We start from the raw sequence: 58,672 nt of genomic DNA on the forward strand, positions 1-58,672 counted from the left end.
CATGAATTAGCTTATGCATTTTATTAAATGCTGTTTAAATGTGGCATTATATTGTTGTGGCTTAATACTACTACCTAAATGAGGTTTATACTATTAAAAGTGAATTACAAATGGAAATGTATCTTTGATTTTCTTTTTTAAATAAATTGTATAGAATGGTGTGTTTTATAGACTCCCCTTCCTGTTATCTGAGCACTCTTTTCAACTACTAATCTTTTTAGAAACTATTAAATTATTTCTATAAAGATGTTTCCTATCGAAAGAAAACTTGAGCTGTATACTCTTTCTTATAAAATCTTATACTTATGGAATCATTAGTATTTTTTAGAGGTGGAAAAATTAGTTTGGCAACTAGGTGGCCTGGTGGATAGAACGTTGGCCCTGGAGTCAGGAGTACCTGAGTTCAAATCCAACCTTACTAGCGGTGCGATCCTGAGCAAATCATTTTTCCTGGATTACCTGCCACCTCCCCCCCCCCCCAAAAAAAAAATATATATATATATATAATATCAGGGACCAAAGCCAGACTTGGCCTTATTAATAAAAGGATTAAATTACCCAGAAATCACGTCTCAGAAATAATATCATAAGCAAATTAAGCCTTAATTGAAACAGTCGACCTTTCTAATAAATTAAGTTATAAATAAGTTGCCAAGTTTTTAAGCAGGGACTTTCCTGTATTTGTGAAATTTTAGGTCCAGGACCTCCCCCCCTCAAAATAAAACTTTTTAATAGCACACACACACACGTGCGTATTTAAATATATAAAAGTAAAATCTGTTGTAGAGATATCATAAACACTGAGTAACCAGGGTGACCTATCACTTATCTGCTTTGAGCCTCAGTTTGTTCATTTTCAAATTGAAAGGGGTTAGATAATCTCTTTTGGATCCTCAAATTCTATTCAATTCCCAAGGCCAAAAAGGTAATAGCTAAGTATCAATGCAGGGATTCCAATCCAAATACAAACTTTTTCCCCCCTGCCCCGCAGTAATAAAACCCTTTCTTGTTTTTACGCCCAAACCACAGAGTGGTAAGTAGTGAAGGAGGAACAAAGGAAGGATCCGTAGTGGATGACGAAACAGAGAGTCCCGGGCACTTCCCTAGATGCTACCCCTAGTGCCCGCCGCGCCCTGGGCTTGTCAGCTCAGCCCGGACTCTTCGCCACCCTGTTCGTGGTTTTCTTGGCGGGATAGTTTGCAGATGCGGAAGCGCTGAGGCAACATTTAGACTCGGAAGATGCATCTTCTTCGCCCCAAGACCAGCGCAGTCCCGACTGCACCCCCGGGATCCCAGGAGACGCAGCCCCCGGAAGCAGGTCGTTTTATGGTCTGGTGAATATACTTCAGATTGGAGAAGTCGGGGGGATTCTGCATGCGTCTGTGGGAGAAGGCAGACGAACGAGACGGGGAAGCTGAAGCAGCCGCAAGGATGAAATCCCACGTGCACTGCGGTCCTAAGTTTCTGTGACCCTGCTAGTGGAAGGCGGCCCCGCTGGGGGCTCGGACACGGGGTCGGCCGAAGCCTGGCAGTGTCTCCGCAGGCGGAGGACGCTCTTGGCCGAAGACGAGGCAGCTCCCAGCCCCAAGCGCAAGCACTGCCTGTTTGCCAGAAATCCCGGAGAGGAGAGAAGGGCTCTTAGAGACCAGGCAGCTTCCGCCCGCCTCCGCGCCCCGGGGCCTCCGAGTGCGCCTCGCTGCGCCGGAGCAAAGGGCTCAGGCTTTAAGGAGGAAATTAAGGTCGTACTCATTGACCTGTTCTTGAGCAGAAAATGAAGCTCCCTCCTTCTTTCAGGGTAAATCTGCCCCACGGGTCGCACTTTCTGGTCGCGAGAAACTCGAGTATCCCGGTCTGCAGAAGATCGGCACAAGCCAAATTCGTGACGGCGTGGGAGAGGAGGCCGCGCAGGACGCCCCGCCCCCCAACAGGGCTATCTCAGCCGCCGAACTACAACTCCCAAGCAGCTTCGCGGCGGCGCCTGTGCAGCGCAAAGGGCCGCGGAACCTGCGCGGATCTGCTCAGCAGGCGGAAGTGCTCAGAAGCTTGAGGCCGGGGACTCCATAACTACATCTCCCAAGTTGCCTCACAGGAACACCCGCTCAATAAGCAGGAGTGCCCGGACTATGCGGCTGGGAGTCTTCAGAACCACATTTCCCAGGCTGCCCCGCGGTGGTGCCTGCGCACTGGTCAGGGATTCAGAGGCTGCGCGAATCTGTGCAGTCAGCGGGAGTGCGCCCGAACGTGAGGTTCGCGTTCCCCAGTCACCGGCCCCTCCGCCGTCGCCGCCGCCGCCGCCGCCGCGATGCCGATGAAAGGGCGCTTCCCCATCCGCCGGACCTTGCAATACCTGAACCAGGGCGACATCATATTTAAGAGCTCGGTCAAGGTCATGACGGTGAATTACAACACCCACGGAGAGCTGAGTGAGGGAGCCAGGTCGGTGAGCTCGGCCGGGCCGCACAGGTGTACCCGTCCTAGAGACGGAAAAACGGAGGCCGGGAGGCGCGGGGTATAAGAGCTGCGGGCTGGGGTTCGGGGGCCAGACCCCTCACTGGGCCCGCTGCACTGCTGAGGGTCAGACAGACGGAGCGCGAGGGCCTGCTCCTCTAGCCTGGGACCCGTACAGAGGGAAGAGTCCTGGGTGCAAATTCTTACTCCTCGGCTTTTTAATGCAGCGGGGCATTGGACAAAGTATTGACCTTTGCCCCCTGGTTCTTCCCAGGCTCCCTTGCCGGTGGCTCCTAGGATATAAAGAGACCTTATTAGGCACTTGGTGCGTAATTCGGTGCCCATTACTTAGGCACCTCTAGGTGCCAGGGGATTGGGGACTAAAAGACACGAGGACTGGGCCTTGTCCTCAGGAAGGTTGTGGGGCCTCCCGGCGAAGGAGATCACCCCGCTTTTTCCTGCACTTGGATGCGCCACTTGTCTGCGCATTGCTCTCAGCCCCTGGCCTGGCATCTACTAGGGACATAATACATGCCCGATGACTCTTGTCCCGTGTTCCTGCCTTCCCCAAGAGCCTTCTCTTTGCCTGTGGGAATGAGGACAGGTGGGCAGCAGGGGAGCCACAGCCTCTTCCTTTCTCTAGGCTGTTGCAACCCTAAGTCAGAAAAGGCCCAGGGCCCAAACCTTCCAGGATTGTCTGCCTTGTGGTCTTGTGCTCCTCATCTCCGAAGTGGGCTTTCCCAGACCCCTTCCCCCAATCCTGCGGCCTGCTTGTCACTGCCACCGAGACGCAGACCCTGGGATCGAGTCGGGCTCTGCCCGGTGCTGTCCTACTGTAGGGGGACATGGGGGAGGTGGGAGGCCCTTCTCTCCCGCAGTGGCATGGAAGCTGCTCCCTCCTGGCTGTGGTTACCCCGCGCCACACAGCCTGGATCCGTGCTCAGCCCCCTCCCCAGAGGCTTCATGGCGGGCACCCCTTGTCACCTTCTGGGGCAGCCCAGCCACCACTCTTGGATTTGTCACTTCAATCCTGTCCAATTCTCCATGACCCCATTAGAGGTTTTTTTGCAAAGATACTGCAGTGGTTTGCCATTCCCTTCTCTAGCCTGTTTTACAGATGAGGAAACTGAGGCAGACAGGGCGAAATAATTTGACCAGGGTCATCCAGCTAGGAAGTAGGTGGGCTTGAAATTCCCTGACTCCAGGCCCGCACTTTGTGTACCATGGGGACTCCCAACATCATCCACTCCAGAGCAGCTGGGATTGTTAGGAAGGCTTCTTACCTGTGTCTCAGAGCTCCCTCTGCTCCCCTCCAAGGCCCAGCACCAGTCTGGCAGTCCTACTGTGTGCTGGGTCTTTCAGATCCTTGAAGCAAGTTTATTAGATTCTTTGACTCTCTCTGACTCTCTCTCTTCTCTTCTCTTCTCTTCTCTTCTCTTCTCTTCTCTTCTCTTCTCTTCTCTTCTCTTCTCTTCTCTTCTCTCTCTCCTTCCCCCTATATATATTAAATTTTTTTGTGTTTGACTTACTAAATTTGTGTCACATTAGGCCATGTTGATGCTATATTGATTAATTATATGTATATGTCATAGATACAATAACATTGCAGCAAGTGAAGGCATTCCCAGCAGTTTGGGCAGTAATCAGTTCATTAAGCTTGCAGGATTTTTACTACGGGATAGTGAGTTTTCTTTGATCCTAAAGGTCCGCTTCTAGGCTTCAGAGAAGCCTTCATTTGCATCTCCATATATTCTGAGTTGGGCCCAGGTCGCTTTTTGCCCTGCACTTCTTGCCTTTCATTATGACCCTGTCTGGCCTTGAGAAGAACCTTCATTTGTGCATTAGAGCAGGGGACCAGTGAGCCACCGCACTGTGAAAATAATGATATGGCATCTGTCTTGGAGTCCAATTCACCAGTCATAAACACCTACAGTGAGTGACAAGATAAGAGATCCAGAGTGGGAGAGGACCTCAGAGATTACCCAGTCTGTTTTACAGATGTGGAAACACACCCTCAGGGATCAAATGACCTGCCTCAGTTTACTGACTAATGCATGCCAAGAATAGATAAGAAGCAGCCCTCTACAGCTCCAGGAGCTTATTTGCCCAAAGTCTCAAGAATTGGGTAAACTCCATCCCTTGGCTCCAGAGCTGTTGCTTTTTTCTCTTTCAGATTGCCTGTGTCTTCATTCTTGAAAGGGGAGCAGAATACGGCGAGTAACATGTTGTAGAGGTAGTCTAGAAAACACCTTCCTGTTCTCAGCAGTCCAGATAGAGAGCTGGGCCCTGGAGGAGCCGGCCTCTACGGCAGGGCTAGCAGATGGGGACCATCATCAGCCTCTTTGGTCCAAGTGCTCACATGGTGCTGTCACCCACCTTTGCCACCATGGAGTTGTCTGCCTCAGTTTGTCCAGTTGTCAACAGAACAAGACATTCCGAAATGTGGCCCTAACCCACTATACCTTGACCTCTTCCTCCCCCCACTCCCCACCACCACCTCCCATGAAAGTGAGAGGAGAGGTATCACACACCATTCCTCCACCTTCTCTGGAAAATAAAAAGAGGAAGCACCCTGAGGCAACATGGGTCGGGGTCCCTGGAACCCTGTCTCTCGAGCCCAGGGTTGCTAGCATGTAGCTTTGGGTACAGAACTTTGATGCGGGAACAACATCAGATCTGCATTCTGACCCTAGTTCTGTATCAGCCTGTTAGCAATTTCTTCTCAAAGGCCTCCCGTTGTGGTGTGTAACCCGGGGAAAACAGTGCCTACATTCATGGTTGCTGAAGGTGCCCACTGGATGTCATTCTTGTATTTCCTAATAGTCTTTCCTGGTTTTTTCCCCTTTGTAGGAAATTTGTGTTTTTCAACATTCCTCAGATTCAGTACAAAAACCCTTGGGTGCAGATCATGATGTTCAAGAACATGACGCCATCGCCATTTCTGCGGTTTTATTTGGGTGAGTGGGCAGGGCTGGCTGCCAGATCCCGGGAGCGCCAACGCTCTCCTGGCCAGCCACAGGCTCTCATTGCAGTGCCAGAGGCCCCAAGCCCGTGGGTGGGTTCGTTCCCTTAGAGGACCAGCTTTCTAAAGGTAATGAGGATGTGCTGGATTCTGCCCCTTCCTTCTCTGCTTCCTGGCAGCGTTCCTTTCCCTTGTGTCCCTTTCTTTGGTGAATTGGTATCAAACATGAGAACTGGGACCTGGACTGGTGAAGGGGTCATGGCAGGGTCCTGTACTGTGCTTCTTCTCTAGATTCCGGGGAACAGATCCTGGTGGACGTGGAGGACAAGAGCAACAAAGAGATAATGCAGCATGTCAAAAAGATCCTGGGGAAAACCGAGTAAGTTTGGGGGCTGATTGGCAGTCAGAGGAAAAGGTAGAAGAGAGTGGTTGGCACATGAGAGGAAGAGTGAGCAGGTTCAAGGTACCCGTGATTTTCTGGATCCACGATCACTGGAGAGCTCCCATTTACATTGGGGGTACTCCATCTTCAGAAGCTACTACCCTTGATGGACAGTGATCACTAGCATAATGGGCACTGACAGAACGCTCCCTCTAGTGTGTGCTGAGGGCTCAGGCACGGCCCATTTGGTAATCAGGAGGCTTTCTGCTCACTTAAACAGGTTGGTTAACGTTGTTTGCAAAGTGTTAAAACCACAAGGGACTGTGATAGTTGCTGTCTCAGTGTTTTTGCTTTATAATTGTCAACTTTTGATGTCATTCATCTTCAAAAAACAAAACCTCACCTACAGTGCATAGTAGAGGGCCACAGCCACTTAAAGTCATTAAGTAATCATCTTATGGCACACTTAATATGAGATAATCATGCTTTTTTCTTTTTCTTTTTTGAATCCAAAATGCAACTCAAAGTTTTAGATTTTTTTTAGGAACGGTTTTTGCTACAACTCATGCTGAATCTAACTTGGAATTATAGTCTCTTCACAATCAATCTAGCTCCTAAGTTTTCTAAGCATTAATCCTTGATTCTTCTTAGTTGGTCTTAAAGTACTATAAAGGTGACAATGAAAGTTTCTATCTTTCTACATGTAAGCATAAAAGAAAGATAAGAAAGAGGCTTGGTGCATCTTTTTCCCTAATCCTGAAGAGATCTTTCACTTAATTTACTTTAATTTTTCTTCTCCCATCAGTTTTTTCTAGCAGCGAGTTAGTGGCTTAATTTTTACACAATAGCTGATTTTATAGACTGCTTTTATTCTAAACAAAATGTCTCAATTATCAGCAAAAGTTGTGTTAACATGGGCTTAAAAACTGGTTTCATCATAGGTACTGTTGGGATTTCGGGAAAAAGGATTCTGGGAAAAGAGTAAATAATTCTTAGTATCGACATGCATGTGCATTTCTGTATTACAAGAGCATATGGGTGTTCCTAGCTGTGTGATCCTCAGCAAGTCACTTAACCTCAATTGCCTCAGCAAAAAAAAAATAATAATAATAATATATGGGAAAATTTCTAAATCCCCTTCCCCAGGCTGAGGATGATTTGGAGGAATGCAAATCTAGTTTTTGGATCACCTCTAAATGAAGTAAAACTGGCCGATGGTGGGGGATGTTGCCTGTAAATGATATGAGGCTTCTGCTCACCACCTATCTTGGGCTTGTCACCGTGGCAAGAATTGACTGGCCTTTGTAACCACAATAAACAATTGCTGTCATTATTCTTTCTTTGAGAGGGGAAATATTGAGCGAAGTTTTTATTTCTACATTTTAGAAGAGGAATGAGATACAAGTCCCAAGATAAATTGGGAATGTAACAGTAGAACCTAAGTTTAATATTTATTCCAGCTCCACCATCAGTAAAAAACTGTCAGTGATTGGTGAAGAGGTACAGCATAGTGGAATGTTTCCAGACCAGCAGATTCTCACCCTTTTTGTTATTGACCCAAAGGAAAATTGTCTGAACTTTACTTCACTGGGCCCTTTTTTGACAGGGAAGTCCTCAAGTTGGAAGAGCTAGAGAGAAAGAAGCTTTCTCACCCAGCTAATTTTGGACCCAAAAAGTATTGCCTACGGGAATGTATTTGTGAAGTGGAAGGTCAGGTCCCCTGTCCAGCTGTTGTTCCTTTGCCCAAGGAGATGACGGGCAAATACAAAGCTGCTCTGAAAGCCAGTGCCTAAGACTGAGGGCCCACTGTGGAGGCTCGGATGCCTGGGACATCCAAGCTGGTGCCTTAGCCAAGTGAGACCAAGGCAAAGATTCACACAGTCTCAGCAACTGGGAAGTTCTGAGACTCTCTCCAGAGCCCAGGAAGACCCAAGCTACCTTGTATTCCAAAGGACCCAGTTTGGAGACTTGGCACAAGACTAGAGGAAGAAGACAAAAAACAACAATGGGGGATAGAAGTGAAAAGACTTGTTTTGCTAATAAAACGCTCTGCGTTGCTTCTAAAATGTGATTTCCTAGTTCTGTAAAACAAGAGAGCATTTTTACATAAGAGATGTGTTTGTTTATTGGGTGGTGACAATGAAAAAACTGCCTAGAGTTGGTATCGGGTCTGTAAGCCTCTCTTTGACCCAAACTTGATGTACTCTGATGCCAAGTTGTCCTTACCTCCACATTCTAGCCTTCATAATCACAAGACTGCTGTTTTAAGGGCTGCAAGTGATAACTGGCTTTCAACATTTATGCAACAATAGCATAAAATCTTCAAAGGTATTGTGAAATTAAGAGATTTTAATTGTAGAGTTATAGGGAGGATAATGTAGTCTCAAGCATTTCAACCTAAATTCCATTTTTTTTATCTAGGTGAATTTAAACTGCAATCTGTCACATGCTATTAAATAATATTCCATATACAACTGTGGGATCAGTTTGCTTTTAAAAGAAGTTCAAGTTTTCCTTTACACTGAGGCATTAAAACCTAGAAATAGTTAACAAAGGCCTGATTCCCTTCTCTATGGTAACTGGGTACTTGCCTACAGTTCCTGGGTTCTTCAGGAGAAAAACAAAGTTCTCTTAGGGGAACTAGCAGTGACCAACCAGAATGTAACTGGAAACCTTTGACTCCTGATTCCAGTCTTCCCTCATCTGCTGTCTTATCACACCAGCGTGAAGTCTAGAAGACCTGAGATCAGATGTAAGGTCAGGCACTTACTAGTCCAGCCCTATGTGGCCCTGGGGAAGAAATTCATTCGTTTCCTAATGATAGCACCTCTCTCCCAAGGTGTGAAGATCAAATGAGATAATGGTAAATCACCCAAGCACAGTGTCAGGCACATAAATGCTATAGAAATATTGACGGTTATTATGTAGTCAGATAAAGGTAAGATAGACAGAAAAAGGAACCTAATGTTAGTGAAACAAAACTAGGAAAAGTATAATGAGGGACTGGAGCTTGAGGGCGAGATGAATGGAGTAATGGAAAGAGGATTGTTTTGAAATAACAGATTAAACTAGAAATAAATAAATAGTGCTGGGTTTTCAAAAGAATTCAAATTTGGGGGGGGAGGGCTATTAAGAGACAAATGATAATGGAAAGTATAAACATAACTTAAACTTTAAATATTAATGGATTAACCAATCTGATAAAATGAGAAAGTGACAAAATTTGTTGCTAACATAGAAGAGAACTCTCCTTTTTGCTGAAAACTGGAAATCAGTCTGGCAACAATTAGCTCAGACTGGCACCTCTTACACCATATTCCAGAAAGTATTCTAAATGATGTGTGACTTTAATGTTTGAGATCAAACTAATAAAAAATTGGGAACAGATTACATCTCTCTCAGGCATGGGTAGAAGATACATTTTAACCAAAGGGGAAAGGCACAGAAAATTAAAAGATGTCATTACATGAAACTGGAAAATTAATGCACAGTCAAAATTAATAGGCCTAGGATTAAGGTGGTGGTCATAAGGAGAAAAAAATTTATACCATACACTTATCTTACTCATATACAGGTAAGACTAAAGGTAATTTCTCAGTAGATAAAAAGATGAGAGGATATGAACAAAGTCCTCAAAAGAAAATCTGCAAAAAGAAAAACTTGTTTACCAATTTGAAAAACTATTCATTCACTTTGGGCAGCCAGGTGGTACAATAATATGGAGTCAGGATTCATCTTTCTAAATTCAAATCTACCTCTGACTTTGGGCAAATCACTTCACCCTTTTGCTTCAATTTCCTCATTTACAAAATGAGCTAGAGAAAATGGCAAGCCATTCCAACATCCTTGCCAAGAAACCCCAAATGGAGTCATGAAGAGTTGGACACAACCACAAAACCTATGTCCAATGATCAAAGGAATGCACCTCAAAACAGATCTGGGCTTTCTTTTCACACCCTGAAAACTGGCCAAATCGACAGTTATGTTGGTGGGATTGTACAGAGGCCCATGCATGTTTTTGGTGGAGCTATGAATCAGTATGACCCACTTTGTCATCTTCCCAGAATCCTCTGAAAGCTTTGTTTTTCATTACATAGTATCAGTAGCGGAATTTCCTTGGGTCTATCACCTTTCCAACAAAGAGTAGTGATTGGAATAAGAACTACAATGTGGAAAGCAATTTAGAGTTATGTAAAGAAAGTAAAATGTCCAAAGATCCACACTCTTGGACCCAAAAACTATCATTGGGCTTCTACCCAATGGAAGCCACTGATGATAAAGTCCCCAAATATGAGAAAATAGCATTTCTGGTGACAGTCAAGAATTAGAAATAAGCTCCATGCCTAGCTACTGGGGAAGAGCCAAACAAATTGTGTTAAATTAATGTAATGGAATATTCTTTGCTCTAAGGACAAATGTGAAGACAGAAAGATAGATGAAAATATGTACATGAAGGCAGAATTAAGCAGAAGCAAGAAAATATAAACTATAACTACTGACAATGTAAATGAAAAGAATAACCCCCAAAAAAAATCAAAAGTGAATGCTGCAAAATTATAAAGCATTAAGTTCAAAAGAAGAGATATGAGCTGACACACTCCTAATTCACCCTTTTCCAGAGGTGAGAGATACATAAGTGCTGAAAATATTGTACACATTCTCAAACTTTTTCAATGTGTAGACTAGTTAGGCTTTTTTTTCCCCCTTTTAAAATAATATTGTTGTATGTGATGGCTGAAGGTGGGGTACTGCTGATAACAAGACATTAATAATAATTAATTTTTTTTTAATTTCCAAGTTATATAAAGGGAGCATAGAATATCTTCTTAATGTAGCAAAAAACATCTTCCACATAGCACAAAGCTTCTAAGATGTCCAAATAGGAAGGTACTTAGCTAGTTACCCACTTCCACAGTGGGGCAGGATTAGTATTCACAGCTCCTGATTCCCAGCTCAGTTATTCACCTTGGTTCACAGTTATTTCTCCTGTTCATTCCTTAAAAGTAGGCTTAACTTTAACTTCAAGCACACAACCACTAAAATTTGTTACTTTATTTTTTTTTTTTTACATTTCAGTACAAGGATGTGACATAGTGCATGCAAACGTACAAATCAACACTACATGATTCTGGGGACAGGTGGCTTTTTCAGCTATCAGACTGTATCCCCGTACGGCCCAAGTACAAACAAGTAAGCTTCCAGCTTATGGTCAGTTACCTGACTGCCAAGAGGATTAGTCTACCACATTGACCACAATGACACAGACCTAAAAGGTACATTTCAGCGTCTTAGCAAAAATACACCGAGCTACATGTACAATAAGTATGCTTGATTAGTGTATATTAAACAGGAAAAATACAAAGCATAATGCAGAGAAACCCAATTTTATCTGATGTATAAAACCCAAATGTGTCTTAACACATTCTCTACTTTTAAGAAGAGAAGCTAAAAATAGACCAACCCCTCCAGCTTCACCCATCTCAGATCTCTGGTTAGAGATGACACTGCCTTGGCTCAGACAGCTGACAAAGGGGTAGAACATCCACACAGAAGGCAAGGGCTTAAAACTAGTTTCAAATCCACAACCCATCACCCTTTGACATTGGGCTGGCACGAGAAATGGATTAAGGGGCAGTAAGCAGTGGATAGCAAGGATCAGTCACAAAGACTTCTGATCCTCCAAATGCCCCTGTGTTTCTATCACATGAAAATGGTTCCAGAAGAACTCGGCTTTGGAGTAATATTGTTCCTGTGAGGAAATAGACATTTTATTTAGTACATTCAATAAATTCAGTCTAAAACATTCCCTATAAATGTCTCTTAGTGTTCTTGGAAGTTTAGGAACTACTGATTCAAGGAGTAAATTTAGTCAATTACTTTTAATATAAACTGCCAATTAAAGCAGTCCTCATAGGAAAAAATAGTATAATTATAACAAAAAAAAAGGGATTTAGTTCTTGAGGTTTCCATGAAGAAACTCTTCCTTTATCACAAGAAAATGATCATTTGAGACGCACATCCTTTGAAGAATCCTGGCAATATTGTCATCCTAAACACGTGTAGTCAAAAACACTGGAAATCAGAAAGGTCCATTTAGAAGATTTACTGGACTTTGGCTCTGCCCACAATTTAAGTAACATACAATTGAAACTTGATTAACACAGTAGCAATTACACACATCGTTGCTTTGTTCCCTAAACCACTTGATTATATTTGTGTTGTTCATCCCAAATACTCCTCCTACACACACACACACACACACACACACACACACACACACACACACACTCTCTCTCTCTCTCTCTCTCTCTCTCTCTCTCTCTCCTTCTTCTTCTTCTTCATTAATCAGAATCATAAGGCAAAAAGTGCCCTCTCCTTCCAATTATAACCCTTTTCACTGACAGTAGAGGCAAAATGTGCAGAATTTTACAGCAGTCTGAACAGTTTCAAGAGATTTTTTTAAAATTCCTACTAGAAATTCCATGATAGAAATAATAATGAGCAACAATCATTCACTAATAACAGAGAGATGATTTTTGTCATCTTTTGCAGAGAACCAAAAGAACAGAAATTGGTTCAGATCACAAAAACTTAATGGGGTACATGATTTTAGTCAGTAACACAAGTTTTACTGCCAGAATTCTACTTAAATATGAATGTGGCAAAATAAGTCCAGTTCTTCATAGGACTACATTAAATTTAACCCTTAAAGTTACTTAGGTTCTGTTCTTAAGAACTGCTGTGACTAAGGGGTAAATTAAATATTCTACTTTTTAGCCTTGCAATTGTGACAATTCAAATTAGGCAGCTGTATTATAACAATCATATATTGTGCTTCAAAACATACAACTCTTGTAATACTAATAGCAGTGGTGAAAATGTCTCCTCTGACCCACTACCTTGAGGGAGCAATATATGGAACTGACCAATCTGTCCCAAAAGATATCTGAACTTTTCCTCTGTTTTAAGAATATACTCCTTTTCCCATAAGTGCTAGAAGAGGCCTAAGTAATAAGAAGTGGTTTTTCCAAAGTTTCAAGGCAAGGATTTCCAAAAATATATATGTCATCATTTTATCTGCCACTATATATAAAGTTTTAGGATTATGTTTTCCCCGAGATGGTGCTTGTAGACCCAACAGCAGCAGCCAACTATTGGGTCTCAATTGACTTGCTGACAATGGGATGTGCAAGCCACTTTAGGTTCAGAAATAAGGAGAAGGGCTAAAGCCTAGAGAGGAATTTTAACATTCCATTACTCAACAACCCTCATTCCTACCTCCCCCCCAGAAATATTTCCACTCAATATCCTAAAAAGAAAATTGCTGAAAGGTCTAATGTCTGTTTCTAATATCAGAGGCCATGTTTCTATTAGAGTAAACAACTACAAAGTTGGACACAGGCCATAGTACAAGGGAATTTTGCCTGCTCTTAAATAGCTGGGAGTTTTTAGTAAGCTACATGATGGAGCTTTAATATGACGTATTCCCTTTGAGATCACAGACCTCTGCATTAGTACACCAAGTTTTATTCTTGGTTTGATGGAAGGCCAGTTTTTAAGGCTGCCCCATAATACTGCATAATGATTAAAAGAGAAGTAATAAAACCGGCCTATGTGACCTTAGCTAGTTCTACTCTGGCCCCCACAGACTTGCATAGCATTTAGATAACAATTCTGTGGGGACTAGTTTCAATCCCTTCTTGAGGGGGAAAAAAATAAGAACAGGAAAACAGCAATTGAATGCGTATTTACCTGTTCATGTACCCCTTTTTATTAAGCTAGTGGAAACACCTCAGTAAAAGTGCATAGCATAAATTGCAGATTCCCTTTCATAATTCTGTGCACCTTATTTTGTCCCCACTTGAAGCCTCCATCAGCCATTGCTCCCATTCTCAGACTACCTCGTGAGCACCCCTGGCACAGGTGGTATTCCTGTGCCTGCTCCCATCAGTTAAGTTTCTCCTTCTGCTTGACCAATGCGCGCTTCAGTTCTTTCAAATTCTCTGTCAGCACTTCCACCTCATCTAAGCGGCCACACTGCTTAGCATCAAAAATATATGCTTTGATATTGTCGATTTGCTGAAGAAGCAGCTCTTCCTCTATGAGCTCTTCTCTCTCAGTCTCACTGTCATCTATGTCAAAGGGATTAGTGGAGGCTGGCTCCTCAAATGGGTTGCCAGGATTGGGAGGGTTGGAATGCTTTTGATAAGGAAGGTCGTCCACTTCAAAGGGATTGAGAATGGGGCCATCTCCATCTCCAGGGGGTTCATCTTCCTCATCTTCAAAGGGATTATATTCTTTTTTAACACTAGGGACAGCTGAATGAGGTGAAGAACCTCCATCTTCTGCAAATGGATTAGTAAAGTCTTCATTTCCAGGACTAGAGATTTCTTCTTCTTCAAAGGGGTTCAAGGAAGCCGCCTCATTTTGATATACCCCAGTATTCTGCTTCACTATTTCTTGACCAAGCACAGGAAACACAGATTTCTCTTTATTTGGCTCTTGGACTGAGTTGGGATAAGGGCTCTTAAGAGCCACATTACTTCGGACCAAAGAAGGACCCAGGTCCAAAACATGTGCTATCTGGTTCTGAGGTTCCATCCCAGATTCCTGCTGAAAGACCTTGTCTTTGAAGTCTAAAGAATGAGTCCGTGAGTGATGAGAGAGTACCTGGGACTGCTCCCTCTCCCATTCTTTTTCCCGAAGAACCTGCAGCTGCTCCCTTTGCAGATCTTCCTCTTCTGCCTGCTTTCGAGATAGTTCAATGGCTTTCTCTGTTTGCTGCTGGTCATACTCATCCTGGAGCTGCCGCAGGTTCTCCTGAAGCATGCGTACTTCATCAATCCGGCTAGCTGCCTTGGCCTGCTTAATGAAAGACGTAATGTTGTGGATCTGCTGCAGGAGGGGGTCTGACTCCTCACTGTGGCCTGGCCCACTGGACATGGGGAGCCAGCCCTCTGCTTTCCTCACAGCACCTTTATGGACAAAAGTCTCTTCTCCATTCACTGCACCTCGGGAAACCAATTCTTTCTGTCTCTCTTCTGATCTTCGCTGTAGTTCTAGAGCAGCCTAAAAAGTCCAAATGTAGGAAAGAAACAGTAAGATTATCACACGAGACTACATCTCTGAAGTTACTGCCAGATGTTTTATACAAGTGAATCCCAGTAATGTCTCTAAAAGAAGTTCAAAATTTGGGGGAGGAGGACAATTACTACATTTATTCTTATGTATTTCTAGGGACTGGGAAGCAATGGTAGAAAACAGGAATGGGTAACGACAAAAATAAAAACAATCCACTAACAGAACATGAAAACAAAGAGCAAGCTCATCTGCCCCCAGCCCCAAGTTTATGAGAAGTAACACTAAACTGAGCACTACAATCAACAGTTCCCAAAGAGTTGAGCACAAACCTAAGCCCCAATAACTGGCTTCACCTGTCTTTCCATGATCAGTTTCCTTTCGATTTCCTGCTTCCTTTTCTTTTTCAATTCTTCATACTGTTCTTTGGTTGGCAGTGACATCAAACCAAGTAACTTTTCCTGCAAAGAATCACAGATTCCTTTGAAATAAAATTATTTGGCTGAACATAAATACTTAACTGTAAAGGACCTTAGATTCTGAACATGAGACGTAGCCTCCCTTAGACCATTCAGGGAATTCAAAGACATGAATGATATCAATAGTTAGGAAAAAACCCAACACTGAACCTCAAATCTTCACTTCTAAATAGGGGAATCTTTTCTTTTAAAAAACTATACAAACCATACATGTTAACTTCTCTTTCAAAAAGGTTTTTGAAATAAATTATTAAAATTCAACACTTCCACTTACAATTAAGAATTTTTATCATTTTGAGATGATCAACTATGACAGACAGCTCTTTTCAGTAATGCAATGATCCAAGATAATTCAAAAAGAATCATGATAGAAAATACTATCAGTATCTACATAATCTAGATCCAAATCTAAGCATTTTATTTTCATTTTTTTTTTCTTTCCTCTGGTTCCCTTTTGTTCTTATTCTTCTTTTACAACATGACTAATGTGGATTTATGTTTGATATGATTGTACATGTATAACCTATATCAGATTTCTTGCCATCTTGGAGAGACAGAAAGAGATTGAGGGAGAAAAAAAAATATGGAACTCAAAAATCTTATAAAAGAATGTTGAAAATTATCTTTACATGTAATTGAAAAAATTAAATACTATTAGGTAGAGGGGGATTTTTTTTGTCAGTGAACTCCCCAGAAAATGGCTAAAGTATTCCTGTCTCAGAAGGAATAGCCACAGTGATGAAGAAATATTTAGGAATAAAATGCCTAAACAGAGCTTTGCTAAGAGTAGGGTTTTACCTGTACAAAAAGCGTAGCTGAATATCTTATCATTCTCTGGAGCTGCAAAGCTCTGGGATGTGGCTGAGGTTCCTGGTTCAAGCCTAGTGTTAAAATCTTCTTACTGAATTAAAATAAACACATCAATGTAATGTGCTTCATCATCAATGAAAACACAATGGCAGTTTATTTTGCAAAGAGTGACTGAGGATATGCAAGAAAAAACCAATAATGACATCAAATATTCCACATTTGGAAAACACTGCATGACATGCAGACACTCAACACACACACGCATGTGTGCACACATAGAGTTGTTACAGTCCCAGTTATCCCAAAGGACAGCTATGTCCCTCTACCCCTCACATGCTCTTTGCTTCTTGATAGCAAAACCCCAAAACGTGTGAGGGACTCATCCAGAAGCCAAAAACTACTCTTAAAAAAGCATCTAACTAGGGACAGTTAGATAGTAGAGTGGACAGAGCACTGGCCTTGGAGTCAAAAGGACCTGAGTTCAAATCTGGCCCAGACATTTGACAGTTACTTGACAGAAGTGCTGTGTCAGGCAAGACTAGACAAGTCATTTAACTGCAATTGCCTCTCCAAAAAGAAAAAAAAAAAAAATCTAATTGGAAGCTTCCACGATATAAAAGCATAAAAGTTATTATCTTTACTTTTAACTATGCACATTTCCAGCACAAACACCAGAAAAATATTTCCTTTCAATGGCTTCATAACATTTAAATAAATTCAGGACACTATCCAAGCAAACCAGGTATTAAATTGATCCAAGTGCCTCATTTTCAACACCTCTTTCTAAAAATACCTTACCTTAAAGCATCTATTAATTCATACACTTTCTGCACTTCTACTCGGAGGTCATTAGCATGTTCCAGACTGTAGGTTGTCTCCCCAGCACTGAGAAGAAAGCATATATTCATCTGCATTAGATCACATCTTGTCAAAAAAAAAAAAAAAAAACTATAAAAAAAAATCAAAAGTTGTATCACAAAATGAATGATAGCAAAGATATTTCCAAGGTAAAAGTGGCATTTCAAGACCTTCTATATAAGGTAATATTTCTTTGCTGAAAAGAAGATAATGACTATTGAGAAGATGACTCTTTTAGAAGTGAGCTTTCAGTTTATAGCTCCTAGTACAATATATTTGAAATTAGGCTTTAAAAAACTATCCATCAAAACAAAATTCAAATGATCTGGTTTGAACTCAAAGGATCTCATCTAAACCCTCCATTTTACAAATGAAAAAACAGTTCCAGAGAAATTAAGTAAGTTTTCAGAGGGTTTATTTAATTACATAAGGGAATGCTAAAGAGAGATCCCAGGTCTCCCAAATGCCTCATAATCCAGTGCTCTTCTCAATACACAATGCCTCTCTGAGTTGGGTTAAAACTAGCAAATTATACCATGTCCTATAAGATGCATGGGGAGATGCTCTAAACAGTTGGCTTAAGCAAATAAAATTTGAAAGGAATTAGAATTTCCCCTCTTAGAGGCCACAGCAAGGCAGTGCAAATTCTCTCCTCAGGAAAACTCCAAATGGAATCATAAAGAGTTGAACATGAAACAACTGGCCAACAACAAAATTCTTCAGAGTTATTGTGAAAATAGTACTTTTTAAGTCTTAAAAGGTTACAAAAATGTCAATTAGTTATCAGAGATAGAAAGATTGTAGAAGCTGACTTGATCTAACCTCTTGTCCAATAAAAAGTAACTCCTCTACAACCTCCTTAGAGGGTAGTTATTTGACCTCGCTTGGATACTTCTAGTGGGGGAAGCCTACATACTACATATAAAAGTAGCTCATTCTGGAGCTAATCAGCTCTCATTTTTAAGATGGAAGATCCACCTTCTTTTAATTTTTACTACTAATTCTAGTTCTCAAAAAACAAATCAACTCTTTTCCACATGACAGCCTTTCAGACAACTAAAGAGAATGATCCTGTCTCCCTAAGTCTGTTTTTTTCTGGCTAAACCTACCCAGTTCTTTCAAATGTTCCTCATTTGATAAGCTGCCTCCTCTAAACAAAATCAGTTTGCTAATACAGCAATCGCAGCAAAAGAAATACATTTCAAAGATCTCTCAGCTGATACAGTCTTGAAAATGGCTACTCAGCCACAGCTGAGTTATGCTGAGCAAACTGAAAAGGGTTTTGGCTTTCTTTCATTTTATTGCCTACAAGGCAAAGCTGACTTTTTTTTTTTAAGCTGTGAGTTTTAGACCTAAAAATAATTCTTTTCAATGGCCAATAACCTCATGATGTGATAGAAAAGAATGAACTGGGAGTGAGGAGAGCTGCTCAGCTATGTCTGAGCTTCAGCTTCTTCCTCTTTAAAAGAAGGGCTTAGAATAGACATTCTTTGACATTCTGAGTCTTTTATACTTGCAAAATGGTCTCTGATAATTTGTGACCAATGAACTGAAAGTCTTTTTTCAGTTCTCCAAAGATATTTGTCCCTTTAAAGTCAATCTAAAGAGATCATAAAATCTTATCCACCTCTATTTTGCATTTTCAGAACTGGTTTATGGGAAAGAATGAAGAACTGTGACAAGAAAGAAGCAAAATTAGGATGGAACAAGAAAAATTGGGACGAGATATGAAAAGCCTCAAGGTTTAAGATGCTCCACAGGATGAAAAGGGGTGGAAGAGGTGGTGCAGAACAAAGGCAGAAGAGTATTTCCAACTTCCCACCTCCTCTTTCTTCTCTCTCCCTGTCTCCTTTCCTTTCCTTGTTTTACCAATCACACCAAAAGACAAAAGCGAGAGGAAAAGGAAGGACATGTGGATAACAAGGAGGAAAAAAGATGTGTCAGGATGTGCCTTCTCTCCCATCACCCAGGACCACCAAGAACCCTGCTCCTGAATACTCAAAGACACTTTGGTGAGATGAGAACTAGGGAACAAAGATGGGGCGAGGCAGGGATGGGAGGTCTCCAGGCCATAAAGCCTACATCAGCAGAGGGGGGAAAAAGGGAGAGAGTTCCTACAGTGGTTAAATCTGCAAAACTGGACACAGATGACTGATTATACTTAACCTGCCTGATTTTCTTCACATGAGACATGACATGTATTTGTTTACATGGCTATAGGAAGCCATGAAAGAAAAGTCAGGTGTATACTTCAAGTCAAAGTTAAATTTAAGTAAACACAAGCTCCTGATCTGTTTCATATTTGTGGGCAAATCACTTTTAAAGACCTCAATTTTTCCATTTCCACAATAAAGTAATGTGGAGTACATGATCTTTAAGCATCTTATAGCTTTAACATTCATAAGCCTTTCTATGATACCCCCCCACACACATATTAATTGTACTTAATATTTTTATTATTATCCTTATTAGCTGATCTTAAAAAGTTTTTATTTTTCAGGTACAAAACTTGATCTAGTAGAGAAAACCCAAAATGTGTCACCTTACCAACATGGAAAATAGAGAGCAAGGTGGCTTACTTTAGTGATGCAGCCATTTTAATATACTCGGGAGCTTTCTGATCAACTTTCTCCATACAAATTCGTAGTTTCTGAAAGAGAAAAAATGATGGGAAAATGTGATTTTTCCATTCCAAGAAAGATTTTACTTACAAACTAGATCAAGAGGCTAAGACATGTCACTTTACCATTTCTTTATCAAATGATTCAACAAGGGAAGAGAAAAGAAGGGAAGAGAATTTCTTTCCCTGAGTAAAGCAGAGATGAGTCAAGTGATAAACCCGTTTGTTCAGCATCATGGAAAAGCTGATCCTTTCACTTTTCCTTGACAATAACTATTCCCAGTGCTTTTGTCCATTCTGAAGCAAGAAGATTTCAGAAAACATTTTATGGAATCCTTGTATACCCCTTCTCCCCTACCCCCCATGGAAATAAAGATCTGAGTAATTATGTACAAAAAAGAGAGAGAGAGAGAGAAAGAGGTGGGTTAAAAAGTAACAGAAGTAATGAAGTCCTTGAACAGAGGCAGCAACTGCCAATTTTCCTTCTCTACCAAAAAAAAAAAAAAAAGGAAATCACAGCATTTTTACCCACAAGGATTTCAAAATCTGCAAAAACACAAATCCCAGAACAAGAAGTACAACTATTGGCAGATGGGCTTCAGCTCTCCCTGAACCAAGGGTGGGACAAATGGGGAAGACAAAACCACATGCTTCTTTGCTACCAGAATCATTAATAAAGTAGGAAATGAGGTATGTAGACAGTCTTAAACATGACAAGGCCAGCATCTCAATCAGTCCTCCAGTACCAGGGACAATTCACCAAGGCTAAGGGTCCATCCAGCCTTGCCTCTGGCCTTCACCCATCTTATTTTATGCATTTCAGCCATTCTGCCACCATTTCTCATTGTCACCAAGACATTCACTTTCCTAGTCACAAGTTGGCAATAGTGAGTGAGGAAACCCAGGTTGTTGCCACATACCCCGCTTAGCTAGAAATAGGACCCCAACCCTGCACAGGAGATCTGGAATAACTTGAAGAGAGGAAGCTGCTGCTTAAAGAAGTTAAATTTAAGTAAACATTGTACTATTAGGTATATTTTTTTGCATATACCAATATCCACTTGGTACACAGCCCCAAGAAAGTGAACAATGTTCTACCTCATAAAGTTTCACAATGTCAGGAGTATGTTCCTTCTCGTCAATCTGCTGCTCTCTCTTAAGCAAGGCCTCTTTACAATGTCCACAGCAGCGGATACGCTCATCATCTTTCTCATCCAATACAGAGCTAACACTGCTCACGCTACTGATGCTGCCCCTTCGCGAACCATGGATACTATTAGGTGACTGGTTGGGACTGCTATGGGAGGTCAAGGAGGCCTCTTTGCTGGCACTGGTGAGTTTGCCTGGAAACACACAAATCACAAGTAATTCAATAATGACCCTAAATCAAATTTCCCCTTCTTCCATCTCATTATTCAGACTTGTATCTTCAGATTTGGGAACTGAACTTTTTCCAAGTAGTTCAATTATAATACCGCAAATAGACTATTCAAATCCAGCCTCCCTTTTGTGATAAACTTCATGGGGGTTATAGGCTAGAACTGGGCCTGGCTCCCTCCTACCTACTAAACCATCTCAGCTTTGCATTCCAGGTCCTCTCTAATCCTGTCTCAATCCACTTTTCAGTTTTCTCTTCTTTTATTCTATACATCAATCAAAATGAACTTTCCAGGATACACTGAACATTCCTTACACTCTCCTACTTCCTCATCTTTGCTCATCCTGTTTTTTCTCTCATAGAATCCCTTCTTATCTCAGGAACTGTCTCGAATACCATCTTTCTCAAGGTTTCCTTAGTCACCAGCCTCTTTCTATTCAGTTTAAAATAAACTGAACTCAACTGAACCTCAAGAGTACTTCATCCCTCTAGTACAGTCATTTCTGTCTGTCTTCTCTACCCTAACTTCCTAGGGGGCAGGAAGCATTCCTCATTCATTTTTCCTAAGCACAGGGACTTGCAGCATGACTACAGCAAGTCCTCAATAAGATACTCACTGAACAAATAAATGGGAAGCAGTTTTCCTTTATAATCAGGAAAGCTCTAGTCCCAAGCACTTTGTCTCAGAGAGTAGAGTCCTAAGTTGTTGGTAGAACACTGATAGGATAAAAGCAAAACACATTATCATCTCATGCAATTCTCAAGGGCTCATCTCTGTTAACAAAGGGCCAGGTACACTCTTGCCAATTATACACAAAGGAAAGGTCAGCAATGTCTGATCAATTAGTGAGACATTATATACTAATTCTTAAAAAAAAAAAAAAAAAAACCTCTGTTCTATTTTTGTTTGGTTAGTATATAGTTCTGATGCTAATGGTAATTACCAGTATCAAAATACAAAATCAAGTTCTTTAATCTGTTCCACTAATGTCAAGGCTCTAAATATGAAATGTTCTCAGTAAGGTAGAGCCAGTAAGCTTAGTCCTTCACTCTCTTTACCAACATCTTAGTTGCAGCACAGGACAACAAAAAAACCTTCATTCACCCCATGTTACATACTTGCCAAGGGAAGGCTGATCAGTTCCATACACTTCTTGCACATAATTGATCCACAAAGGCGGCAATGATGACGGCGGTTACGAATGCTGAACTTATTTCCACAGTCAGGGCAAAAAGGAACATCCTGATCGTTGACCCATGGTACCACTGACTTTTCTATTGCTTTTATGAAAAAACAAAAACACAGATGACATCCTTGAAACTGATTTGGTCAGTCAAATACATATGATAAATGACTTGGGAAAACATTCTGAACCCACCTCTTACTTTAGCAGACTCAGTATTTGTTCTGTCAAAGGCTGTAAGCTATCAGAGAAAATGATTCCAAATAAAAGAAGTCAAGTAATGAGCATACTTTTGTGATTATGATTATGATTAAGACAATTATTACATAAAAGAATAATTCAACTGTCCTCAGAACTCTATCTGTAATCCAAAACCAACTAATCAAAAAATTATTCTTCATTCAACAGATTCATGTGAGCTCTGCAGTCAATTCTATGTCATCTGCACACAAAGGATAATAATCCCTTCCCCATAACACTTTCTACTATATCCATACTCCCATATCTCAACTGGAAAATTGAGGGTGTCTTCTCCTCATTCCCCATTTCCCAAAAATACACAATGATTTCTGCATAGAGGTTGCAAAAATGCCCAACAATACCCTCAGGCTAATGTACATGTGGTAGAAAATAAATTTTTAGGAAACAAAGTAAAATGAGTGCAACGACAAAGTATATGTGTTCTCCAAGGATCAGACTAAATACAGAGAAAGTCATAACTAAGCTAACTAGAGGTGATTTTTTTTTAAGTGACAGCAACATCTATAACCCTTCTATTAAATTGTAGAAAAGTTGGCATTTGCCCAGGTGAAGAGAGCATTCACATAAATAAGATCAGATCACTGGAGCACTAAAGTAAGGCAAAATGGTGCCAGAGGAAGTTTACAATAAACGATAGAAAGGCCTATGTATAAATGTGTTACTACATGATGTACACATCCCAATCTAAAAAGTCTTCATAAAAAAAGGTTTGTTTTATTTTGGGGAGGGGAGGGAGAGTCTTTGGGGATGGGGAAGAGAGGAACACATCCTTTAGATAAAACAACACAATATACCCAATTACAGAATTATCAATAAGGACAACTAAAGGAAAAGCAGCAACAGGGAGAGCTAAAAGGCTTGTTAATCAAGTGTGTCTTTAGTGATGGTTCTAGACACAAAACAGAAAAAAAAAAAAAAAAAAAAAGGCCAAGTTGTCCAATCTGGCAGGGACTCAAGAGTATATAGTCTTATCCCTTTATTCTGTAGATGGAGCAACTAAATCAATATGATCATTTAAATTGTTTCGATCTGTCCCCTTGTTTCCAGATCAGTACTTCTAGCATTCTTTAAACCAGACCATGATAATATTGCTGCATGCATTAAATCCTTAGCAAAATCAGCCTATTCTGTACCATGTGACCCTAGGCAAATCATTTTACCTCTAATTCTTGGCCTCAGTTTCCTCATCTGTAAAATGGGTAGACTAGCACCTATTTTTCACAGAATTATTGTGAGGATCCAATGAGATAATTATATATAAAACCTTTTGAAACATTAAACCACTGTACTAACGTTAGCTATTATTACGATTATTGCTAAACTCCAGTGATTATTAAAATCTTCTTGAATTTGAAGTGAAATATTTATAAATTAACATTAGTCACAAAAATTATACATTTGCATATTATTCATTTTTCCATGACCAAATCTATATATATACTTGCCCAAAAATTCAGAGGAAACATTTTACCTTTTCCAACCTGATTATTAACTTGTTGACTTCAACAACATAGTGATCAATCCTGGCAGCTCGATGTTTTTTGAAGTCAGAAAGATGACTTCTCACAGCACCTAAGAGAGGAGAGGGAAGAGAAATAAGATGTAATTCTTCTCATTTAATCTGCAGAGCTCTGTATCAATTATGTAAAGGAAACTATTTATTTATTTACACTGTATTTATTCCTTATCTCAATTCCAATGAAATTTTTTAACTGGATGAAAAGCCTAGATTTTTAGACATATTTAAATTGGAAATAGGACATCCATGCTGAACTGACTAGCTCCAGTGACACATGTTAATCTTAGATCCAAAAAAGGTCTCTCAATTCTAGTCCTCACCGCCTTCTAATGTCTCCTATTATTTTATTCCTAACACCAGTTCTGCTACCAAATCACTCCTAGTTCTGAATTCTTGTTCATGTTCTTCCCCCAGCCTAAAATTCCTCAATGATTACTTAAAACACATCTCCATGAAGTTTTCCCTGAATAAGTTTATGGAAAACTCTTTTCCAAGAGTTCTTGCTCCTTCCTGGCACCATTTAGCCCTTTATATGTGCTAAATTAGATGACTAGTGATTAAATGCCTAAATCCATAAGCAGTAGCATACACAGTGTGCTAGACTTAGAATCCAGAAGTCCTGGGTTCAAATTCCACATTTGAAATTTACTAGCTGGGTGACCACAAGCGTCTCTGAACTGTGGAAGTTTCTTTATCTGTAACATGGAGACATCTCACAGGGTTGTTATTAGTCAAATGAGAATTATGCAAAAGATCTTAAAAACCTTGAAGTTATAAAAATACCAACATTATTATCTTCACTCTTCCAACTGTGCCATAAGTTAATTTAGGTTAGAGCCCAAAACATGCCTGATTTTACACAATTATTTACTAACAATCATGAGCCATGACACCAAATATCCAGTAAAATTTCATATGACTACAATTGGTATTTGGGTTTCTAGTGCACTGTTTTAGGTTTTCAAATATGACTTATCTCAGGATAGATTTTGGCAGACTCTCTATCTTCCCATTCCCTCCCTCTAGCTTGGATAAAATTTCTATGCTCATTTGCATCCGAATCTACAATTTTACAATTCAGAATAATACTTCCCATGGTAGATTGTACAATGTAAGTAGGAAACATACCAATAATAACCAACATTAACTATTACAGGCTATATCATACTGTGGCTACTTAAGCTCCATGAAGTGTAATTCATTTCAAAAGGAATCAGTAGCTATCACTATAATTAAACATCTCAGTAAAAATCAATACAGGTTGCTACTTCAGTTTACTGGAACAGAGCCTTTTCTTACCGAGTTCCTGTGGTTCCCACATGTATGGATCTACCCCTCCATAACTAAAAGATTCATATCCTTGTGTCCCAGACTCTGACCGATCATCTTCTCTTTTCAACAACTTATTCTTTGCTTTCTTAGCCCTCTGGACCAGACCTTGGGGAAAAAAATGAACCAAACAACACAAATGAATTGCTAAAACCCTCGTAATGAGACTCAGAGTTTGGATGACAACCTCTGAAAAAAGACTTTTTTTTTTTTTTTTGGTAGCCCAGGGTCACACAGCTAGGACTTTTTAAGTGTCTGAGGTCAAATTTGAACTCAGATCCTCCTGACTTCAGGGCTGGTGCACTATCCACTGCGCCAACTAGCTGTCCCAAAAAGACATATTTTAAAACGATTATGTCTAATGAAAAATCACTAAATATTCCAGAAGGATCAGAAAAGGGACAAATAGAACAAATAACACATTATTACATAAAGACAAGTGATGTGCAGCATTTTTCTCTAAAGCAATCTATTTAATAAAAAACATTATTTGGCAATTTAAAAAAACTAAACCTTGCTTAACTACATTAAGATTTTTTCTGGCCAAAATTCAAGTCTAAAATATAGTAATAAATATAATAATTGAGTACTAAATAAACTGAGCACTTGATAAATATCAAAAATAGTTAATTTCTGGTGCTTAGAGGTGAAATTTTTACTAATATAATAAAGTACTTTGTACCTTTAGAGTTCTTGCTTTGATCTATTCCAAAAATACAAAGCCTTTCTATATATACTAAACATAAAGACATATACTTGCCTTCAAAACTTTGCATTTATTAATCTTGTGTATGTTTTTTCTAAGATTTTTTTTCTCCATATAAGGAAATTGATATAAGCTAGAACTCTGAATAAAATATAAAAACAAAATTGTTTATTATTTCCTCCATGAATCCTCCCTCCCCTGATTTCCCCAGAAGTAATCTGTCCCTTCTCTGGATTATAAAAATTTTGAAATCCCTATAGCAATTTCATAATCTATCTTGTATTTTATTTATTTACATATCTTATCTGTTCAACCCAACTGTAAGCTTCTTGAAGGTAACACCAGTTTCATTCAACTTTATATTCTCCATAATATCCAACTAGCACAATATTCTATACATAATAATCTATACATCTATATTTATATGTATATATATTTATCTTGTGAAAATCAACATGCAAACACCATTTTAGTTGAAAGATTGTTCAAAAGCTCAAATAAGAAATTCTACCTCCATTACATTGTTTAAAAACAACTTCCTCTTGTTGATTATAATTGATATCTATTTCAATGTTAATTTTAAAATAAAGTGATAGGATTAATATAGTCATGCTAGTAATATAAAAATGTTTTAGGAATTATTAATAGCAACAAATCAAGCAATCATACTAATTATCAGTGACTCTATAGTATTTTTTAAAGTAAGTAGAAAAATAAGGCCTACTGAAAAGTAAATAAAGCTGTTTTAAAAGTATTATGGTCATGCTTATTAATAAGGAGGAAAGAATATAGTTTGCACAAAAAAGTGTAAGGCAGACAACTGGAAATATTTGCACTTTGCAAATGAGGCTAGATAGCACCATATTAGGCATATTATACCATTTACCTTCTATTGGATGTCACTGATGGAATTCCTGGCAAACTTCCCAAAACAGGTGTGGCCCTTTATCAGGAAACTAATTAGAAATGATTCTACCATCCTTATTTTTAAATAATCTTTTCTGAAATAACTAAGAGGTCAATTTCAACTCTCAACTACACCTTCCCCTATTTAAGCAAAATTATCACTCTAATAATAACTAGATCCAAAATAAATCAAGACCCAAAGACCCATACAAAGAAGTTTTCATAATTAACAATTGACATTAATTAGCCATACAATTTTTCCATGAACTCCAGGTGTACCAGATTCAAAATTAACTCTTTTCAGTTCAATACTTGTGATGCTTCCACCTCCTTAAGTTAGCACTGTGAAGTCTGATTATGAGGGGAAAATGTGATATGTACTTTGACAAGGATCTTCATTAATTTTTGGTTTCCTATTTTCAAAATGTTATTGTTAGCATCTAAACTTGTCAACTTAGGTCACTACAAAGATCATCCTTTCCATTTTACAAAAGACTTCCTGGGACCTTTAAGGGACTTTATAAATTAACCTTTTAATTACATAAAAATTAAAATCCCAAAATGGGAAAATAGAGGTAATTTTAAGGATTTTCAGGGTTTCTTTAAAAGGAACAATGTCTAAGTTCATCTATTTTGAATGACTCCCCTAAACGTTATTGTAGATGTAAACATACTTTATGAAACCATCCAAGCAATTTTTTTTGTTTGCACATCTTCTTCCCCCCCACCCCACCAAAAAAAAAAAAAATTGAGGGGACTTCTGTGTAAACTGGATTTTTTAAAAAGCACTAGGAGATAGACAGGTGATATTGGAGGATAAATCTTATTGATAGTCTAACATATAAGCCCACTGTCTAATAAATATCAATAAATCTTATTGATAATCTAATATATAAGCCCCACTTCATACCATCACTGACTGGTGAATTAATATTATAGAATTATCTGTTATATCAAGTATAAAAAACTAGTAATAAACATACATCACTATATACTAATTCTTTGTAGAGGATAGAGGTGCATATTGTAAACTAGCACTGAGGACCCCAAATCAAAATTGCCACATTAAAGATGCTATTACTCACATATTTTCAAAGCTTTTGGACATTTTGACAACTTGGTGGGAGTTGTCTTGGGGGAAATATATTTAGGGGATTCGGAAGAGGTCAGTGAATTCATTGCATCCCTAGTCAGAAACTCTTAGTTATCTCTAGTCAGAAGCTCCTAGTCAGAAACCTCTTCTGATATAGCTTGGCATCTTCTCTACCAACTTACAGACTTAAGAGTAACCTAGAACACTGAGAAATTAACTGACTTGCTCCCCCACTTCCCCTAGGCAGAGATGAGACTTTAACCCAGATCTCCTGATTTCAAGGAGAATTTTCCATCCCCTAAGCCAAGCTACCTCTCCATACTGAGGAATAAAGTTACTTTTTCTCCATTGCCATCACCACTTTATCTTCCATCCCCTCACTCACCATCACTCTAGGCATAATCTTGTAAAAATAACATTTAAAATTATCATCTCATTAGGAAAGTGGAAACATGTTAAATGGAAGAGGAATTCAAGTCTCTTAGCAATTCTTACAGGCTCACTATAAAACTAAAACGGTAACGACCGCTGATGACTATTAAACTACTCTGAGGAAAGCAAAGTCTGTGACCTGAAAAAGCAAAACATTATATCTCTCACTGTTCAAGAGTCCAATGAAAACAGTGTTCACACTTCTTACTTTTTATCTGTCCTTTGACATCCCTGTCCTCACTGGAGTGTTCTTCTTCATAATGTGACTGAAGCTGATAAAAAGACTGTAGATCCTTTAAGCACAGAGGGCAAAGAAAGCCCTCCCTCACTTCCCCAGGATCATCAAGAGATGCCATGATGGTCCTATCACTTCTAGATACCAATTAGCTGCATGACAAGAAGCAAGCACAGAATCTCAGCGGTCCAAGTTGTCTGGTGACACCAGCTTAAAAAAGCAGATGGTGGGGAAGAGCATTATTCCCTAGATGAGCAGTTTCTTGTCCACACTAAAGAGAATTCTGGAAAATAAATAGGAAAAAAACTAGATCAGGCAGATTCACTCAACTCCAGCATTTTCTTTGTTCCTCTTTAATAATTTAGCAAGAGCATTTGATAATTGATGAATTAGAATTTAGAATAAAAGTAACTTCTGAAAGTTCTACAAAGACAGAGATTCTCTGCATAGCCAAAAGACCCCAATAAAACACATGGCCCATGATTCTAAAACTCTTTGTAGCTTTAAAAACTGAGGGGTTTTTGTGGGTCATACATATTGATATTTGCTGCATTTAGAAATTCAAAAGTCTAAGTACTATTATGAAAGTAGTTTTTACCTCAAATCCCCCCAAAAAAGGTTCTGGGACCCCAGAACCTCAGAACACAGTGGACCACGTCCACTCAAGAAGCTAAAGAAATGGAAAATAAAATAAATAAATAAATAAATAAATCCAAGATTAAATCTGCATCTCTCAGTCCAACTGCCCGGTGCAGACCCTCCTGCATGTTCCGTATTAAAATGCTGTAATTTCAGATCTCAAAGGCCACCAGCCCATGTCATTCTCTGGTCATGTCCTCTGCAGCTTCGTAGGAAGAGGTCAGTGAAGGGGGCAGGAAAACCGCCCATTCCCCTGGGAAACCTTGCTAGCTGGGAGTCAACTTCCCCTATATTGAGCCCAAATCTAACTCTGGCGTACTGAAGAACACGAGTGGACCACGGCGATCTTAATATAAATAAAGCGTCGCACCAAAGACTGGACACTTCTCTCCCGATCCTGATGTCACAAGTCCAGAGCTGCCTAGGAAGGAAACACGGGACCTGCACTTAAAGGGCCGCAGGAAGGGCCCCCAGCCCACACGACATCGCGGCCCCTCTCTCCATTTTCCTCCCCACGATGGGGCACGCGTGCCAGGGCCGGATTGACCTCCCCACTTCCCCAGGGGGCACAGGCTCCAGCAAAGCAGGTGCCGCGCACACAGGAGGCGCTTAATCAGTGGTGACGGGAGGATGCCCCCCTTCCCCACACTCACAATTTCCTCTCACAACCTACAGACACGACCTCCCACGCACGCAGTCCATGGGATCTCCACCTGCTAAACACATCCCTACCTGGCCCACAAGCACCCCGCCTGCCCCCGGCGTCGACACGCCCCCTCCCCCTTTCTCCAGTCTCACCTCCCGCCCCCCGCAGCCTCTCCTCCCTCCCCGGGAGGCGCCCATGGAACTAGGGGGGAGGGAGGAAGGGGCGCACTCAGTACCACTGCGGGCCGGCGGGGGTCCCCGGCTGGTGCCGGTGCCGCTGACGCGGCCGGGCGGCTCGCCCCTCCTCCGCCTCTCTCCCTGTCACTGGGCCCGGGCGGCCATCACGCATCCATTCCTTCGGCCCTCGGTAAGAAAGCCTGCGCGACCAGCAGGACAGGCACGCACGCAAAGATCGAGCACCGAGTTATCGAGTCACCGGAGGCGGAGAGAGAGGAGAGCTGATGGGAGGGAGCGGAGCGAGTCCGAGCGACGTGCGCGTCTGCGCAGGCACCACGTAAAAAAAAGGGAAGTGGGAAGAAGCAGCAGCGGAGGGAGGGAAAGAGGAAAATCTAAGTTCTGGAGATAAAACGATGCTTCGGAGCTCAACCCTGCGTTGATGGTCGTAGCTCCCGAGCTAAAGGGAGCGCCAAAGTGAACAAAGTGAATTGTACAGATGGGGAAACTAGCAACACACACATACATACATAATTACATGGTTATGGAGTTCTATGATAACATATAGGTGTGTGGTTATATGGGTAGTTATATACAGTGGCATTGTTGTACTGATCTATGTAGTCCTGTAATGTATGTATGTATGGTTATATATGTCGTTACAGACAGTGAAAGTTGTGGTTATTGACAGTTCTATGATTTTATATATATGACTGTGGTTAGATATAGTTATATGTGCTATGTAGTTTATATTAGTGCTATAGTTTTTATATGGTTACATAGTTATAATTCTATAGTTACATACAGTTACAGATGTATAATTAGTTATATATGGTTACATAGTTATAATTCTATAGTTACACATAGTTACATACAGTTAGTTATAGATGTGTAATTAGTTATATATGGTTACATAGTTATAATTCTATAGTTACACATAGTTACATACAGTTAGTTATAGATGTGTAATTAGTTATATATGGTTACATAGTTATAATTCTATAGTTACATACAGTTACAGATGTGTAATTAGTTATATATGGTTACATAGTTATAATTCTATAGTTACACATAGTTACATAGTTAGTCATAGATGTGTAATTAGTTATATATGGTTACATAGTTATAATTCTATAGTTACATACAGTTAGTTATAGATGTGTAATTATAATTATATAGTTATAGTTGTATGTACATTCATTTAGTATCTGATCAGTTTTATTTCTGGCTCAGAGTCTCATAAATTCAGCTCCATCTCTTCCCCTCTTTGGAAGGTCTTTCTGGGCCACTCTAAACTCCATGTTTTATGATCTTGGAAACCTGTGACTCCTGGTAAGTTGCCCATGACTAGCTATAACTGACCAGGAGCTGTTTGCCCCTTATTGAAGAGGGATCATCAGAGCAGGCCTTTTTTCCTGTTACTCAGATCTAGAAATATCAGCTTATACTAAAGAGCACCCATTTCAGTGCTTTTGGGGGGGGCACCTTTCTATCTTTATCTTTTCCATCTAACCTGGGCTAGATAAATATCAGTGGCTTCAATTTACATTTCACACATTCACATCTTTATACAAGGGGTTTCCCTAAAGAAAACAGGTTCTTTTCACAATAGATAGAGCACTGAACCTGGACTCAAGAGGATCTGAGTTGAAATGACACCTCTGTGGGCTTACTAACCTGGGTAAGTTGGTCTGTTTTCTTATCTGTAAAATAGCAATAATCACAACTACCTCACAGGGTGGCTGTGAAGATCAAAATAGATAATATCTGTAAAGTGCATTACAAACCTTAAAAAACTATTTAAATATCAGTGGTTATTTTATTATTATTATTATTTATTATTATTATTGCAGTACCCCACATGTTTCATGCACATATTCATAACCATATGTAATTCCTGCATATAGTAAAAGAACCAGTTATTCACAGTAACCTAGTGTAAGACTAGCGCAGGATGAAATTTTTGTTTCATTATTTTTTGCCTCTGTAACTTTGAACAAAGCCACAGACTTTTTCTAAACCTCAAATTCTTCCTCTTTAAAATATGTAAACTGGACCAGTTGGGAAGAAATATGATAAAATGGACAAAGCAGTAGATTTAGAGTCAAGAAGACCAGAATTCAATTCCTGTCATAAACACTAATTGTATGACACAGGGTATGCCTCTTAACCTCTTTGTGTCTCAGTTTCTTCATCTTGTAAAATGGAGTTGAAATTTATGGCCTCTAGGGATCCTTATAGTTCTAAAGTACAATCTATGGCTTCTATGACTGTCCTATGATGTTTAAAAGTTCTTCCTGTTTCTGAACTCTATGATCTATGGAATCAGGACTTCTGGAAAATATATCTCCCTTGTTCACTGCATCCTCCAAAATATAAATAGAAGAATTTTAAAACAAATAAATAATAGCAGACTAAATAAAGAAGCCCCAGTTGTCACTGTCTCAAGAGTGTGCATTATTATCCAAGTCTATCACAGGCAGTATAAAGCCTTTTGGCACAAGGTGAGATTGCTTAATGGGAAAAACAATGTTCTATGTAAATTCAGCTGGAAGGCTTACAAGCACATTATGTTCATCCCTATGGCATCTTGCCATCTCCGGTATTGATGAGAAGAAGCATGATGCACCTGCCATCTTCTCTTTTAGTGTACAGGTTGTATTAGCTGCACCAGGATCGGGTATGGTGATGCTTGATGAATGGTAATGTCCAAGGTGATGGAGGTAATGAAACTAGTTGTTAAGGAACATGATGGGAAATAATGGTTTGATGCAGCTGAAAGAGGGAAAATCACTTGAAGTTTTTACATATACAAAGATAAGAGGGAACATTGAAGTTTTGGCAAAATCTCTGAAACAATCATCAAAAACTGTCTTTTCTAGGTCTAGGCAAAAGCAATCTTGGAAAGTAACAACCCATCAAGAAGGGTCTTTAAAACAAAACAAAACAAGTTTCTCTAAGAAAAAGAGAATTCCTTCCCTCCCACAAAAATTCTACCTAGTGGTCTGCACTCTGAGAATGTTTTTCCTCTCCATGTGTACCTGCTAAAGATCCACTTGTGCTTCATGATATCTCTTCCATGAAACCTTCCATGATTATCCTCTGCCCAAATGTGACTCTCTTTCCTTCAGGCCTCTACAAAACTTCCTTTGAACAACTCTAATATACATATCATATTCTCTCTTATAGTATGAGATAATCTTTGTAAAATGTTTTTGAAAATATTCCAACTATATAAATAATAATTACTACCTGGATGTAAACTTTCCCTGCTTTTCCTATTCTAAGCTTCTCAAGGCCAAGGATATGCCTTGCTCCTCCTCCTCAGTAGCAACAACAACCACCTCATAGTAAGCACCTACTATGTAACAGGCACTGTGATATTCTCTGGGGATACAAAGAAAGGCAAAAGCATGGTCCCTGTCTTCAATGAGCTCATTCATATTCTAATGAAGGAGGAAACTTGCATTTGACAACTCTGTGTATAAAGATATGTACAGTATAAATGGATTTCAGAAGGAAGGTACTCTCATTGCTTCTTTACTCAAACACTACTAGAGGTAGTTTGCTGAAATTGAAATGAAAGAAATAATGAAAGAATAATTCAGAATATGATGAAAATGTGGAAAGAGGCCATTGTTGCTGGTCTATATAGTGGTAATAATGATAACTGAAATTTGTAGAGCATTTTAAAATTTGCAAAATACCCACCACTTTCTACCTAAAGCCTTCCCTGTTTCCCCTAGTTCATAGGGCAACTAATCAAATGACCAAATATATACACATCAATTTATATGTTGCATAGATAATATCTGTAAAGTACATTGCAAATCTTAAAGAACTATTTAAATACTAATGATTATTATTATTATTGCAATATCCCACATGTTCCATGCATATATTCATAACCATATGTAATTCCTGTGTATAGTAAGAGAAGAACCAGATATTCACAATTGAGATTATAAAATGAATGTATATAAGTATGGTATATAAGTATGTCCAAAAGAAATCTAAGGTATTTTTAGACGTAAGAAAACAAGCAAATAGAGGATCAAAAATGGCTCATAGAGAATGTGGAACTCAAGTAGAATAGGAATTTTTGGAGACAAAAGTCAAGAGGAAATCCATTCCTGGGGAGGAGTCTGGTCAAAAGCATAAAGAGAGATGGAATATCATGTGTGAGAGCTATTAAGAAAGTTAACCTAACTGGATCACAAAATATGTGGAAAGGAAAAACAGAATATACCTGGAAATATAAGTTGGAGCTAAGTTGTAAAGGGCTTCAAATGTCAAATAGAGATGATGATGATAATGGAATGTCAATGAAGTTTATCAAGTACAGGGTAAAGTACACTTTAAAAAGGAAATCACTTTGGCATTTGTATGTAACATAGATGGGAGAAGAAAAGCTAATGAAGAAGCTATTTCGGTAATCTAAATGAAAGATGATGACAAGATGGACTAAAGTGGTAGCCATGTGAGTAGATAGATGGAGATGAATACAAGAGTATTGTGGTGGTAGAATTGATAAAACTTGCAACTGGGTGGATGACTCCTGGGTTCAGAATCTAAGTGGTGAGCAGCCAGAAAGAAAGAATCCAAATACCAAGGATCCACAATCAGAATTACACACAATTTAGCAGCCACTATTCTAAGGGAACAGTGATATTCTGTACTGATATTGCAAAAAGGAAAAATTTAACAGCCATGAATAACTTATCCAACAAAACCAAAAATATCTTACTGGGAGAAATGAACTTTTAATGAAATAGAGGATTTCCAATCATTACTGATGAAAAGACCAGAGCTATATAGAAAATTTGAAGTTCAAATACAGGAGTTAAAAGAAACAAAAACACAAAATACGAATAATACAAAATTAAAATACAATAAAAATACAAAAAAAAACTATAAAAATGATACGTGTCCCCTCTAAACCCTAGCATCACTGGTGGCACAGAGGCAATCTAATGAGACAGAAGATCGGGGAGCATTCTGTTTTAAGTCTTCATGATGTTAAAAGAAATAGCAAAAGGAGGGGAAATTAAAATATAGAGTTTGAAGGAAAAAGGAAAGAAAAGATAAAGAAAAGGTGAAATCTAAACAAACATGGAGAAAGAGGTGGCAGGAGCTGATACTTAAATTTCACTCTCTTATGAAAAAGGGAGAATACATTTGTGCAAACAAACAAGCAAGCAAACAAAAAAGCCAACCTTCACTTGATACAAACATCCCTTTATGCTTTTCCTTCTCTTCATGGCTAAACTCTCTGAAAAAGCTAACTGATCACTGCATCCAATTCTTATTCTCATTCACATTACTTTGACTTCTGAGCTCATCACTCAAATGAAAGTGCTCTCTCTGATCTCCCAGGCACCAAATTTGAGGGATGGTCTTTTTTCAGACTTCATCCTTCTTGACTGTGTCCTTCTCTCTTGACCATCCTATACTCCTGGGTAGGCTCTCCTCTTTTAGTTTTCATGACATTACTCTCTCTCTTCATTCTCTTCTTGCTTTTCTGAATGCTTTTTTAAAGCTTTCTTTGATGGATCATCATCCATATCATAGCCCCATACACCCAGAGAGGATAAATGATTTGTCCAAAGTTACATAGATGGCAGTCCTATGGTTCAGACTCAGGTCCAAATCCCAGCACCATGTTCTCCCTCTCTGCTATGCAATAAAAGTGTTCCTTTTTCGGTAATAAAAAATAGCCATTCTTTTCTTTTGGTGGATGTTAGGATTACAAGGTGATAACTCAGGTTTATTAGTGAAATGCAGTTGAATCCTTCTCAGGGGATACTCCTATGTCAGAGTAATCCAATCCTGGTTGTTGGAAATGCTTATCTGGGTTCTTATTAAGTGCAGAAAGAATTTTGGGAGACCTCACCCTAAGGGAGTGGAGAAGGAAATGTCTGAAAGGTGAGTCATTAAAACAACCTGGAGAAGTAAGCACAATTCAAATACTAAATCAGGGAAGATGTCATCACTCATTAAGCGTAGAACAATGCTATTCCTCCCTGCTCTCCGAACAAACTGATTGCTGGAGGAGTCCCTAAGAGCTAGATCTTTGACAAGAGAAGATGAAAGCAGCATTTTCTGAATTTTGGAGAGAAAAACCTGTTCTAATGTAGGAGACTCAAGCTGTGGGTGCAGAACCATAGGATTTAATTTAGACATGAAAGAGATCTTAGAGGTAATTTAGTTCAACTTTTTTTTAACAGAAGAAAAATTGAGGCCCGTCAAAGAAATAACTGATCCAAAGCCACAAATTTAATGGCAAAAACCATAGAAGCTACATGACTTCTAGGACAAATAAGACCAAATGCTAACCTAAGAGAAAAGGTGAATGAACAAACTTCTTAATAAAGCCTTACCAACTCACTTGAAGTAAGAAAAAAATGGCTTAACAGAGAGATAGGACATTCTGAAATCAATGCCATGGAGCCTTTGAAAGAGAGGCAACTGCTAACTGGCCTGAAGCCTAATCTGCAGGGATCTGGTGGGGCAGAAAGAAGGCCTTTCAAATGCATGGAGCCTAGACACGGATAATACCTTTCAAAGCAGAAGGCATAGAAATTCACATGAAGGAGTCTTAGCAAGTAGACAGTGATTGCAAGGAAAGCCAGAGTCCTAATAAAAATCATTTACACTCTATGCATCATCTTTTTCATCTACAATATGCTCTACAATGAGAACAAGGAAGGCAATTGGACTGCATTATCTCTGAAGTTCAGCCAGGAAGACTTTATCAAGTGAGGAAGCAATTTCTAGAAGAGACAAGGATTCCTGAGCAGCTTTTGACCTAAATCTATCTTAACATAGGAGACTGAGCCTACCATGCAAACCAAATGAGGGCAAAGATTATTATTGTTTGTCCTTCGTACTAGAAGAGAACCATGACATCAGGGAGGTGATGCCTTGACATGCAAGTGAATTGGATTTAAGTGAGGGAGGGCTGGGCAAAGTCACCAGCCTCACTTTCCCCTCAAGAGCCATTTGGGTCCAGTGGCCAGATATGGACAGGAGGACAGGAGATGGCTCTGGATGAAATGGAAGACCTGGGGCAAAGAACAAAATGAGTGAAGGAGAGCTTAGAATGACCAGATCTGTTTATAGTTCATGGAAAATTAAGATTAACTTCAATCAACCCATCAATAAACATTGATTAAGCATCTACTAAATCCTATACTAAGTGATGGAGAGACAAAAAGAGGCAATAGACAATGTTGCCATTAAATAATTTATAATTTAATGGATTAATTTAATAATCTTCCCTTATTGTTTATTGTTGTTCCCCACCCTACTTTTCAGTTACTTTGAAATAAGGAACTCAAAGTGAAAATTTTCCTTCCCAAAGTCAATCAGCAAACCTTCCTTAACATGGTTTTAGAGAGTTGCCAATGATACAGAGAAGTTAAATTACTAAGCACAAAAGGTAAGATTGCCTGGTTAAAGGAAAAGGAAAGAACAGTGGAAATCTAAAGGAGAAACTTCTGTGGTCCCCCTAGGAATAGTTGGATTTAAGAGAGGGAGGGCTGGGGGCAGCCAGGTGGTATAGTAGATAGAGCACTGAAGTCAGGAGGACCTGAGTTCAAATCTGATCTCAGACATTTAACACTTCCTAGCTTTGTGACCCTGGACAAGTCACTTAACTCCAATTGCCTCAGCAAAAAAAGAGGGGGACCCCCTGTGCAAGGTCACCTGCCTCACTTTCCAGAGCCATTTGGGTTCAAGGGCCAGATATGGACTGGGATGACAGGAGATGAACCTGGATGAAATGGAAGACCCAATAGCAAAGAAGTAAGTGAAGGAGAAAACTCCCATTTTTCTTTTCCCCCATTCCTGGTACCATGGAAAGAGCACTGGATGGAAAGCTAGGAACCCTGAGCCTCTCCTACTCAATACCTTGCTATGTGACCCTAAGCAAGTCACTTCTCTTTGGACCTAATTCCTTCTCTGGAAAAATGAGTGTTATGATGCTATGAGGACTTTGGAGGACTGTTTATTAAATCTGCCACCAGGTGGTGCCCTCAACTCACACAAGAATCTTTTGATCTACATCCTCCCCCTTCCGTAAAAAGAAAGAAAGAAAGAAAGAAAAAGTAAAAAGAAAAAGAAAAGAGATCAGCTTTGTCCCTAGCTTGTCCAGCCCATATCTTCTCACCAGGTCTGATTTAGAGCCAGGGAAGCTGCTTAGTCCCTTTTTCCAGCTGGAGTTTGGGGTTTTTTTTGGCCATCCTCCATGATGTCATTCTCACACTCTTTCCAAAAGAGAGATAGAAGGCATGGTGTCCCAGGCAGTCAGTCAGTGCCAAAGCCTTTTAGCATTCAAACTTAAGCATTAACCACTCTGCCTCTCCAGGCCTCTTAATTATCCCAATTCACTGGCAGAGGACATGACAGAACGCAGTGAGAACATAATGGGAACTCTGACTGGATGATGAACAAAGCTTGGAGCGTGGAGCAAGGCTCAGGTCTGGACTCACTGGTGCAAAGGAGGCTGTTAAGTTTTCTCTCCTCTAGTACAGAAGGTGAGAAATGGGAAAATGAGATCAGGATGACAGATTTGACCCAAAAGTGACTAAAGAGGCAAGTGATAGATTGGTAGACGAATGAGAAAGGTTCTGGAACTTTTATATTTTTCCTCCCCCAACTCTTCCTCAATTAGAATTTAGAGGTAGAAAAATGGTCAGCATCTAGTCCATCCCTTTCATTTATATAAGAGAGATAGAGGCTAAGGAAAGGGGGGAGGAAGGGGAGAGAGAGAGAGAGAGAGAGAGAGAGAGAGAGAGAGAGAGAGAGAGAGAGAGAGAGAGAGAGAGAGAGAGAAGAGAGAAGAGAGAAGAGAGAAGAGAGAAGAGAGAAGAGAGAAGAGAGAAGAGAGAAGAGAGAAGAGAGAGAGAGAAAGAGAGAGAGAGAGAGAGATGAAGCAAGATGGAGAGAGATGGGGAGAGAGTGACACACACACAGAGAGAAAAAAATAAAGAGAGATGGGGAGAGAGACCGAAATGAAGAGAGATGGAGACAGAAATGAAGAGAGATGAGACAGAGAAATGAAGAGAGATGGAGACAGACAAACAGAAAAAGAAGTAAAGAGAGATGGAGAGACAGATACACACACACACACACACACAGAGAGAGAGAGAGAGAGAGAGAGAGAGAGAGAGAGAGAGAGAGAGAGAGAGAGAGCGAGAGCTAGAGAGAGAGCTTTTGTTTTTCAGATCACCTTCACAGAAAAAATATATCATATGTCTGAGGCAGGATTTGATTCCACTTCTTGGTTTCCAAGTCAATTCTCCATTCACTGCCTCTTATCTTGTAAATAATAGGTGCTTAATAAATCTTTACTAAATTGGATTGGAAATGTAGAGAAGATGTAGAACTGGAATGTTGCTGAAAACTCAGAGGGTCAAAGAAAAAGATTTTATATGTGTTAGGAATTAGGAGTGAGTTTTGGAACTTGGGGTAGTCACAAAATAGAACCTTCTTTGGAAATGAACTGTGCCAGATAGAAGCTCTGACTGGGCAGTGCTGAACCTGGGGAACACAAAAGTAGATGATGTCATGACCCCAGGAAACATCTTGGTTAGAAATAAGGCCTTATTGAACAAAGGCAGGAAGAGGGTGCAGAGACCTGGAATTTTAAAGAGAATAGGCAAAAGGAAACAACCCTGCGATTTGAAGGCAAACATTCCCCATTCTAGTGGGAAGATAGACTTCAAAATGTTTGTGCAGACTTATCTCAGGGGCACTGAGAATAATCCAGGTGGAAACTTGTTCTTAAAACCCTTAGGTGAATAAAATACTGTGTTTTTTCAAAGTTCTTTCACATAGAGTAATTCATTTAATCAATTCCATTAGTAAATTTTTAGATGGCTCTAAAACAGAGAATGTCAGGTGACTTTGCACAGTCCTCCCTCACTTAAATCCAATTCACTTGTATGTCATGGCATCATTTCCCTGATGTCATGGCTCTCTTTGAGAAGAAAACACAAATGACAACAACAACAAAAAGATACAAAGTGGAAAATGGAACAGTCTTTGCCTTCAAGGAATTTGCTCTCCAGTGATATATGTTAGCAAATAAATAAATACAGGGTAATCTCAGGAAGAAATTATCACTAATGACTGGAGAAGACTCATGGAGGAGATAGCATGGGGCCTTTTGAGGTTGGCAAAAAGGGAAGTATTAACTTATTTTACAGAAGAAGAAACAGAAATCCAGGTCAGTGACTGGCCCAAAGTGATAGGATAGCTGGCACTTTCAGAGGCTTGAATTCCATCTCAGGCCCTTAATGTCTGTGTGACCCCTGGGCAAGTTTTTATTACTTTCCTTCCTCATCTGCAAAATGAGGGAGTTGAATTATATGACTTTGAAGGGCTTGTCCAGCTCAGAATCTCTGACCCTTTGTCTTTTTGCAATGTGCCAAAAGCAGAAACTAAGAAAAACTGGAAAACAGAAAGTGGCTATTTAGGTGTTAAGTTTAAAGACAGAGAAAGAACAACCTAGTGCCAAAATAGCTCATCTCACTATATCAGCCTTCAGTTTTTGCCCAGCTTGCTCTCTCTTTTTCTTTGTCTCTGTTTACACTGTCGGAAAGGTGCTCCCATTTCATCTCCTAAATTTCTATCCATACTTGAAATCCCAACTCAAATGCGCCTCCTTTAGCAAACTTTCCCTAATCTCTCCTATCATAACCCTTCCCTGGAACTTAAAGTAGCACCTTTTTGGGTACCCATCTTGTACTTTTGTACTACTTAAAGCATTGCAATGATCTGAACTGGTGTGCTTTAACTTCTTGATAGATTATATTCTAGTTCTTCTATTTATTTTTTTGCTGAGGCAATTGGGGTTAAGGGACTTGCCCAGGGTCACACAACTGGGAAGTGTTAAATGTCTGAGGCCATATTTGAACTCAGGTCCTCTTGACTTCAGGGCTGAGCCACTTAACTGCCCCTAGATTGTATTCTTCTTGAAGAACATTGTCTTAACTAAGAATCTCTCCCAGTACCTCTATATAGGTACTTAATAAATGGTGGTAGTTATAGTCTATGAGTGTGATATTGTTACCCTAAAACTTTACTCCTCCTGATCTCTTCTTTTACTCCCTGATCTCTTCTGTCTCAATGTTTTTTATCACATTCTCCCCAATGCCATAAGTGCACTCTTGTCTACTTATATCTATTGTAATCTCTTTCCTTCCTTTCTTCTTCCCTTCCTTATTTCTTTCCTTCATTTATTTCTTCTTCTCTTGCTTTCTTTTTTCCCTTCTTCTTTCCTTCTTACCCTCTATTCTTCCTTCTTTGTTTCCTTCCTAATCTAATTCAGATTTACCCCTCCCCCAAGATAAAAGTGATCTCATTGTCTTCAAATTTTCCTAGATCCTTTTGCCTGGATCCCCCCTTTACTCTTATCATACTCAATTTTGGACAACAATTTTCTGTGTATACTACTTTTCTGTCAAATTATAAACTCCAGAAAGGCAAGAAGTTTGTAACATTTGTATCCTTAGTATCTAGTATAAGACCTGAAATATTGTAGGTATTTCATGAATATTTATTGAATTGGTCATTGATGTCAGTTCCAAGAAGCCTGAGAGTTATGTACTATTTCCCTTTCATTGAGTCTTAAAGCAGAAGAGATTCTTCAGTCTGAGCAAAGGATTATATAACAGAGTTATATGATGGCATGATTTAGGCAGAAATGCAGTTGATGACTCACCTTTGCCTGTCCATTTATCTGTCAGAAGCCTAGTTCAGAGCAAGACATGGAGGGAGTTAAATGTTGTTCAGTTATATTAGTCGGATCCAACTATTCATGATGTCATTTGGGGTTTATTTGGCTGGATACTAGAGTGGTTTGCCATTTTCTTCAGCTCATTTTACAGATGAGAAAACTGAGGCAAACGGGATGAAGTGATTTGCTGAGGGTTACAAATTCGAACTCAAGTTCCTGATTTCAAGCCCAGTGCTTTACCATTGTGCTACATACCTTCCACAGCAATAATAATAACTAACATTTATGTAGTGCTTGCTATGTCCCAGGCATTGTGCTTTATAATCATCTCATTTGATCTTCACAACAAGTAGTCATGTTATAAGAAGTTGAATTACAAGAAGCAAGTGCTATTATTATCTCCATATTACAGATGAGGAAACTGAGGCAAAAAGCCATTTAAATCAGGCTACTAAGTATCTAAAGCCACATTTGAACTCAGATCTTTCTAACTCCAGGCCCAGCTCTGTATTCACTGCGCCACTTAGCTGCCCAGCAGTCATCCAAATATTTGAAAAACAAGTACATTTGGTTGTTGTTGGGTTTTTTTTTTTGTTTTTGTTTGTTTGTTTGTTTGTTTGAACATTTGTTTGAAAAACTTAGGTTACAAACTCTTAGATCAGATGATCTCTAAGATCCCTATTCAGGTTTTAAAGTCTATTGTTTTAGTTCAAGGTGACCAATCACTATGCTCCCCTCTAAAGATAAACCTAGTGTCAAGGTACTCTCTAGTTCATCTATTCAAAACTACGGTACAGGAGCCCTCACTCATCACACCAAACCTGAAGAAGTATTCATTCAAAAGAAGAGAAATTAATTATACAACCTGCTAAGGTAAATGACAAGAACGAACTATTATCTCCTATCTACAGACACTCTCTCCCACACATTCTCATGCAAACAACAGAAGAAACATCTGTAATCTGGACAAGTTATGATTTTAAAGATAGAGCATCTCTTGACCACAAATACTGCTGTTTCCCTACAGAGTTGCTAACGTCATTTTGTGGGATGCTTTCTTTGCTTATATCATTCCACTGAATTGAAATTGCCACCTATTGCTTCCTTCATGGATTGCTGAGATGTCACTGATATCTTATACTTCTTCACTGAACTAAAGTCTCAAGACATCTTCTTCCTAAGAGAGAACATTACTGCTCTTTTGTGAGTCAGCCCATAGTTTCAGGGCTATTTCAGCTCTTTTGGGAGTGAGACCCACATCTACATATAGATGGTACAGCAAAAGGCTCCCCAAGTCACATCCATTTCTTCAACAACTTCTGCTACTCTTCAAAGGGACCTCTCTAAGACTTGATATTTGGGTTCAAACAAGTAAATTATTTTCAAGTACTATCACATACTTGACCAATTGTACTGGGCCATTCAGTTTGCCCTGGGGCTTCACTCATCCACACTAGAGGGAATAAAGGAGAGGAGCAGAAATTCTTTCAGTTTTACCTAAATCACTGCCCCCAATATGTTTATATTGTTGTGATTTCTTGTGCATTTTTAATGTTTCCCTGAAATTAGTAGTTTCTCTATTCAGGACAAACAATGCTCTCCTCTGCTTTCATTAGAATTCATAGGATTGGGGACAGCTAGGTGGCGCAGTGGATAGAGAGCACCAGCCCTGAGTTCAGGAGGACCCGAGTTCAAATCTGGTCTCAGACACTTAACATTTCCTAGCTGTGTGACCCTGGGCAAGTCACTTAACCCCAGCCTCAAAAAAAAAAAAAAAATTCATAGGATTTAAATCTAGAAGAGACTTTAGAAATAATTTAGTCCAATGGACTCATTTTACAGATGGAGAAACTGAGGTCCATAGAGAGAAAAAGTTATTTGGGAGTAAGTAGCAGATTAAAGTCTTCTGAATCCAAATCCAGTGTTCTGTTTGACCTATTTTGAGCTGAGCTTCTTTGATCAGTTTATGCTCTGTTCTAACTCTCCACTCAATACTTTAATAAAGTCCTTTAATAAAAGGACTTAAATAAAGTCCTTTAATAAAGCCCCAAACTCCTTTACAATTGTTTTTGTCCCATATCCTTTCTTCCACCTCAATCTCCTCCACAGGCTTTCTGAGCTTTTACATTAACCTGCTGAGGAAATCCACACTTTCCTCCTAACCCAATAACTCTGGAAATGTTCTCACAGAATTAATATTATTTAAAGTATATGTGTATGTACAATTTTTTAAACCTCTAGCTCTTTATTCTGAGGTTTTCCATCACACCGCAGAGATTTTTTTGATGTAGAGGGGGATGGAGAGGAAGAAATTTTCTACACTGATGGCTTTCCCATGCTTATATGATGAGCTGTTTAATGATATTATATAATAACATTTATATAGCACTTTAAGTTTTGCAAATATTATTTCATTTTACCCTCACAAAAACCCTGGGAGATAGGGGCTATTATTATCTCCATTATACAGATGGAGAAACTAAGGCAGACAGTGATGAAGTGACTTTTCCTGGTTCACACAGGTAGGAAGTATCAGAGACCAAATTTGAACTCAGATCTACTTCCAAATCCAGCATTCTATTTACTGTACTCCCTAATTGCCACAATATGAGAGTTATAAACTACCTAGCCAACGGTAACAAGGCTGTTTTAAAAATGAAAATAAATAAGGTGTTGGGCTGCATCAATAGGATATTGTCTACAGTAGGGAAAATGCTGGTCCTACTTTATCCTGCTTTGTCAGATCCCATCTAGAATATCCCTTTTAGGTCTGAGCATCATATCTCTTAAAAGACTACTGACAAAAAAGAAAAATGCTACCAGTGAAGGTTAAGGGACCCATCTTATGTCAGGCACTCCATCAACAAGCATTTGTTAAGTGCTTACTGTGTGAAAGGTACCATGTTTCGTGCTGTGGATATAAAAATAAATAGAAAACAATCTCCACTTTCAAGTTTCAAGAGGAAACACTTAGCAATGCTTAACCTGGACAAAAAACCAGAGGAGGATTTTCACATAAAAGCAGGAACAGACTTATGGCTCTAGCTAGCGATGCTCTGGACAGAGCTCTGAGCCAGGAGTCAGGAATTTATTTCTGGCCTCAGATTCCCACTAACACAGCCTAGAACATAATAGGCTCAACAAAAATGGCAATCCCTTTTCCTTTCTTTCTCCTGTGGACTAACTAGGCTTAACGGAAGCTCAACAAATAGAGAGATAAAGTTAAGCTCAACCAAAGAGCTTTGTAAAAATCAGAGTTGTCTACCAATGTAATGGGTGCCTCAGGGTGTCTGTAATGAGTTGAAATCAGTTTATACAAGCTCTCACACATTTTCCCAAAATCCTCCTGTTTGTCATTTCTTAGAGCATAATATTATTCTATTATATTTTTGTATCAATATTTGTTTAACCACTACCCAAATTGGTACTTCTCATTTTTTCCTAGTAGAAGGACAACTGCTATGAATATTTTGGTACATATGAGACCTTTCTTTCTGCCACTGATGTTGTGATCAGGATATGCTCAAAAGTAGAATCACTGGGTCAAAGGAAATGAAGAGTTGGGTGACCTTTCTTGGATAACTTTACTTTGTTTTTCCAGAATTCAAAGCTCTCTCAATAATGTGTTAGTGTGCCTGGTCTTCTCCAGCCAATCCCACATGAATTGGATTATCCTTTTCTTCTGATGAATAGGAAATAAAACCTGAGAGTTGTTTGGGCCTGTATCATCTCACTTCCTTGAGAGCAGAAGCCCAGGTTTGGAATTGGGGGTGGAGGAGTAGAAGAGGGTGTCCCTCTGGGGAAGATCTTTTCATATAGGATTTTTTGGTTTGTTTCCTTGCTTAAAAGCAAGCTTTCCTCTATGTAGCAGCAAGGAATGCTAACTGGTCACTTTCTCTTTATTCCAGTTTGTGCTCATGGCCCTCAGAAGGCCAGAATAGGCCATGAGGGTGTCATTGTTCCATCATCAGAAAAAGGGAGCGAGCCCTGATTAGTAGCTTCTTTCCCAATTCTATGGGAAGTAAATTCTCCACTCCTCTTCCTCTTCCTTATCCTTGAGATTCAGTTACCATCTATTGAAGCAAAAATTGTTTCCCCTACTACTACATTTCTCTTCCTCCATTCAACTCAACCTTGTCCATCCAGAACCCATATATTCCTCTCTGCTTCTATTCCATTGTGCTCTCATTTGATCTCCCAGCTTCAATTTCCTCATCTGTAAATGGGAACAATAATATTATTTGCTTCCCAAGATCATTGAAAGGATAAAATGACCTAACATTTGCAAAGTACTTTGCAAACCTTAAAACACATATATAAATATTGGTGGTCATCATCATCATCTCTGACCTAATCTTTTTCCATCTTCTGGTGTTAGTTTACATTTCTACTTTTAATATTTTCATCTCCCTTCATCCCCTCACTCAACACTCTTCATCACGTGGTTCCTTCAGAAGTCACTGAACCCCTGGCCACAATCTCCATTATTCCACAGTGTTCACACTTACAAAAACAGGGCCAAGGGAAAGTGTATTCCAATTCCTTGCTTCTCATTTCCACCTCTTGACTCTCCTCTTTCCACCCTCACTCTTCTTTCTCTAGGCTTATTCTATATGTCAGAAGATTATGGAGTCATGGGTTTAGAACTGGAAGAGACTGAAAAGATCTAGACTGACAGGGATCTGGGTCATTTCCTTGCCCTTCTCAAGGCATCTTCAGAGATTCCAATGTACACTTTTACACCTCCTTGAACACCTTCCATTCCCTACCTCCACCACCAGTTCATGGATTTTCTCAACTCCCAATATCTCGATTTTTATCCTGGGCATGCCTTAGACCTCCACCCACCATGACATCCCTGTTCTTGACTCTAAAATCTTTCTCTAAGGTGGAGTGAATTGGGAAAGGGTGTTGGTTGTGGCTTGTGGTTCACTGAATCCCAATTAATAGAGGGCTCACTATAATTTGATTCCTGCCCAAGTCCCCATCTGGAGCCCTTGCTTCTGAGAATGGATGTGTTTGCACACAAGCCTGGGCAGGAGCCAGGAATTCTGCCTCTTTTCAGTTATTTCTCAGTCCTGTTACATAAGCTTTTTCTTGTATGTGAATATTAGAGCAAACAAGAGGCTGCCCACTCCAAGGCCCCGGGCAGGGAGGCACTGTAGGAATGAAATGTATAACAACAGAACAATGACACCCTCATGGCATGTTGCTCTATGTTCTGGCCTTCAGAGGGCCATGAGCACAAATAGGAACAAAAAGGAACTGGCCGGATCACATGCCTTGTTAATAAATGGAAAGAAGCTTGCTTTTAAGCAAGCAAACAAACTCTTGTGTGCAAACTTTCCCCTATTCCTCTATCCCCATCCCAAACTTGGACTTCTGCTCTCAAGGAAGTAAGATGGTACTGTCCCAAACAACCCTCAGGTTTCATCTCTTATTCATCAGATAAAATATGGAAACAATTCACAAGGGATTGAATGGGGGAGGCCAGGCCCACTGTCACATTGTTGAGAGAGTTTTGAATTCCAGAAAACAAAGTAAAATTATCTAAGAAAGGTCACCCAACTGTTCATTTCCTTTGACCCAGTGATTTCACTGTTGAGCATATTCTGGTCACAAGACAGAAAGGAAAGTCCCATATGTACCAAAATATTCATAACATTGTTTCTTCTGCTAGGAAAAAAATACAAGTATTAATTTGGTCAGTGGTTAAATATTGGTACAAAAATATAATGCAATAATATTATGCTAATATCAGTATTTATAGCAGGTCCCTGGGAGAACAAATGAATCAGGATTAGGGGATGGGAAAGTAGAAAGGGCAGAGTTATGTTTGTGTTTCTAGGTCAATAAATAGCTGGTGTTCAAGTCCTCCTGATTAAGATGAACTCATGGTTGGTGCCAGCTTTCATTGATCCCAGCACATCCCTCAAAGAGCTCAATTCAATTTCTTCTGACAGTTCCTTTCTCCTACAACCACATTCAGAAATCTTTAGTCTATTCATCCTCTCTTGCCAATTTTAGTCTTCCAGCCATCCTTGATTTTCATAGGATTCAGAACCAACAGACCCTTATAACCCATTTGGCCTAATATACCCATTTTATAATTAAGGAAATGGCATCTACAAATTTGCCCAAGATCACATAGTTTTAGAGATCCAGGATTTGAATCCAAGTTCCCTCTGATTGTTTAACCTGTGTGCTAAGGATTATGATCCATGAGCCACAAACTACAAAGACTGAACACAGAAGAACTCGGCTGGGAAATATGGCAACTACATTCCACACCAGCTCCTAAGGGACAAAAATAGGCCCTGGTCTAATGGCACTTAACCAAGAAATGCCTGGAGCTAGATATACTTTTTCTAGGTAATTTTTTCCAAAAAAAAGAATGATGTTTCCTGGACAACAGCCTAGGGGCTAATCATCAAAACAGCCCCATAGCTAGGAAACAAAGGAAGTAGGGTAAAGAAAAAGATTCTGAATCTGGGATTGGTTAAATGAGGACTCTATGAGATAAAAAACTTGTTCCAGATCCCAGGCACTATGGAATCCCAGGACCCGAGAAGAACCTAATGGAAGGTATTCTCAGACCTGAGAATAGGGATCCTCAGCCCCAATTCTCTCCTAATTAATATTTTTAAATTCTTCATTTAGTCATACTACTTGATATTCCATCAATAAGAAACTAATTCAAATGAAGAGTGTTCTCTTTTCAAATGCAAATACTCCTCCAAGTTAAACATTTGCCAATCTTTCATTTTTAACGTAAATTATTTCAACTAAATTATTTACCTCTACAGTAGAGATATTTTTAAAATATTTTATTTTTCCCAATTATATGTAAAAACAAATTTTATATTCATTTTAAACAATTTTTTGAACTCCAAATTCTTTTCTTTTCTCCCTCCCTTCCTCTCTCCCTAAGACAGTGAACATTTTAATAGAGGTTACACAAGGGCAATCATACAAAACATATTTCTACATAAGTCATATTGTGACAGAAAAGAGATTAAAAAACACCCCAAAAAGTGAAAAAAAATTCTTCAATCTGTATTCTGGCTCTAAAAGTTCTTTCTCTGGAGATAAATAGTAGTTTTCATCACGAGTCCTTTGGAATTGTCTTAGATCATTGTATTGCTGAGAATAACTAAGATATTCACAATTAATCATCATCTAGTATTGCCCTTAACTGTATACAATGTTCTTCCGGTTCTGCTGACTTCATTTTGTATCAGTTCATGTAGGTCTTTCTGAGAGCATTCTGCTCATAAATTCTGATATAACACAATAGTATTCCTTCAAAATTATTATACTACAATATGTTCAGGGATTCCCCAATTGATAGATGTCTATTCAATTTCTAGTTCTTCATTGCCACAAAAAGAGCTGCTATAAACATAGTCTTTTTTTTCCTTTTTAAAAAAAATTCTCCTTAGGAAACAGACCTAGTAATGGCATTGCTGATCAAAGAGTATGCAAAGAGTTTGATTACCCTTTGGGCATAGTTCCAAATTGCTCTTCAGAAAAGTTGAATCATTCACAACTCCAATTCATTGGTATCCCAATTTTCCCACATCTCTTCCAACAGTTTTTTTTCTCATATTAGTTAATTTGATGATAATTATAAAATGGTATCTCAGAGTTGGTTTAATTTGCATTTCTCTAATTAATAGTGTGATTTCATGCATTTTTTCATATGGCTATAAATAGCTTAGTTTTTTTTTTTTTTGACTGAAAACTGCTTCTTCATACCTTTAGACCATTTATCCATTGTGGAATAACTTGTATTATTTTTAATTAAAGCTTTTTATTACAAGATAGATATATGCATGGGTAATTTTTCAACAATGACCCTTGCAAAACCTTCTGTTCCAAATTTTCTCTCCTTCCCTCCACTCCCTCCCTTACATGGCAGGTAGTCCAATACATGTTAAATATGTTAAATCCAATATATGTACACATATATAAACAGTTATCTTGTTGCACAAGAAAAATCGAATCAAGAAGGAAAAAAAACCTGAGAAAGAAAACAAAATGCAAGAAACAATAACAGAAAGAGTGAGAATGCTATGTTGTGGTCCACACTCAGTTCCCACTGTTCTCTCTCTGGGTGTAGATGGCTCTCTTCATCCCTGAACAATTAGAACTAGTTTGAATCATCTCATTGTTGAAGAGAGTCACGGAATGACTTGTATTTTTAAAAATTTTATTTAGTTCTATTTGAGAAATGATGTAAGGCAAAAATTCTTAACCTGGGGTCCACAGAATTTCAAGATGTCTATTGATAAATTTTAGAAATTTTGTGAACTTGAATCAAAAAAATTACATTTTCATATTCACTAACTTCTAACTGGAATTTAATATTTTCTTCAATAATTTTAAAGCATTTTTCTGAGAAACTTCCATAAGATTCATTAAATTGCCAAGGAGACCATGATACCAAAATGGTTCAGATCCACGTTCTAACCTCTTTTTTTTTTTTTTTTTTTTTTTTTTTTTTTAACATGAGTCACTCTGAAAGAATGAAAAGTTAATTGAGGGGTCAGTAGAGGAGGTGAAAAAAGGAGTGCATGTAGCAATATAGGTGAGGACTGAATTGGTCCATGTCTTCTGGTTAACCACAACAGGACATCAGTGAAGATTCAAGGTGCTTCTGGGGTAGCAATGGAGGATGGGTTAAAGATGAGTATAGAGAAGTTTTGAGAAGGCAGGTATCAAAAATATATTTCTTTAGAATCTCATCTAGGATTGATTCTATTTTCATCCCAGAAGGCCAGATAGGAAGAACCTACAGTGGAGAGTCTAAACTGTTATGGGGTAGAAGAATTGCCTGGGACATGAGCCTATTGTCATCTAATCTGCTGCCAGAGTTTCCTCAAAAAGCTCCCCTTTCTCTTTTTTACCATAGCTCATCTGATTCTCTGGTGAAGCATATGGAGACACAAGGGACAGACACAAGGAGACAAATAGAACTATTTGTGTGCTGATCCCAAAGTAGTCCAAAGTAGTGGTCCCAAAACTGTTCCCCCTTCCCTGTGCCCAGAATCATCTTGTGTGTCCCCTGTCTCTTCCCCTCTTTCCAAAAGAAAATTAGAATAAACCTCCCAAATGTCCAGTTCAAGTAAATGGTTCTTAAACTCACAAGTAAGCAATAAATTTTTATTAAATATAATGTCAAGAGACATCGAAGAAAACCCCTAGTACACTGAATAAACCCACTATGGGGATTTTATAAGAAGATGTGGAGATCAGTGGCACAAAATGGGAAGCTATCCATGGATATCTGCATAGATGTAAATTTAAAACAAAACAAAACAACAAAAAAAACAAGTTTCAAAATATTCACCTCTGGTGTGACTCCATCTTATCTTTCCATAAATCTCTTATCTTTTTCATTCATCTTCTCATCACCACACCCACCCTTCTCATGCTACCTATCCATATTCTTTTCTGAATTCCTAATTCTTTTCTTTCCTCCTTCCCTTCCTCTCTCCCTAAGACAGTGAACATTTTTATATAAGTTACACAATGGCAATCACACAAAATATACTTCCATATCAGTTATATTGTGACAGAAAAGACAGATTAAAAAACACCCCAAAAAAGCAGGGTACTCCCATTCATGTCTTAACTGATAATAACTAGATAACCTCTGAGGGCTGAGAGAAGAAAACCTCAGGGATTTCTGGCAAAAACAGAAATAATTGCTCTTTACGTTCACACAGAGCCAATTGGGACCCAAATAATGGCCAGCTGGGCTTGGTTTGGGATCTATTGTTGGCCAATCAACGAAAGCAGAGGGATTTAAGAGATATTCTGGATCAGGCTGCCCAAAATGACTTTTCAGATCCTACCTTGTGAGTAACTGCCTATTCTTGCCTGTGCAAAGGGTAATTCTGTCATGAGAAAGATTTCCTCCAACTAGAAATAATCCCTCCCTTCTCTCATTTTAAAGCTCCTCTGTACTAGCCACTTTCTCTTCTTCCCATCACCCTAGTTCCCTATTGGTAAGATTAAGTAGGCTTTCTTCTTAAGGTTAACCCCTCTATTATCCAAACAATCCAATAAGATGGATCATTCCATCCTATCTCCTCCAAGAGATTGTACTTTTGGTCCTTCCCATGCTTTCACTTATTTTCTCTCTTTCTTAACATTTGAACTTGGGTCCTCCTGACTTCAGGGCCGGTGCTCTATCCACTGCACCACCTAGCTGCCCTTTTCACTTATTTTCAATGTCTCCCTCTCTACTGGCTCATTTCTTACTGTCCACAACATGCCCATGTATTCCCTATCCTCAATGGAAACATTCATTTGATTCTTCCATTCTTTCTATCACTCTATTTGTCTTCTGCCTTCTGTGGCTGAATTCTTCAAAAAGGCTTTCTTTAACAAGTGGCTGCACTTTCTCTCCTCTTACTCATTTCTTAATCCCTCACAATCCAACTTCCAATCTTATTACTCCACCAAAACTGCTCTTTCCAGAGTTACCAATGACTGTTTCTCAGTCTTCATTTTCCTTGACCTCTCTGCAGTCTTTGACACTATTGGTTTCTTGTTTTTTCCAGGTTTTCAGGAAACCATTTCTCCTGGTTCTCCTCCTATCTCTATGACTGCTCTCTCTCTCTCTACTTTGTTGGATCCTCCTCCAGATTATGTCCTCTCTTGGTACCCACAGAGTACTGTCCAGGATCATTTTCTTTTCTCCTTCACTTGGTGATTTCATTAGCTCCCATGGATTTAATTACCATCTTTATACTGATAATTCTCAAATATATCTTTCCTGCCTCAATACTTTTCTCCAATCTCACACCTTCAACTGCTTTTCAGATATTCCATACTAGATGTCCAGTAGACATGTTAAATTCAATATATCCAAAACAGAACTCACTATTTTTTCCTCTAAACCTTCCACCCCTCCAACTTTTTCTATGGCAACACCAATCTCCCAGTCTCTAAGGCTCACAACCCAGGAGTCATTCTGGACTCCTACCTCTCTCTCAACCACTATATCCAATCTATTGCTGAGATCTGTTTATATCACCTTTGCAATATCTCTCAAATATGTCCCCTTTTCTTCTCTGACACTGCCTCCATCCTGTTGTAGGCTCTCATCACCTCATGCTTGGGATTATTACAATAGCCCCTGGTGGATACTAAATGGTGTTTAAGTCAAAGAAGAGGAGGTTAAGGCAGGAGCGAGGCAGGGGTGGTGATTAAGAATGGGAAAAAAATTGACTTATTGGGTTTGGAACCTAGAGACAAAACCAGGAGGGACTAGTGAAGTTACAAAGAAAGAAATTTAGCTTTAAGTCAAGAATAATTTTCCGATGATTAGGACTATTTATAAGCAGTCTGGGTTGCCTCAGGAGGTGTTCGTTTCCCCTCACTTGAAGTCTTTCAACAGAGGCTTCTAGATGACCACTTGCCAGGTGTATTTTAGAAGGGAGGATTGACAAATAAATGACTAACTAGATACTTTATTTCCTTCCAATTCTGAGATTCTGTGACCAGTCCTTGACACTATGAGAAGGAAACAGAAAGTGAAAAGTAGCCTTGGTCCTTTTAGTCCCACATCCCCAGAAGTGTGATGTTCCCTGAGTCATTCTTTCTGCTTGAACAAAGGAGTCAGAAACATCTCTCCAGTCTTATTTCTTTTTTCTTCTTCACTCCTCCCTCTCCCATACTAAGATTTGCTGTGGAAGGAAATAATTAAGGGTTTTCTCAACACTAGAAAACTACTGAGTGGACACTAATGATTATGTTTGATACTAGAAACCAGAGATAGGGCAACAATGTTATGTCACATGGACCTCTGGAGGCAATGGGAATAGGCTTAAATGTATTATAAGCAAGCCATACCCTTTATCTCCCACAGAGCAGACATCAAGATAAAAAATAATAAAACATTTGCACCAACAAAGGGAATCAGCATGACAGGGTGCCTAGAATACAATCTTGGAAGAGACCATTCTTCAAGTCGTAGTGTCCCCAATAACTAGCTGTGTAATCTTGGGCAATTATTTCTCTTTTCTGAACTCTTTCCCCCTCATCTATTAAATTAAACTGCTAGACTAGGTAATCACAAAGTTCCTTCAAGTCATGGTGACCTGAAAGCTGATGGACATTTTTCATACCTAGACTGAGTCATTGTCCTATCTGAAATCAGAACACAGTAGAACACTAGGTGAAAATTAGCATTACAACACACTCTACTTGAAAGTACAATCTCACTCAGCCTACGCATTTAATGAAGTTAGTAAAATGAAAAAGCCAGAGTCCCAAAGATCAACTCATCCATTAGACATGCTGCTCTGAGAAAAGGGAAGTGGCTGAGCCAATCCAACCAGGTAGCAGCTGACCCACAAAAGAATGTCCTACTCAATCCATTCCAGTAGCAGCCATGCCCAAAGGCAGAGAAGCCCATCCATTTTAGCATAGTAGCAGCCAAGCCTGATGAGGACCCAGCAGACCAACTGAACGACCCTCTTGACATAGCCCAAAAGTAGAATAAAAAAGGAAAAAGTCCCCATAGGCAGCAGAGCGACTCATCCTTCACCAACCCTATGTTCCACAGTGAACTTTGTGATAACTCTCTGAAGACGTCAGTGAGAGCCTGAAGTTCCAGAGTAAGGTTTTGTCTTGGCCATAGATGTTACCTACATCATGTAGTAAAGACTCTGTGCTTCCTAGATAAGTGGTACATCTTAAAGTGAATCTCAGCACTACAGAGATTTGACTACCTAAGACCATTCTTGGGTGTGTGTGTGTGTATGTGTATGTGTGTGTGTGTGTGTATGTGTATGTGTGTGTGTGTGTGTGTGTGTGTGTGTGTGTGTGTGTGTGATGAGTATAGGAAGATATGCCTGACTCCAGTGAGAAAGCTCCAAAGAGAGCTGAGTGAAAACCAGAGACCAGTGTCCTGAGGACAGTATTGGTTTCTGATATGTGATGGGGTAATGATGATTCATTTGGTTCCAGGAGTCATGAAGTCTATGCTTACATCCCCCTACTCAGCCTCAAAGATGGCAGTCATGGAGAAGCAAGGGCAGAGTATCTATGAGATAGAAAGTGATAAGAGTGCCAAGAGTTCCAAGACACTAAGTTTATGGCCATTGAATTTAAGATATAGTGAAAAGGCAGTGATAGACACATTGTAGCTGCATGCATTTTCTGTATTGATTTATTTTGTTATGTTTTGTTAAAGATATATTTGGTATTTCTAGATTTTTTTACATCTATAATTACAATTTATTATATTTTCTTTCTTCCCTACTATATGGTCTGATTTTATTTTGTCTTGTTTTTTCTTCATGTTCTATTTTTGTAAAGGTATCATTTAGTCCTAAGCTGTATATATTTTCTTTAATGTTTCCATCAAAAGTTGTCATAAGTCTTTTAAGTCTAAGTTCTCCAACAATTTGTTCAGTTCTACATTTTCCTTTTAATTCATCTTTCTGATAAATTTGTCCAGCTCTGAAAGAGAAACATTAAAGTCTCCTACAATTTTTATCATATTTGTCTTTTTGAAATTCAGTGAATTTTCCTTTATGAATTTACATGGTATGTCTTTATTTTTATATTTTAAATTTTTTGTTACATTTTAAGTTCTGAACTGTATCCCTCCCTCCCCATCCCATACGAGAAGTCACCATTTAACACAAAGACACACACACACACACACACTCACACACACACACACACACACACACACACACACACACACACACATATATATATATATATATGGTGTATATATTCATATCTATATATATACATATATATATATATATTATATGTACATATAATACCTAGGATAACTTGTTCACAGTTATTCTTCAAACAATATTGCTGTTACTGTAAACAACGTTCTCTTAGTTCTGATCCTTTCACTCTTCGTTATTTCATGGAATTATTTCCATGTTTTCTAAAATCAACCTGCTCATCATTTCTTATAATAGTATGACAGTATTACAGTAGAATTCCACCACTATCATACACCAAAAGCTGGTTAGGTATTTGCTAGTTCTTTACTACCACAAAGAGAGCTGCTATGAAGATTTTAGTAATATAGGTTCTTTTCCTTTTAACCTGATTAAATGGGAAATAGAGCTAATAGTGGTATTATTGAATCGAAGGTTATACAGTTTTATAACTCTTTGGGTAATTCCAGATTGCTTCTCAAAAATGTTTGAATCAGTTGACCATTTCTGACATCAATCTCATTCTCTCTTAATTTATGCAATCTATATCTATTTCACACCCTCATCTCCCACATGGACTATTGAAATTGCTTCCTAATTTGTCCTCATTCTTCTAATCTCTCCCTTCTCCAATCCAGCTTCTTCATAGCTGCCAAACTGATATTCCTCCTCTCAAATTTTTCTAGTTTTTCTCTGACCAGCATAACCCCTCTTTTTCAATCTCTTTTGCTAGATTTTTCATTCAGATGATACCCGCTAAAAATAGGTATCCCCCAAGTATCAGTCCTCACACTTCTCTTTTCCTTCTATACTATCTCAATTGGTGATCCCATAAACTCCCATTGACTCAATTATCATGTAGATTTATCTATTCCTAAACTCATTCTTGATCTTTTTTCTCACATCACCAACTGTCCCTTGGACATTTCAAATCATATATCCTATATATCTTAAATTCAACATTTCTAAAACTAAACTCATCATTTTTTCTCAAAAAAAAAAACCATCCTTTTTCTAACTTTTGTGTTACTGTTGAGTGTAACACCATCTTTTCAATCACCTAGAATCAAAATCTAGATGTTATCCTCAATTTCTCATTCTCTCACCCCCATATCCAAACCATTGCTACATTCTGCCATTTCTATCTTTTCAATACTTTTTAGATATGTTCCTTTCACTACTGTGACACAATCATCACCCTGATGTAAGGCATTACCTCTTACTTTTGACTATTGCCAATAGTCTGGGTGATGGGTCTGCTGCCTCAAATATCAAATCTCCCACTCCACTGTCGATATGGAATAACCATATCAAATTGCTACTCAACAAATTCCAGTGCCTTGTTATTACTTTTGCACTCAAATAAAATTCTTCTGTTTGGCTTTTAAAACCTTTTATAAGCTCAACTCTACCTTTTCACACTAAACTTCACTCCTTCCTGAGAACCCTAGGATTCAGCAACATTGGTTTAATAACTGTTCTTGCACATGCCATTATATCCCAACTTCTGTACGTATGTACTGTTTGTCTTGCATGATTGAAATATTCTCCTTTTTTAACTTTTACTTCCTTGCTTCCTTGGTTTCCTTCAAGAAAGAGGTCTTTCCCAATCCTCCCCAATTATAGTGCTTTCCCTCTGATATTACCTTATGTTTATGCCATCTTTATCTTGTTTGTACATAATGGTATGCTGCCTCCTTCATTAGAATGTGAGCTCAAGAGTAGGGACCATGTTTTTGTATTTCTCTGTATCTCCAGTCATTTTGTATATTTCTTGGTACATCGTTGTTATTATTGTTATTTGTACCTCATATTCAAAAAGGACCAAAATTATATCAAAATGTCAGGAACAATGTATAGTGTGTCCAGATGTGTCTGATCATACCAATATGGGCTCAGGCTTTACCACAGATCAGGCACAAATAACCTGTTTGATTATTTGGAAGGGAAATGTTTCTAAATTTGTGCATTTCACATTCTTTTGAGTTATCATAATTCTACTTTGCTCAAAAGCATAGCATCTTCTTGATTGCATGCTATATTGGGTGATCCTGTGCCAGTATCTCATGATAAATACCAAAGGTCTTCAGAGAGATTTTAAGAATGTTTTTGTATGACTTCTTCTGACCATCATATGAGTGCCTGATGTGTGTGAGTTCTTCCACAAAATAGTCTTCTGGGCAAATGTATATTTGACATTTGAATAACATGGCCAGACCTTCAGAGTTGTGCTCTCTGCAGTAGGGTTTGAAGATTTGGCAGTTCAACTCTAGAGAGGATCTCCATGATTGGTACTTTATCTTGCCAGGTGAGGTCTTCAGCATCTCCCTAAGGCAATTCAGATGAAAGTGTTTCAGGTTTCTGTCACTTTGCTTATATACTATCCAGGTTTCACTGGTATACAACAATGAGGTCAGCATAGGAGTTCTGTAAACCTTCAGCTTGGTAAGCAGCCCAATACCTCTTCTCTCTCACACATTCTTCCAGAGCTTCCCAAACACGCCTAGCTCTTGCATACGCCAACCTCATCATCTTTGGAAAGCATACTGTCAAGGTAAGAGAATCTATCCACAACATTCAAAATTTCTCCATTTGATGTAACTTGCTGGCTGATGGAGAATCTCTCTTTTCCTGATGTTAATTGTCAAGCCAAGATTAGCACAAGCAATAGAAAATCAATCCAACTCTGTTGCATCTTGATCTCAGAGGCTGCATTGAGTGCACAATCATCTGTGAATACAAAGTTTAAAAAACAAAGGAGGTGATGAATGAATGCTTATTGTTGATAATGATGAGAATGAATGGGTAGAGTAGAAATAATAATGGATTTGAAGTGAGAAGGTCTGATTAAGTCCACTTATTATCTTAGTCTTACTCTTCCCATTTCCAAAATAATTTTTGTATTAAATCGGCTCTAAGCTATCTTCTAACTCTGGTAAAGTGAATTTTCTAGATATTAAATTTTCTAGAAATGTGAGCCACTGAGGTTCATTTGAATCCAGATAAATAGGATGGGATTGTGGAGAAGGAAAGAGCATATATTATATTTTGTCCTTGGCCCCCCAATCCCATCAGGAATACCCAC

General features: G+C 39.1%; 2 protein-coding genes across 6 annotated transcripts; one reads left to right on the plus strand and one right to left on the minus strand.

Annotated features, from left to right (window-relative positions):
- The first annotated feature begins 1,143 nt into the window (after positions 1 to 1,143).
- On the plus strand, positions 1,144 to 8,266 carry MRPS25 (mitochondrial ribosomal protein S25). The gene is made up of 4 exons (XM_074283838.1): positions 1,144 to 2,436; positions 5,299 to 5,405; positions 5,702 to 5,789; positions 7,399 to 8,266. The coding sequence occupies exons 1-4, from the start codon at positions 2,303 to 2,305 to the stop codon at positions 7,583 to 7,585; spliced, it is 516 nt and encodes a 171-aa protein (XP_074139939.1). The 5' UTR covers positions 1,144 to 2,302; the 3' UTR covers positions 7,586 to 8,266.
- Positions 8,267 to 12,132: 3,866 nt separating this feature from the next.
- RBSN (rabenosyn, RAB effector) lies at positions 12,133 to 30,382 on the minus strand. Of its 5 annotated transcripts, none has more exons than XM_074283829.1 (13): positions 30,201 to 30,330; positions 29,639 to 29,740; positions 28,654 to 28,963; positions 25,279 to 25,416; positions 23,932 to 24,032; positions 22,395 to 22,440; positions 22,135 to 22,296; positions 20,736 to 20,980; positions 19,597 to 19,667; positions 16,958 to 17,044; positions 16,148 to 16,250; positions 15,227 to 15,331; positions 12,133 to 14,861 (listed from the first exon to the last, which is right to left on the minus strand). In XM_074283829.1, exons 3-13 carry the CDS (start codon positions 28,799 to 28,801, stop codon positions 13,740 to 13,742), a joined length of 2,328 nt encoding a protein of 775 aa, XP_074139930.1. In that variant the 5' UTR covers positions 28,802 to 28,963; positions 29,639 to 29,740; positions 30,201 to 30,330; the 3' UTR covers positions 12,133 to 13,739. The 5 variants fall into 5 exon arrangements, with proteins under 5 accessions (XP_074139930.1, XP_074139931.1, XP_074139929.1 ...); XM_074283830.1 differs by lacking the exon at positions 29,639 to 29,740 and adding an exon at positions 29,279 to 29,350 and having other exon boundaries at positions 30,118 to 30,323; XM_074283828.1 differs by lacking the exon at positions 29,639 to 29,740 and having other exon boundaries at positions 30,201 to 30,382.
- Positions 30,383 to 58,672: the final 28,290 nt, after the last annotated feature.

This window comes from Sminthopsis crassicaudata, chromosome 1 (assembly GCF_048593235.1).
Source record: "Sminthopsis crassicaudata isolate SCR6 chromosome 1, ASM4859323v1, whole genome shotgun sequence".
NCBI lineage: Eukaryota > Metazoa > Chordata > Mammalia > Dasyuromorphia > Dasyuridae > Sminthopsis > Sminthopsis crassicaudata.

What these genes read in the sequence shown, in the direction of transcription:
- MRPS25 (XM_074283838.1), top strand. Translation starts at nt 2,303, where the DNA reads ATGCCGATGAAAGGGCGCTTCCCCATCCGCCGGACCTTGCAATACCTG. An exon ending in GAGCTGAGTGAGGGAGCCAG is followed by an intron (nt 2,437 to 5,298) that starts GTCGGTGAGCTC and finishes TCCCCTTTGTAG; the next exon opens with GAAATTTGTGTTTTTCAACA. An exon ending in ATTTCTGCGGTTTTATTTGG is followed by an intron (nt 5,406 to 5,701) that starts GTGAGTGGGCAG and finishes CTTCTTCTCTAG; the next exon opens with ATTCCGGGGAACAGATCCTG.
- RBSN (XM_074283828.1), bottom strand. Translation starts at nt 28,801, where the DNA reads ATGGCATCTCTTGATGATCCTGGGGAAGTGAGGGAGGGCTTTCTTTGC. An exon ending in TGTCAAAGGACAGATAAAAA is followed by an intron (nt 25,417 to 28,653) that starts GTAAGAAGTGTG and finishes TTTTTCCCCAAG; the next exon opens with GTCTGGTCCAGAGGGCTAAG. An exon ending in GAATTAATAGATGCTTTAAG is followed by an intron (nt 16,251 to 16,957) that starts GTAAGGTATTTT and finishes ATTTTAATTCAG; the next exon opens with TAAGAAGATTTTAACACTAG.